The sequence below is a fragment of the Dermacentor silvarum genome, chromosome 7 (assembly GCF_013339745.2).
Source record: "Dermacentor silvarum isolate Dsil-2018 chromosome 7, BIME_Dsil_1.4, whole genome shotgun sequence".
In the NCBI taxonomy this organism is placed as follows: domain Eukaryota; kingdom Metazoa; phylum Arthropoda; class Arachnida; order Ixodida; family Ixodidae; genus Dermacentor; species Dermacentor silvarum.
Window position 1 is genome coordinate 151,672,393 of NC_051160.1, and position 72,089 is coordinate 151,744,481.

Below are 72,089 nucleotides of genomic sequence, written 5' to 3' on the forward strand. Positions count from 1 at the left end.
AACGTCACTATAATTTTTTGTAATCGCTCACCGAATGAACAGCTGCGTCTTATGCACAGGTGCGACTTATATACGTCTTTTTCCAGAAAAACTGCCGTTTTGAGTGCGGTGCGTCTTATTCAAAGGTGCGAGTTATAGACTGGAAAATACGATACTTATTCTTGGCTTTCGAAAGTGCCATAGATCGTTCCAACTGAGAAACAAAGTGTAGTTCGGCATTCACAGTTCAATCAAAAACATGACAAAGCACTCATGGTCGTATAACGACTGGATTGCTAAAAACATCCCACCCAGCCTGAGACGAGCCAATCCGGAAAACCCAATATGGCAGCGCTCGTCGGCTGCTCGCGTTCGTGGTGGTAGCCACCATAGTGGTGGTGCCGGTGGCCGCTACCAGGATTCACGGTGCATGCGGGTGACGAACTGCTCCCACGCCGCTTTTCCGCATGGTTATATTACAGGCCGTAAAAAAAGAAAAAGTGACGGCCCCTTTTCGGGAGATTTTAGGTCGTGTCCGTACAATCGGGAGATGCGAGAAAAATTTGGGAGGCTCCCGGACAATTCGGGAGAGTTGGCAGGTATAGAAAGCGATCTGCAATTTGGACAGAATGCTAGTGCTGATAGCTTCGTGAACGCTGTTTTCGCCGCTTAGTTCGCGAAGAAACGAGAAGCAGCACGAAGGCCAATAAACATGCTGCTGCTGCCACGCTTTCTGACAGCGACCTTCTGCAGTCATCGAGTGAGACGTGTTCATGTTTGCTAGTGCACGCGACACAATGCTTGTTAATTTAGTAAGTAAATGTTTACAAGTTTAGAGGGCCGATAAAACTACTAACCTTACTTTGTATAGCTGTCTACTAATTTGCTATTGCAATCGATGCTTCTGTTTTGAAAGTGCGACTTTTTATTCAAAATCCGCCATTAGCCATTTCTTGCCAATCCGCCATTAGCCATTGTACCAGCCCTGGCAGCACAGACGCTTTCCGGCTGCACCCGCGGTAGATCACGCCTTCCTAATACCTAGTTCACTCGCAGCGCCCTCAGCCTACTTTTTCTTATTTTGCAGGAGCTAGGGGCCACAACCCCGCTCGGCCCACTCAAGCATATTCTAGTACACTCAAAATACAGCCGGCCTGGCCGTTATAACAGCAGCGGCTACAGCTGGGAGTGGCGCCGAAACGTCCAGTGTTATAAACACGAAAATTACGAGAAACTGCGGGAAAATCGACGTCGTAGATGGCAATTGCTTGTTCACCAGCTAGTTCAAATAATCACCAGTTTGAATATTCGCACAGTCCCAAAACTATATAAAACCTAAATTGGGAGACGTATTTTCCCAAAAAATGTAATCCGCAACGGGTTAAACAAGAGCAACTTGAGAGCTCATTCATGTTTTTGATAAATTTAAAACTATAGGCTACTTGAGCAATGGTTTATAATAACCTTGTAAACTGGCAAGTGCCCCTTTTAAGTAAGAAAGCCAATAGAAACTTCCAACAAATTCAGATTAAGAGTTGTGGACTTGTCCCATGGTCGGTAAAAAGCTTTAGACAGTAGTCACCAAGGGCCTATTCAATGCTGCTCAATTTATTTAAACATGTGGGGAAAATCCAGGTAAATGTATATTTTTTTTTACAATATCTTAGAATACAAAATGATAAAGTGCATGGTAATAAATAAGTTAAACGCTTAAAATGAATGAGTGTTCGCTAAACATAGTATTACAGTTATGCTGGCAACACTGTCCCTATTGTTAGTTTGATCGAAACAGCCAAACAGAAATGCCACACAAGTTATGTTGCCTCGGCTGAAAGGCTGCTGTCTGGCACCACATGGACCTCCTTCAAGACAGGAGCAACTTTAATTCAATGTGGTTCGTTAAAATATGTGAAACCACTGTGTATTGCGGTCGACAACCTCGAAAGATATTTTCAGTGCTGAAACTTGGAGGAAGTGCTGTCCCTCCAGTTGAGCAGTAACTGCACTTGAGCATAGCTTCTCCACAATTTCTATAACACTTTCAGGCTACTTAAGCACATCCTCTATGCCCCCAGATTAGTAGCGTGCTTCACAGACAATTATTTATTGCAATGAAAGGCAAGTAGCAGAACACACAAAAGCACAAAATTTTTTCTGGTGAAGCCGCCAAAAACTTCTGGCCAGTTGAGGCTGCATTTAAAATTTAAAAGCGTTCGAGTATGAAGGAGTCAGGCAGTTAAGATCGTATGAACAGTAATTACAAATGGTAGGCCATTGTAGCACGCAATTACTGATACAGGCTACTTGAAAGTAATTTGTTATGCTAATGGCAAGTTGGTAATTTAAAATACGAAATGTGGATGCAAAAATTCAACGGGAAAGGATGTACGATACTTGCCTTTACTAGCCTTGACCCTGACGGAGTCAAGAGCCTCATTTTGCCCCTTGGTGTTGTTTCCAAAGAGTGAGTGGCCCATGAGGTCTTCCTCTGTGAACGCACGGCGAAGCAAAATGCTTGCAAGCTTGCCTGGTCCACCAAAGCAGGCCATGGTAAACTGTGCCAGGATCATCTTCTCAATGAGCATCCCTCCAACCTATGTGAACCTGCACGTTTAGGTAATTGTTAGCAAGGTAGTTTTAAGGCTTTGAAGCACATATACACAACAGCCGTACTCCAAATAATTCACAATAGTACCTGTTCCAGACCAAGAATGCCAATCTTACTTGACTAGTTTCATAACTTGTTTTGCTGTTTGGATCTCATGTGCTTCAGAAAAACAAGGATTTATACAGCACAAAAACAAATGTAAACCAAAGTACTGAAAACGTTGAGGATTTTTCAGGAATGCGATTAGCATTCTTAGGATAGTTCACATATGTTCGGGTGTCTGCCTCTAACAATTTTCCCACCAATTTTGTGTCACTTGGTAGTCCACAGTCTAATGGCTAGAGTATCGGGCTGCGATGTTGAGGGTTTATAACGAATCATCGGACCAACTTGGGTGACTGGATATGTGACCCTGGGTATGTGCCACTCTTCAATGAACGTCTTTTATGCCATCTTAGGCAACTGCTGTTTGTGTTGGTAAGCAGCAGCAGGAGCTCGAAAAGGAAGATAACTGTCGACGTTAATGCGATTACCACTACTCATGAGATTCGCTTGCTGTGTTCCAAAAGTAATCTGTGATATCTTACTCAGCTGTATGAAGTGTAAATAAGCCACAAAGGCAGGGTGTGCCAACCGCCACCTAATCAATGAAATGAATCGACTCGCAAAGCACAGGCTGCACAAGACCATGGAGCAGACTCGTAAGTTTGTGGACAAGCACAACTCAGAATCACGTCGACGTCAACTTGCTTGATGTCCATGTCATGGACCTCGTGGGAGACTCGGTCATTTCCTGGATGGGCATCGTCGCACCCTCATCAATGTATCTCAATTCTGGCAGTCTCGTTAGTTCCATCATCATAAGAATCCTCATCCCGTATCATCACTAATTACACACTGATCGTAAGAACGGTAACTGCATTAACGTTGTCAATCGTCTCCAAAGGATGGTTGCACTGCCATTTTTTTAATGTGGAAACAATGGTCAGTGGTGCCACTGACGAACTGAGATTTGGAGCAATTTTTGGAGCAGCAAAATCTTAATTTTGGAGTAGTTCGAAGCATCCAGATACAGATAAGCTATTTCAAACACTTAAAACTGACAAGCGTTATTCCAAAATGTATTTGCTTGATGTAAAACAATGTTGCTCTGCCTCTGAATACATCGTGCCCCTTAATTTAAATGAAGACAACAAACCTGTTCACACAGTGTGCTGTAATTAGTTTATTTCAAGTTAAGTAAGATGTTGCCTTTTACATCATATGATTTTTTAATTGATAGTTGACACTTCGTTTTAAGCAAGGCTCTAGCATCAGTCAGAAACACCTGGCCAGACTCTATGTCATCAATGCTCTTCTGAGCCAGGCCAGCCTTGATGAGCCCCTCGTAACGCTGTCATTGCTTCAGACGACACCAGGTACTTTTCAATGGTCTGTTCTTTTTCGTAAAGTTAAAGCCTCTGTTCAGCAACACTGGCCGATTCACAACTGGCGTCGACCGATTAATTCGGCACCAGCAATTCAAACAAGCTCGATGATTCGGACTACTTTGAGGCACCATCACTGGCCCATAAATTTAAAGTATAAGTACGACCAAAATTTCCGTAAGGTACGACATTCTTTATAATTCGGCTTCTGCCTGCATGACTGCGTGCTAATTTGACTGCCGAGTTGAGCGGAAGTAGCAAAAGATTGGAGGACGCTTCAGCTTCACCTTTAAGAGTGGAATGCAATAGCCGAAAATAAGGTACTTTTTTAGCCACTGGCGGAATAAATTTAGTTTTCTGGCGAATTTGGATGTTTCCGATTCCCAATTATTTTGATTTTTAGGCAGTCCCCATCGAGCCCCAATTATCAGTCGCCGACGTATAGCTAACGTGAAGTTCGACTTATGAAGCCACTTTAGTCATGTGCGCTATGCCCGTCTGTGGGCCACTGCGGCCACACACGTAATGCGCAATCGCTTATTTTGGCGCAATTCGGCGCAAAATCATGTATTTCTATCAGGATGGTGCAGGAAATCTCGTATGGCGCAATCTGGCGAAGAAGTGAAAGCACTGAATGGAGAAACTGAAAAGCATCTGTGGTGCTATACTAATGAGACTATGACAGCACCTCATACCTGAACTTTTGCAGGCACTTATATATACTTTAGGAAGAATACCTTGAGCATGAGGCTTTGCAGAGATAATCAATGCTACAGTCTAAAGTAGCACGAAAGAGAAATTAAATAAACTCTGGAGTTTCACCATGCCAAAACTACGATCTGATTACGCCGTAGTGGGCGAGTCCAGATTAGTTTTGACGAGCTGGGGTTGCACGGTACATTCTGCTACTAATTTGTTCACAAGTGACACTGAAATTTACTCCCAGTGTCGGTGCAGCTGGAACGTCTCTGAGCCGAGTGATGAAACTCATGTCTGCTACTGAAGGCACTGTGCACCAACTCATCGATGGAAGAAAATGCTTGCGGTTGCATCAGCAATGTTTTAACACGAAAGTGTTTTATGCCGGGGTCCACCAAGACTTCACTGACGTATTTCCGTCACGGAAATACGTCATAGAACATAATACAAAGAAAGAAACCAGAAGAAAAAGTTCCACAAACATGCAAAATTTGGAAATCGAACCCACGACCTCTCGGTCCGCGACGATAGATCGCCGAGCGTTTAACCCATTGCGCCACAAACGCATTTGCAGAGAGCTACACAGACGCGCCTTATATATCTAACACTCCTCCGTGTACCCGCGCTCTTGCTCGGGGCGGTGCCGCCGCCTACGAGCAGAAAAGAGAAGTACTGCATTATGACACTAACGCGCACCGACAGTGAACGCTTCGGTGGTCTCAGCACTACGACGCCTCGATGCCAGCATTCGAAGGGACGCTGGCATCAAGAAGCACTACCAACGCCGTAACACGCTAGCACAAACGCGTTAGAAACGCGCTAGGTGGCGTTCACCGTACTCAGCACGGTGGAGCGTGGCCTCCGCAATTAGCTCTGAAAATGTTTCTGAAGTTGATCGCGGAGGCTGCAATTACGACGTGCTGTACGCGCTGATTTGACTCGGTGACGATTCAGTTACGTGCTTTGTCTTGCGCGTTGTGTTAGTGTGTCAGTTACGTGCTTCGTCTTTCGCGTTGTGCTAGCGTGTGCAGCGTAGTGCAGCTTCCATATGCACGACGGTTGCTCATGGTCATCGACGTTGGTAGTCGTGATGGAGGAGACGTGCCACCAGGCGTCAGCGTGGGTGCATCAACGCCTAAGGGCGCTTTAGCCACAAAACACCAATAGACATTATATATCAATGTGCAATAAACATTACACTACTTCTGTGAAGACACGTTTCACTTTCGTGTTCTATACCGATTCCTATATAAGAGGGATCAACCACATTTTTCTTCTGCTCCCTGCAATACATTCTCACGGCATCACTGCATTTGATCATGGTGACGCTAGACGATGAACGGCAAAAGATATTACCTTTCCCGTTCCGGCTGTGGCCTCTGAATCTGAAAACAGATGTCAGTATTAAAATGTAAAGCCACGATACGTCAAAATCAACAATCGAAAGATCTACATGGACCATTAAGCTGACATGAATGAATGGATATAAATGACTGATTGAAAACATTAAAGTGTGGCTGCTCTTGCCACTGGCAGTGTGAGATGGGCAAATAATTTATGTTGAATTCGTCTCCTAATTTCTAAAATTGTTTCTGCTCATCTACTAAACTGTTGTGGCCACTTATTAAAGGCAGCTCCTCCAGGTAAAACCACAGTGCAGCATTTTTTTTTACTCCCCGTCTAGTTGCTACTACAGTTTGCTTACTCTCAAAGAAAGTATTCCATAGAACTGCACCACCAACAAAGCATTGTTCCAAGCTCATGGCAAAGCATCATGCAGTTAACAAGGATGCGCTTCCTTTTCACCCTGTCCTTATTATAATGTGCGAATTCAAAGAATAAATAAAGTATTGCCATACGCCCCCCCCCCCCCCCCAACTAGTTCTATAGCCACAAGAAACTTTGCTAATTTTAGACGTTTATATGTCGATAACGCATAGGCGCCGCTGAAAGAACAGTGTACGTTCCCTTACCGATTTTCAAACATTGCAAATCAATGAGCTACTCAAGTGCCAAAGGCTGAAATTTCACGCGATCACATTATTTTGAATGTTCTGTGCCGCTAAAGTAGAACCTAGAGTGCCATGGAATCTGCATTTTCCGTGAATGCAAAGAGCACCGACACGAAGTCGTTTACGCGAAGCGCTCGATGGCATCGAACGCAAAGATAGAAAACAAAACACGCGTCGTTGGCAAAAAACATAACACGACGAACTCGTAGCATTCGCTGGCATCACCCCATCTTTTGTCTTACCTATCGTATAGAATCGCATGTACACCCTTGTATTTCTTTATTGTTGCGCCATATCCTCCTGTTTTCTGATAGCGCGAGCGTCGACCGGACGGCGAACAGCGCAGCACAATACATTCGAACTGCAAATCGTCCCACGCATATTTTCGGCGACCCATCGACTCTCGCAGCTACAAGGCACTGATACGTTTTGTAGTTGATGCACGTCGCTGGACAGCGTGCAGCGAAGAAAATATATTTGATTACAGAACAGTTCGGATGATTTCACGTCGCATTGTTTACCACTAAAACGACAAAGCAATCGGTGCTCGAACACCGCACCAAAAATCGTGGCGCCCAACATGTGCTGTACGCACTTTCAGGCATTTGTTCATCGCGTCGCAATGACCACGCAAGGGGAATTCGAAACAATCACTCACCTTTGATGTGGCTGCATCGGAGGCAATCGTGATGATCTTCGAGGCAACAAGAAGCCCATAAAAAGCGAGCAAGAAGTGGGAATATACCAGGTCACAGTGAGGCAAAGGGCGCGGACTCGTAGGTAAAGGAAACGCCAAACACACACCGCACACCCGAACTTCCAGTACACTCTACCCGAACTGAATGCGCCAGAGTCAACAGCGCAAACGCGCATTCATACAAGTACGCGCATACAAATACAAGCTTTCATTGAAATGAATTGTAATATTTATTAACAAACTCTGTAATATAAAGGTACTGCATAACAATTTTTGTGGTTTTCAGGTGCATGAAACTTTTCTGCTTAGCGTCTTTGATGAACTATTTTCTTTATCGCGGTAACGCAGTGCATCGGCCGGCCACGTACGGACTGCGCGGGAAATGCTGCAATATTCAAACGTCGCAAACGTCGCGCCCTGTGTGCGCGCACAGTTTTCATCAGTTGGGTTATCTTTAAAACATCATGAAATGCGTGAAGCAACCGACGCTAACTGAACTATTGCCCAAAAAAGTACACAATTGTCGCTGTTTGCGCTGGTTAGTTCGACATCACAACAAATAGTAGATGGCATGCCGTCCCATTCTGTTAAACGTTTGTCCGTTAGCGCTCCAATTTGTCAGCGCCAAGTATAGAAGCTCAGATTGTGCTTGGTAGCCAAGCAGTTTCCCAGCACACTGTCCAGCACCCCCTCTGTTTTACAGAATAGACCTTGGCCTTCATGTAAAATATGGGCACCCCGTCGCAGATATTGGCCAAACATCTTGTTTTATTCTATTGGGCGCTAAGAGCTAACAACACAACTAAACGCACTCTTTAAAAAACACATACATCACGTTACCCACCATCGTGCCCATATTTAACTTGGTGGCAATGCCGTTTTCTAACACACAGCCAGGACACTGGCCACTTGCAATAGATTCCGATGGGAATCCAGGATGTGTCTAATGATGGGACATAGGTCACTGCTTCTAGGTACGTTTGTCTTGTGCTCTAACTGGGTGTTTATATATATGTATATATATATAGTTGTTTTTTCATCCACTTTAATTTCTGTTAATTTATCATATTCTTTAATTGAATTTGTAAGTACAAGTGATTTCCCCTATGTTGTCCTTGGTTTCAGTGTTTGTTGGCTTCTTATGGGAGGGAGATACATGTGTTTTGTGCGTCGCACAAGTACACATCTATGAAAAAGCAATGTAATGCCTTGTAAAATATTTCATACAAAAGATACAATCACGAAATCTTTTCCTGACGAAAGGTCAGTTATTGAGAAGACAAGACATTACATATATAAAAAATTAAACAATACATAAAAATTTTGAACACAACTTATGACTAGAATTATTTGCATAAGTATAATGTGATTCCATAACACCATGTCAAAGCATGTCTTATGCCACTGGTTTCGTTTATTTTCCGGAGGTAGAGCAAAGGATTATAGAGCAAAAATTATCAGGTGCCAAAATAAATAAACATATTAACAAATAAATAAATAAGACAGCGATATCTCAAAATCGAGGAAGGACTCGATAGCAAATATAGGAACAACGTGGATTGTGTTATTGAGAGGCAAATGCAGCATACGACGAATAAAAATTAATAAGCAAAATGCACAGATAGACTAGGCAGCTTTACAAATAGCCCAACCGTGCACGCGGCTTTTCTTACCCAAATGTCCTCACTCTGCTTGCGCTGTTATGGAGCCTATCTACGTTCCCCTGTACAGCTTTTTGCGTTGTTATCTAAGCCAGGTGATTTGCTTTGACTTGTAGTTGGTGCCTTTCTCTCTCCTATTTCTCATCAGTTCGTTGTCTGTTGCGGTGATTTCACCATCATTGAAAAAGGGTTCGTTCGGGCACTTGATCTGGTAATGAAGTCATCGGTAATGTTACTCAAATTGATTTCGCGGGAGAGTTCTTTGTGGGCGTGCAAAATTGCCAGATGGTTCAAACGGGCTTGTCCAGTCGTCGAGCGCAAGTACATTTTCAGTAGCCGTAGGCAAGAGGAGGACCTCTAGGATGTGGTCGACGAGACCGGTATGGCCAACGCAATTTTTTTTAGTTTCGCAGGTGTTCGCCCTTGCCCCCCGTAAACATGTGCACGACGTCCCCAAATGTGTGCAATAGTCCCGACCTTTACTGGCTTAAAATGTCAATCAGCATCTCTCTGTGCAAAATCAGGCATCCTGGTTCAAGGTCGTAGATGTAGATGTAGAGCCTTGGTGTTAGTGGCACAAATCCACTCTGGGGGATTGGCCAAGAACCGGGTAGTTCGATATAACAATGTGAAAGGAGATTTATCAAATACTGCAAACATAAATTTGGGAATACGTAGGCGTATGAGAATGAATAGGTAGAATATATCAGATGACTTGAACAGAATAAAGGCATAAATGAAGAATAAAAAAAGAAACAAACCGCTAATCATCAAATTTGTACAAAAAATTTGCGGAACCCTAAGCCCTGATTTTATCATCTTAATTAATCTTTCTGACCCTGCAATGTAATCCTGGATGGCGTCGACAACCTTCCTGTCGCTGTGCCCAAGGGTAGAAGCCCCCAATGATAGTAAATTTTGAACATTTAATTCTAATCTAAAAAGGCAGAACAATGTTTCTAAGTTTCTTTTTCGCAATTCAGAATATAATTGAATGACAATGAGAAAATGATTTAATGTTTCATGTTGTCCACAATGGCGACAGTTCGGTGAGGGAACCAGACGAGCTCTGTGTAGGTAAAAATTTTAAAATGGAATCCTGCAGCGTAGTCTAGTGATCGCGACTTCAAGTGATCGAGTTTGACAGAGTTTGCTATTGCAATAAAGTGACAAGTGCTGAAAATCTCAGGAGTTTGTTAAAGGGCCGTGAAATTCACGCAGCGTCATTTTTCTCCGAAATCTAGCCCCTATGATGAAAGCTGAAACCGGTAGGATTTGAATTACCGGGCCATTCAGGAACGCTTTCGCCAACGAATCTGCCATTTCGTTTAGAAATAGGCCCTTATGCCCTGGTACCTACACCCATCTAATCAAAGCTAATGAGGGGGCGATAACGATCTCAAAGTTCGCAAAACCGGGGAATTATTGGAAGCTGTAAGGGAGGAGCACTAGAGCACTGCACGGGCCGTTTTTTGCGGCCCGGGCCCGGCCCGGACCCGTTTTTACATTGGGCGGCCCGCCCGAGCCCGATAAAAACTTTTATGGCGAGACCCGGGCCCGGCCCGGGCCCGGAAATAATCTACGTCAGTGGCGCACCGACGGGGGGGGGGGGGGGATTCGGGGGTTGTAACCCCCCCTTGAGGCCGACTTAACCCCCCCTTTTGTTTAACCCCTTTTCTTTCCTTACGCATTTGAGTACTGCAACTAAGATGTAAGACGCGCAATTGTCTGCACACTCGCAAAAAGCGCATTTTTTGACAATTTTCTGTGAAGAAATCGAAATTAGTGCTGTTTAGATGGTATTGGCAAACTGTCAAACCCCCCCCCCCCTGGCAGAGATCCTGGGTGCGCTACTGATCTACGTTACCCGCCCGGCCCGGCCCGCCACCCCTTTATCTTAAGCCCGAGCCCGGCCCGAGCCCGAGACCGAAAAATACATGTTTTTCAGAGTTGAGAAGCCCAAGAATAACTCACAGAAAGCCCGAGCCCGGCCCGGCCCACCGGCCGGGCCGGGTCCGGGCTTTTGGGTAAGCCCGAGCGCGTGCAGTGCTCTAAGGAGGACAGAGATAAAGAATCCGTCACGACCACCGTGGAACGTGTTGCTGTATTGAGTTTATGGAGAGGCTAGAATGACAGCTAAATATTACGCTAGAAAGATAGGTACGAAGTCTGGGAGGCGAAGAGAGAACGACCAATCAAGAATAGGAGAAAATATTCCAATTCCACACTTTCCTTCATTTTGGGAAGCGTCAGTGGCAATAACTGTCTCGATCGGAACGTGCAAAAAGTAATCATTCAAGATTGAGCTTAGCATGTGGTAAGATAGTGCCTTTGCATTTTAGGGAAAATATCCTCATACTGAATTTTAATGGAATTGGTGTTTTAAACAACAGGACTCATCTCACAAATTTGGATGTTTAATTGATCTATAGTCGGATACAACTTTAGAAGACAGCGGCATTTGCCTCTCAAAGGCGGACGGACACGAGCCGGCACCAATAGGCGCGCACTTCAGGTGACGTCATGAGTCGGGCGGCCGGTGTCCCCGCCGACGGAGAACATGCCTAACATGGCCGCCCTCGCTTCGAACTGGGCCGAGTCGCGTCAGCTCTGTGCGTCTCCCTTCGTCAGAGTGAATTCGAATTGTTTGTGGTGGTCTGTCATGCGGGAAATATTATTGTGAGCTTACGATGCACAATTTGTGCCGCGTGCGTTTGTTCTGAGCCGTGAGCCGGCGAAGAAAGATTGCAGCGAACATCGGTGGCGCTGCACTGCGCTTCGTGTGGAAACAAGATCCCGCAGCGGCATACCGCTGCAAACAAACATCGTACGTGTTTGTTCCGTGGTGTTTTGTTTTGCTCCTAAGTGAAGTTACGACGATGAGAGTTCGCCAAAGTCTGGTACCTACTGTGAGCGGCGGGTGTGTTTGTGTACTGTGCCCCTGCGTTTCTCGTCGGACGTGGTGAAGTGAATGAGCAAAACCATTATCAGGATAAATGAGAAAAGCGTGCGCGGATGAAACCAACCTGCGAGTTTCTCAACAGAAAAGATTTGTGAAAGCAACCTCCAACGCAAAGATTCGTTGCTGCCAGCTCAGCGTGCAAACGACCGATCGTTGGCAGCAGTGTGATAAGATAGTCGAGCGTCTAGCGGCGTCGTTCGAGTGTTGTGTAGCACCGTCGATTGATTGCTTTCCACCAATGCTAACAATCAGTGACTAACACGCGCCTGCTTGAGCGAATGTCATTGGATTGTTAACGGTCAGGCGTTTGGAAGCAGTGTTTGTTTCCTTAATGTCAGCCTGAATGTTAATATAAAATTATGACTGATACACTGGTGCCGTTGCAAGGCAGCTTGGCATGAATTCGCGTCGCTGTGTGGCTTAGAACTCTTCGCTCACTGCACGCGCCAGCTGTAGAAGGCCTACTGTGACACAATCGCGCATAAGCTGTGCTGTCAGCGCTCGACTTGCTTTCCCACAACACAGCTTTGCGCTTTGTCGTGATATGTCGCTACTAAAAAATTCCTATGACAGTGAAGGCAACAGACCCAATGTGTACATTAAAAAAAGTACGACAAAGTAGGCACAGCTGCTTGTGAACTGACTCCTAATAGTTCTACTCGCGTCTGCGTTAAATGTGTGTGCGTGTTTTCTTGTGTGTTTGTGTATATTTGTTATTTTGCCCTTTTTGTATTTTATATCTTAGTTTTCGCGCTCGCGTTTGTGTTCATGTGTGTGAATATGTGAGTGCTTCCGTGTGTGTATGTATTTGTTCCTATTTCTATACTTTTATTTTTGCATTTGTTCTTGCAAGCATGCTGCAGCCACGTCTTTCTTTACAATTCCATTAACTCGTCTCATTCAAAGCACCAAGTCCAGTGAATAGCAGCGCTGGCCTCTTCGATGTCATTAACGCTATTCTCTCTTGTCTACCTTGCCTCCTCAGTCTGCCACCTTGCTTTGTTTTCTCCTACTATTCTGACCTTGCTTCTTGTGCTGTTGCTGCAACGTGATTAATCAACTTGCACCAAAGAAAGTTCTATCAGCTGTGACAACAGAAACATTGACAGATACAAAATGTTAAAAGCATCATGTGGCTTGCACAGTTAGTTCGTCTCTTTCCCCTGTTAATGTGTTTATGCATCAGTGCATACGGTAGCTTACCAGAAGTGCACATGAAAAGGTGCCATATTGTGAAACAGCACCTTGCTATGTTGTTGCATTCAGTCTTAATAAACAGATGGTTTTGCTGCCCGTCACATGTAGTGGTACACATATATAACATTGTGCAGTGGGGTATCATTTCCTGTCATGACGCTTTCATCATTACAAATGCAGTTTTCTACTGAATGGAGTCCAGCAAAGCAGTGCTGTGAGAGCTTTTGCAACTTTCACCATTTATTACTTCCCCAATATCACTGTCTAATCTGTCCGTCATTTTGCCTACGCCATAGCTTGTAATGAACAAAGTGACTCACTAAAACACGTTCAACTTTACTGAGCATTTTTCCGGTACGTAAATATGACAAAAAATGCTAGCAAAGTTAATCACGTTAATAATTGTGCTTGCATTCGCATTACATGCTTGAGTCAGATTAATAAATTGAAAATTGGCTATGACAACACTTCAATTTTCAGTGCAGACTGCTAACGGAGCCATAAAGCGTGCTCCGACTAATTTCTCTATGGGGCGCGTCAAACTCGACGGTGGCTGCCTGAATGAGCAGTTTGGGCCTCACTAAGCTAATGATGTTTTATATTTGTTCTCTTAATTGCATTACTTGTGTGAGCCAGATAACAAAATAAACAATGCAACCACATGAATGTGCTTTGGCATTCAAGCTGCTGACAGTGGCTGTCAGTTTGGTGTTGTCTGCTGCTATTTCACCACCACTCGCTATGAGATGACTGCGGTTTCCAGTGCAGACTGCTAACGTAACCATAAAGCGGGCTCTGACTACTGCTATTTCACTATGGGGCACGTCAAACTCGACGGTGGCTGCCTGAATGAGCATTTTGGGCCTCTCTAAGCTAATGATGTTTTATATTTGTTCTCTTAATCGCATTACTTGTGTGAGCCAGATAACAAAATAAACAATGCAACCACATGAATGGCTACCCGAATGAGCATTTTGAGCCCGCCAACGATAATCAGGGTTAACAATAGTGTTTCAATTCAGATATGCCAGCATTTAAATGTGTTTCTATGGCACTTCTTAAATCGAGCAAAATGTGTGCAGGACGTTGCTTATCAGAATTGAGCTTCTATTATAAGGAATATGTCATAAATGGAACTGCTTATTTATTTGAGAGGTCACGGAATGGATGGTTGGCTATTGCGAACCCACCGGCATAATTTTGGTAGCCCTAATAAGGGCTGTTCTTTTGTTAATAAGAAGCGTTTATGCTTCGTCGAGTGGGTCAATGCCAGACAGCTCGCAGTCGGAGTCGCTGTCTTCAGTGTCATCTTCACCCAGCTGGATGATGATGGGTTGAATGTGCTCACTCCCAGATGTGTCAAGTCTGAACTTTGCCTCCAAGTCCATCACTTGCTGAATGCTCTTCCTCCAGTCTTCCGCCGTTACCTGCTTGATTTTCTCCCTCAAGATGACGTCGACCGCGGACAGCTTGAAGTCTCTGTTGTCCGCAGCGATGCCATTTTTGACCTTGGCCCACACAAGCTCAATGGGATTAAATTCGCAGTGGTACGGCGGGAGCCTGAGTACAATGCAACCGGCATTTACAGCTGTGTTGTCTACGATGTAGCTTAGAAAGCGTGACTTTACAGATGCCACCAGCTCAAGCAGCTGCTTCTTTATCAACCTTTCACCGTAGGTGATGTTCTTGCTTGTGAGCCACTCCTGTATCTTTTCCTTCTTCCAGGCTGTCGTCGGCAATTTCTCTTCTCGCCGGCTATGGTAAGGTGCATTGTCTAAAACAATGACGCTACCAGCTGGCAACTTCTGCAGAACGTCATTGAACCAGCCCTCAAAGCGATTGCCGTCCATTTCCTTGTGGTAGTCACCTGTCTTTTGGCCTCGGAATATATCCAAGCCGCCGTCGACGAAACCATCCTCGCTGCCGATGTGCGTCACGATCAGGCGCTGACCTTTCCCAGAAGGTTGTTTGAGAGCGGCCGTCAGGCCATTTGCTCGAGCGAACAGGCATCCGCGCTTCTACACCACGGCTTCTCTTTTCGTGCTTGAAGCCGATCTCGGCAAGCAGGCGACGCACAGTACACCGCCTTAGTGATGGTAGTTCCATACGCTCCGAGAACTCGGTAGTTACCTTCTCGACCGTCGGTATCTCGTTGCGGCGAAAGAAATCGTGCACACATGATCTCAGCGCGCACAACGTGAAGCTGTCAAACTTCGTGCTGCGTCTCCTCTTCTCCGCATTGCGTGGGCGCTTTCGCGAGGGCGTCGTCAGTTTGCCACCCGAAAAATGCGAAGCTTTAACTTCCTGCCTCACCCTGAACACAGTACTTTCGCTTACACCAAGCATGTCGGCGACAAACTTGCTCGTGTCCTCCACGCTGCGTTCAGGCTGCCTGTTACGCCAAAACGTGTAGCAGTGGAAGATCATGTTGCGTGAATCGCTGTTCAGGATGTGGCCGCTCTTGTTCTTGCCGAGGCTCCTTGGTGGTGTGGTCATCGAGGCGACACAAGGCTCGTTCGGCAACAAAGGATAGCGTTCCGATGTCACCTCGCTGGGATCCATGGCGGAAAACTGGCGCGGAATGCCGCGCGCGATCATTCGCGAACTCACGAGATCGCAGGCTCGCAACCGCTAAAAAAGAGAAAAAAATATTAATTAAAAATAAGCCCAACACATTAAAAAATAAGGTTGTGCAAACACACAAAAAGTATATATGAATCTTATGCTATTAAGCCAGCGACTGCTACGCGCGGTGCCGTCGATCTTGCTCTGTAGCAGACGACGCACAGCGTTGTAGAAGGCACGGAGTTATTTTTCTCTCGCGATCCGGCATGTGCGGTAGCATTTCCATCATGATAGTTTTACCAAACCACGCGTCAAGATACATAAATCTTATTTATACCGACAAATACGTGTTTTAGAAGCAGTCACAATTTTTGAGTGGGACTATTTCTTTAGCCGCGGAGGAATTGGCTGCTGCGCTTCGGTCAACTGGGTGGGGCCTCCTCCTGTCCTCTAAAGTTGTACCCGACTATAGTATAGTGACGGTGAAGCAAACAGTCGTAAAACTGTGTATGACGAAACTGGTTGTTTATTGGGCGAACCTGTGCCCACAAAAGCAAGCTACACTCAAAGCACAACGATAGCGGCGAACACAGTCGGCGATTGTCGAAAATCTGATCAGCAGCGAAACGCCACGCCTCTTATAGATGAGTGATTGAATGTTCCAGATTATTCCCAGGTGCCCGCGTGTCTTCCAGAAAGTTCTAGACAATTCGCGTCGGTCATAGAATCAGATAGCATAAGCGTCGGTGGAAACAGGCAACGGAAAGAAGCATCGATAACGTTCTAGAAACTTCCGATACAGGGGCGTCTTGCGCCGAGGGATAACGTTTAACATTTGTTAGCCGGTGGAAAGCGGCCACTGTTGAAAGATAAACATGTATACGTGTCAATACCCTCCCCTTAAAAAGCATCGTCCTGATGCTACAAACACGAAAGCGAAAACAGTACCATGTGTATAGAAAAGGACAAAAATAGCAAAGCAACAAAGGACCTAAGTTCGTCAGCGGGCGTAGAAAGGCTTAAGACGCACCACATGGATGACTTCAGGTCGTGCGCGGCGCCGCTGTGATTGCGAAATAACGTCTGGCACGACCTCATAGTCCAGTGCGCCAATACGTCGGATGATCTTATAGGGTCCGAAATAGCGACGTAAGAGTTTCTCGCTAAGTCCTCGTCGGCATATCGGAGTCCAGACCCAAACACGGTCGCCGGGCTGGTACTCGACGTAGCGTCGTCGAAGATTGTTGTGTCGGCTGTCGGGTCTCTGCTGGTTCTTGATGCGCAGGCGGGCGAGCTGTCGTCCTTCTTCGGCACGCTGCAAATAGGTGGCAACGTCGAGATTTTCTTCGTCGGAGACATCCGGTAGCATGGCATCAAGCGTCGTTGCCGGTTTCCTTCCGTAGACCAGGTTTAACGGTGCCATGCGTGTCGTTTCTTGCACGGCCGTGTTGTATGCGAAGGCCACGTACGGAAGGATGGCATCCCACGTCTTGTGTTCGACGTCGACGTACATTGCCGGCATGTCGGCGATGGTCTTATTTAGGCGCTCGGTGAGGCCATTCGTCTGCGGGTGGTAAACGGTGGTCCGGCGATGGCTTGTCTGGCTGTAGCGCAGGATGGCTTGAGTTAGTTCAGCCGTGAAGGCTGTACCTCTGTCGGTGATGAGGACTTCTGGGGCACCGTGACGCAGGAGGATCTTCGCAACGAAGAATCGGGCTACCTCGGCAGCACTGCTTTTGTTTCGGCGTAGCGGGTGAGGTAGCCCGTAGTCACGACGATCCATTTATTCCCGGACGTCGACGTCGGAAAAGGCCCCAGTAAGTCCATCCCGATCTGCTGGAACGGTCGGCGAGGTGGCTCGATCGGCTGTAGAAGTCCGGCTGGCCTTGCCGGCGGTGTTTCGCGTCGCTGACAGTCTCGGCATGTCCTTACGTAATGGGCGACGTCGGCAGAGAAGCGATGCCAGTAGTATTTTTCTTGCATCCTCGCGATCGTGCGGTAAAAACCGAGGTGTCCAGACGTTGGGTGGTCATGTAGAGCTTGCAGAACCTCTGGACGCAATGCTGACGGTACCACGAGGAGTTAGTTGGCTCGGAGAGGCGAGAAGTTCTTCTTTAGGAGAATGTCGTTTTGCAAAAAAAAAAAACGACGCCAATCTTCGCCTGAACATCTTCGGCACAATGACGGTCTTGCCTTCCAGGTAGTGTACAAGGCTGCTTAGTTCCGGGTCGGCTCGCTCTTGTTCGTCGAATTCGTCAGCACTGATGGGTCCCAAGAAAGTGTCGTCATCCTAGTCGTCCTGTGGCGGCGGTTCGACGGGGGCGCGAGACAAGCAGCTGGCGTCAGAGTGCTTTCACCCGGACTTGTAAACGACGGTGATGTCGAATGCTTGAAGTCTCAGACTCCATCGTGCGAGGCGACCTGAAGGATCCTTCAAGTTAGCTAGCCAACAGAAGGCGTGGTGGTCGCTCACAACTTTAAAGGGCCTGCCATAGAGGTAGGGGCGAAACTTTGATGTAGCCCAGATGATGGCGAGGCACTCCTTTTCTGTTGTGGAATAATTTGCTTCCGCCTTCGATAGCGACCGGCTAGCGTAACTTACAACCCTTTCTAGTCCGTCAGTCCTCTGCACAAGAACGGCGCCGAGTCCTACGCTGCTTGCGTCGGTGTGGACTTCGGTATCGGCGTTTTCGTCGAAATGCGCAAGTATTGGCGGAGATTGCAGGCGTCGCTTCAGTTCTTCGAATGCTTCGACTTGCGGCGTCTCCCAATTGAACTCGACGTCGGCCTTTGTGAGATATGTCAGTGGCTCAGCGATCCGTGAAAAATTCTTGACGAAGCGCCTGTAATAGGCGCACAGTCCAAGAAATCTACGCACTGCCTTCTTGTCAGCGGGCGGAGGAAAGTTGGAGATGGCCGCAGTTTTCTGAAGGTCGGGGCGCACTCCAGACTTGTTGATAACGTGGCCCAAAAACAAGAGCTCCTCATATGCGAAGCGGCACTTTTCTGGCTTGAACGCGAGTCCGGAGGTTTTGATTGCTTGAAGAACTGTTTCAAGGCGTCGCAGGTGTTCTTCGAAGCTTGAGGCAAACACAACGACGTCGTCCAAATAGACGAGGCAAGTCTGCCACTTCAAGCCTGCCAGTACTGTATCCATGACGAGTTGGAAAGTCGCAGGTGCCGAGCAAAGACCAAACGGCATGACCTTGAACTCGAACAGTCCGTCTGGTGTTATAAAGGCCGTCTTCTCCCGGTCCCTCTCGTCGACTTCGATTTGCCAGTAGCCAGTTTTGATGTCCATCGACGAAAAATACTTTGCGTTGCAGAGTCGATCCAAGGCGTCATCAATCCGTGGGAGTGGGTATACGTCTTTCTTCGTGATCTTCTTGAGGCGACGATAATCGGGCGCAGAAACGTAGGGTTCCATCCTTCTTCTTCACGAACACCACGGGGGACGCCCACGGACTCTGGATATGTCGTCGCGTAGCATTTCGTCGACTTGTTGCCTTATGGCCTCGCGTTCGTGCGCCGAAACTCGGTACGGGCTCTGACGGAGTGGGCGGACGTTTTCGTCGTGTATGATGGAGTGCTTGGCGACAGGGTTTTGTCGAACTTTTGACGACGAGAAGCAGTCCTTGTATTTCAGGAGCAGAGCTTTTAGTTGTTCTTTCTTATGCCTGGGAAGGTTCTGATTCTCGTCGAAAGTTTGTTCAGGTATTATAGTCGTCTTTGCAGGTGCACTGGAATCCGTGAAGGTGAAAGCACTGCTGGCTTGTACTATTTCGTCGATGTAGGCGACCGTGGTGCCTTTGTTAATGTGCTTGTATTCGGGGCTGAAGTTCGTGAGCATCACCCTTGCTTTCCCTGCACGTAGCTCAGCTATGCCTCTAGCGACGCAAATTTCACGGTCGAGCAGTAAATGATGATCGCCCTCGATGACGCCCTCCACGTCTGCAGGCACTTCGGTACCGACGGAAATCATTACGCTGGAGCGAGGCGGAACGGTGACTTGTTCTTCAAGCACATTCAAGCAATGGTAACTAATGCTTGTATCCGGCGGTATCGCTTTGTGCGTTGAAAGCGTTATCGACTTGGACCTTAAGTCGATGACTGCACCGTGCCTAGGATGACATCCCTGGAGCAGTCCTGCAGGATTACGAAGCTCGCTGGGTAAGTGCGGTTGTTAACAGTGACTCGTGTTGTGCAGATTCCAGCCGGCGTTATTAGGTGGCTTCCCGCTGTCCGGATATCGGGTCCTTGCCAGGCTGTTTTCACCTTCTTCAACTTGGCGGCGAACGGGCCACTGAATACGGAATAGTCGGCTCCAGTGTCGACGAGAGCGGTGATGTTATGACCATCGATTAGCACGTCTAGGTCGGTAGATCGTCGTCTGGCATTACGGTTGAGTCGTGGCGTCGGATCACGGCTGCGTCGGCTTGCTCGGCTGCTGCTACGTCGCGTCGGCAGGTCTTGTTTCAGCGGCGAAGTGTTGTCCTCAAGGCTCTTGCCAGGCGGTGTGCTGATACTTCGTCGTGATGATTCGCGAATCTGCTTCGTCGGCGGCGGAGGATCTTCGGAATAGCGTCGTACAGCAACCGCACCTCCATCGGTTGCCGCCTTTAGTTTCCCGGATAGGGGCTCACGGACCGGCCCTGGGCTGGGCCAGTGTATGGTCGGCGCTGCGGCGACAGGTAACGTGCTGGTGACGGTGAGCGTGAGGGTCATCGTGGTTGCCACTGGGCTCCGGCGAGGTAGCCAGCGATGTCGCGTGGTCGCTCGCCAAGCTGTGGACGTGGCGCGTTGACGGCGAACCCTCGTAGGCCCATCTCGCGGTATAGGCATAGAGTAACATACAAGGATAAGAGAGGACACTTCCATAGGCCCCTGCGGCCGATTTTAAATGCTTTAGCCGGTTTTGGTTCGCAGCGCACCTAGCGGGTGTGTGGAATCTACACAGAGTCAGTGATTGGGACCGCAGGAAAACTAATCTCGAAGGCTATCTTGTGGTAATTAGAAAAATTACACGGCCTCCAAGATTGCTTCCGTGCGAGTGCTCGTCCCGGAGGCTCTATTTCCATTTTTTAACGCGTTGCTTGCATGCATCGAGTAGCTTCGTGTAAGCTGTACCGCCAGAGCAGCAAGCACACGATGCCACTGTGAGTTTATGCAGACATTTTAAGTAAACATGACAAGTGTTGGAAGAGGCGAAACATTTTATTTTCAAGTCACATTCTCAGTAAGCACATGGACACTTCTTTTTCGCAACGTTCAATGAAAGCAAGCAAAGAAAGATGGTTGCACTGGAAATTGCAAGACATGCCAATACAGATGCCATATGTTGAGAATAAATTTTACAAAAGGAATAAAGAGGCGATATTATGAAAAACCCCACAGAACAGTAAAACTGCAGAAGACAGCATTACCATTAAAGAGGAAAACAGCGCTCGTCCTTTGAAGCGCAACCTTTCTTATTAAGTGGTAGTTTCGGGCTGCATAGCAAACAAGGAATGAAGGCTGCTCACTCCAGTTGTCAGCCAACCACGCTCTCTCCCTGTCCTGCCGTTGTTACGGCACCTCACAACACAGCAGTAATTGGCGTAGTACTTGACTATGGTCGGCATGACCTGAAAAAAAAAGTATTGGTTATGTCTTCTCTCCCGCCTTCGCACAAATTTTCACTTTAACCGCCCTTTCGCGAAAAGCGTCACGTGCAATTGCCGCGGCTAAAAAAAGAAACCTTCGGTGCCATGCATGCGCGACTGAGGTAGGAGTGTTTATTCAGAATACGTCGTAGCCACAGCTTAAAATCATTCGTCTCACTTCGCAAGTTCTCGCTAATTGCGCTCGTAACAAACGCTTCTAGCAATCTGCGCACGCCATGAATAACGATCCTAAGCATAACTGCATTCTTTCACACAATTGCACAAACGTGTATTGATTCAGGCTACGTATACCGGCGTGTGCAGACACATTCTCGCGCCAAGGAACGATTTTCTCGCAAACGTGCTGCGCAGAATTCCAAATTGCTGTTTCTTACATAATGTGAAGCAATCCACGAACATCATTCGCGAAGTGAAGAACACAAACAGCTCTCTGCGCCGAACCGCACAATGCGACAAATGTCAACTTATGGCTGAAGTGACAAATACATAAGCAATTTGCAAACTAATGAAGGGAAAAAAGAACGTAATGAAGGCCTTCTTACCAAGCAGCAGCCAAGCAGACAGACGTTCTGGCAGACGAACCCAGCAAAGACCACACAGACGTTATCGCACATCTTTTGTAGCGTCGCCTCACCTGATCACACCATGGCCGTATTTTGTAGCGATGCGTTATTCTTTATTCTATATACTAGTCTTATCATCCACCGCTCACGGCCGGCTGATCCCGTTGATAACGTCTACGTCTACAGTCACATAGACAAGTAGGCGTATAGTGCACTATAGAATAGTTACTACAGTAGATAACAAGTACGCGCGTTCCCTTGGAGACAGGGAGTGTTGTATTGCCCTCTAGCGGGCGGCAGGAAGCTGCGTAGCTCGGCCGCTTTTAGGCTGGAGTGGCCACTCTTGTAATCCGTATGTTACTCTATGGTATAGACCTTTTCACAAACCGACGTTTGAGCAGCGCCATTGGCCGACACGAGCGACGTCTAGCGTCGCCGCCATTTTGGACTGTGCGCCTTGCGAGAGCAGGCCGGCCGCACTTCGGTTGTGTGATCTTCGCCGCGCATTATTTCGATTGTTTTCTTACGCTTCGCTTGTCTTGTGACGCTTGACTTGTTACATGTTTCACGTGCTCGCGTGAGCGCTGCAGTGTAGTGTGCCATGGCAACAGCAAGCCCAGCCAGTGGATGTGGTGTTTCTTCGTCGGTAGCGGCGGCAGCCGCGTCTGCTTCGTCGAGACCTGGCGTGCTAATCAGCGGTATATTTCAGTTGGTATTGCTGGGCACATGTGACCGTATCGTCGATTGAATCTGATCCACCATTACGTTTCGCGATTGAGGGTTGCCTCATTTAGCGAAAGCAGGCGCGTACGTAGCTGTCGGGCAATGCTTATAGAACCAGGCGCCGGCGGCCCGACCGACGCGTGTCAGTGGTTGGTAGATATGCGGTGGTTACTCCATACGCTTGCGACGCAACTGAACAGCTCAATCATGCAAAATTTATTGGATCTGGTGTGGTGCAGGGCACTTATAACCAAATGTCAAAGCATAAAGCGTGGCAATCGAGCAGCGCGGTACCTGCAGCGAACCGACGCGCGGCAGTGATCACAGATGCCAGCGCGACTGATACAGCCCAGGTGCTAGATTTTTATTTTTAGTATTTATTTATTTATACATACTATCAATCCCAATAGGGATTATAACAGGACTTCTTATAAAGATATATTTGTTTAGCTATTTTTTACGTTTGTTTACCTGGAATGGCTTTTCTTTCGAATGTCTAAATTAGGAACAAGCTTCGCTCAAGGTGAACCTTATCGTAGATCGTGCGCGAAGTTTGTATTGAAGATATCGCGTACGGCAAGAATTGTTCGTGTGCGCTATCTCTGAAGCGAAATAAGACAATAATATTGCAGCGTCAGGGCCATCTCTGCTCTTTCTCTTGTTTCCCTTACACCGTCTCACTGTGCTATGTTCATAATAAAGTAATGTCGAGTCTTAACAATTGTCGAATAAATGCATATGCATATGACTGTAAACCACTACTGACCGTGAGTGAAAAGCGCTTAGTGGTCAGTGAAGCCGTCTCTGCACGCACGTAAGTATTTCACTTGATCGACTGTGCGAATTTATTTTTTTCGTTACTGTTATTCTTGCAAGCATGATGCTATTGTCCGCGTACCCATGCGAATACCGTTTTTTTTTACGTTCTTACTTGCGCGGGCACATTTAGCGCGTTTCTACGCCACGAATAGTTCGCGCATTACGGTTCCCGAATTCTAACACTGGCGCTAGGCCGCACTGATGAGGTTGATACGTTCGTTTTTGCGTTCTCTTTGCTGCCCAAGCACATAGACAACGCTCAAAGATGGGTGAGCTCGATGCAGCACCACACTGTTGAAGTTAACTACCTTTATGGGCAGGGCGGCGTAGGGTGCGTGTGAACGCAGAGACAATGTTTTGGTGGACACAGGGTCTGCATACGTCTTCTATAGGACACGATTTTTCCAGATCGTTGCGAAGTGTATTTACCGACTAGTTCTCTCGCAGAGTGCTCTAATTTGTCTTATACCGGTGTCACACGGACACTTTTGAAAGCGATCGAGACCGATCTGGATCGGAATGTTCGACCGCGATTGGCTCCCTTCCGCACATTGAGCAAAGAAGCCAATCGCGACCAAGAAATTCGACCCATATCGGGCTCGATCACGATCAAAAGTGCGCCGTGTGACCCCCGTATTAGGCACTGGAATGAAGTCGTGTTTGAAAGAATAACAAATGTAGTCTCTGCCATTACATACGAGAAAAGATTGCATCGAAGAGCTGACAATTCTCGCAACCTGTAGATAAATGTGCCGAAAAGAGTTTACCAAATTGCGTTATTTTACAGATGCGTGCATTGGTTCACATTATACTGAAATGCCGAGTCCTCGGGAGATGCAGGAAACCGGCGAAGCGTGAGCATACCACATCGCGGCATTGGTCTCGCGGAGTGCTGTGTTGTGGACACACTTAGTCACCAAAATCGTTATTTTCCGCTGGTTGTTTGTGCACCCATAAACTGCACAGTGCTGGCCTGTAGCCTTTTGATGAGTATATATGCCATTATTTAGGAGCGTAAGTCATTCGTGACAAAAATAAACGGAAACATCGAAGGAAAGCTACCACTCCGGAATGCAAGCGCAAGGCAAGCTCACAGTCCAGACCGAACAGGCAACACTGACACATCCTCTCCACGCCAGACCGTCGGAAGCGCCCTCGTGAAAACGTCTATAGGCATCGGCAGTAGACATGGCCGGCTTCCCCGCAGTGATAGCAGAGCGGGCGGTGGTCGGGGGCGCGCCAAATGTCCGTCTTCCTCTGGTAGCTGCGCTGGGCGACGGGCGGCCGTGCTGGCGGCGGCGGCGGTGGACGACAGAACTGCGGCGTTACGGGGGCCTGGCGCGAGCGCGGAGGGGGGCCTTGACGACGGGCGACGGCGGCGTAGGTCATCGCTTGCGGCGGTGGTTGAGGCGATGCCGGAACTTCTGGAACTTCCAATGACCGCTCAATCTCTTCTTTAACTATGTCAGCGATCGAAGTCATCTGAGGCTGCGACCTTGGGAATAAGTTCTGCAGCTCTTCCCGTACAACCGCTCTAATCGTCTCACGCAGGTCGTCGGCGCTTAGCGCTTGAGCTTCGGCGTAGTTTGTCAGTGCACGGCGGTTGTATGGCCTGGATCGCATTTCAAGCGTCTTCTCGGTCGTTATGGCCTCCGAAAGAAATTCTGCCACAGTCTTGGGTGGGTTGCGCATCAATCCGGTGAATAGATGCTCTTTGACGCCCCGCATCAAGAACCGAACTTTCTTTTCCTCAGACATATCGGGGTCGGCGTGGCGGAAGAGGCGAGTCATCTCCTCCGCGAAGATCGCGATGTTCTCGTTCGGCAATTGCACTCTGGTTTCTAATAAAACTTCGGCCCTTTCCTTTCGCACGACATTCGTGAAGGTCCTCACAAAGTTCTCACGAAATAGGTCCCACGTCACCAGGGTGGTCTCTCTGTTCTCAAACCAGGTCCGAGTAGAGTAATCCAACGAAAAATAGACATGGCGCAGCTTGTCGTCATCGCTCCATTTGTTGAACGTCGCGGTCCGCTCGTATGTCTCCAGCCAGGTTTCAGGGTCTTCAGCCGATGATCCACGGAAGGTCGGTGGCTCCCGAGGTAGTTGGAGCAGGATGGGGGACGCTGGGGCTGCCATTGGGGTCGTTGAATTGGCCTTGATTGCTGTGGTCTTCTCGGGAAGAAGTCTGTACTCCGGGAGAAGTACTTGCTGCCTACGGCTTGCTCGATGGTTCTTGGCGACGTTGGCGTTGTCCTGCGGTTTCGGGCTTGGATCGCGGCTTTGCGGGGGCGTTCGCTGCATAAACGCACTAGCACCTCCACCAGATGTCACGTAGTATAGTGACGGTGAAGCAAACAGTCGTAAAACTGTGTATGACGAAACTGCTTGTTTATTGGGCGAACCTGTGCCCACAAAAGCAAGCTACACTCAAAGCACAACGATAGCGGCGAACACAGTCGGCTATCGTCGAACATCTGATCAGCAGCGAAACGCGACGCCTTTTATAGATGAGTCATTGAATGTTCCAGATGATTCCCTGGTGCCCGCGTGTCTTCCAAAAATTCTAGACAATTCGCGTCGGTCATACAATCAGATAGCATAAGCGTCGGTGGAAACAGGCAACGGAAAGAAGCATCGATAACGTTCTAGAAACTTCCGATACCGGTGCGTCCTGCGCCGAGCGATAACGTTTAACATTTGTTAGTGGGTAGAAAGCGGCCACCGGTGAAAGATAAACGTGTATACGTGTCAATATTTTCGTGCCTTTCCCGAACCTGAGCTTTGAGAGGGTTCTTTGTCTTATGTACCGTTATGCATAATGAATCCCACTAGTTTAATCTCGCTGTCTATATATATTTGGGGTGCACGGTCAACCCCCGCACATGTGCGCTCGGTGTAATGGCACGATCCCGCTCACCTCCTGCAACGCTGAAAAAAGAGGTGCCACAACATCGGCGGGAGTTGGGTGCGACATGATGGCCACTTCGATGCCATCGAGCGCCCCCTGGCGGATGAGAAGCTCCTTGCCACAGGCGTGCTCCTCGGCTGGCGTGCCAAGAACCACGAGCTGTCGAGGGCAAGACAAAAGACGTGCTTACAACGCAGACACAGAAGACTCGACACAAGAAACGTTGTGCTGTAGCCGGCGTTACGTGCTCAGATTTGGAATAATTTGGCATAGCAGTTAAAAAAGAATAAAAGAGCGAGATGGAATGAACAAATTTCATTGTCCTGGCGAGGAGCGACATATGTCCAACCTGAAAGCTAGCATGAGAAAATAATTTACTTCAGCAGCCCATTAGCAGGAACGAAGTTGACTATATCGTTACAAGGAGCCGGACATAGTGAACGAGTAAACTTATCGTGAAAGCGAGGATCACGAGGAAGCAATTGTCAGGAGTGTAAGAGTGAGCTAGGGTGTAGTTGGGAAGCACACCTGAGGAATCAAAGCGAACTTACCAAATATCCCTGAAATTCAAGTAACATTCTCATTTGTGATGCCATTGCTGACCGACGAAGTTAAATCTCACCGGTGAGAAAAAAGCCCCCCAAAATTTAAAGTAAATGGGGGTCAGCCCCGCAAATTATGAAATAAGGTAATATACGTCAATATAGTGCGTCAATACAGTGCGGTCTCGTATCCGGCAGCATTGATGCCTTCAGGTAGCATGTGGGGGTTTATTGGTCAGTTGCCTTCACCCAAAGAGCTCACGCACACGTGACGCGTGCGGCAGAAATGATGTTCAACATCTGCCACCAAGGCTTGTGATTGGTGGCGCTGGCCAACACTTCCAGGTTTAGCTCTAGTAGATAAATCTAAGTACCCCAGAAAGTAGATGGGAAAACTGCGCCGCGGTATCTGATTTGTTAAGAGCATTGCACGCGTAATGCGAAGACGTGGATTCGCGCCCGGCTACCTGCGGCAAGTTGTTTTTTCTTCCATTTTCATTTCAATTACTTTATCATTTCTTTAATTGAAATTTTAAGCACAAGTAAATTCCCCTGTGCTGTTCTTTGTCTCTGTTTTTTGACTTCTTATGAAAAATGTCACAGTTTCGCCCTAAGGGCGAAGCAATGAATGCGATAGCAACACAGCAATGTCATACGAAGTAAGGTGAGCGGCTTTGGTAGCAACAACACGCAGAACTGTTGTCGACGCCATCAGCGTTTTGCCCGCGTTCGCTCAAAATGCGTGCGGCGTTGGTGACTGTTGCCGGAGCCTCTGATATAAATAGGCACTGCGTGCCGCAGCTAAACGTCGCCTCCCTTCCCTCCCCCTCCCCCACGGCCTCTCGCTCGTTGGAAGAAGGCGCGTTTGCTCTACATACATGGTGATTGTGAAGGAGAACAGAGACGCCTACTTCTGCAGCCCTTAAGCGAGCACGGCGCAGAACGCGCGTTTGTTCTCCGCCGTGCGTTCACTCCCCGTGAAAGACGCGCCCCTCGCGCCCTTTCACTCGCACATACAGCGTTCGGCGCGCGGCGACGATTTCTTCTCCAAATGACGTCATACGGAACCTCACGGCGACGGCGACGGCGACGGCGACAGCGACAGCGACGGCGACGGCGACGCCGACGGCAGAAATCTGCTTTTGAGTGTCCATATAATTGCTATCGCAATAATATGACTGTGTGAGGCGTTTTATTTCTAAAAGGGCCAAGGCCACAATTAACGGACGTGCGAAAGACGCACTTGTTTGCTACTGGCAATATGGTCGAGCTTTGTCAACAATTTTTATTGCGATAGCAATTATATGGACACTCAAAAGCAGATTTCTGCCGTCGGCGTCGCCGTCGCCGTCGGCGTCGCCGTCGCCGTCGCCGTCGCCGTCGCCGTCGCCGTGAGGTTCCGTATGACGTCATTTGGAGATGAAATCGTCGCCGCGCGCCGCCGAACGCTGTATGTGCGAGTGAAAGGGCGTGAGGGACGCGCGCTTTCACAGGGAGTGAACGCACGGCGGAGAACAAACGCGCGTTCTGCGCCGTGCTCGCTTAAGGGCTGCAGAAGTAGGCGTCTCTTTTCTCCTTTACAATGACCATATATGTAGAGCAAACGCGCCTTCTTCAGACGCGCGAGAGTCCGTGGGGGAGGGGGAGGGAAGGGAGCCGACGTCTTGCTGCGGCACCAAGTGCCTATTTATATCAGAGGCTCCAGCAACAGTCACCAACGCCACACGCATTTTGAGCTAACGCGGGCAAAACGCCGATGGCGTCGACAACAGTTCTGCGTGTTGTTGCTACCAAAGCCGCTCACCTTACTTCGTATGACATTGCTCTGTTGCTATCGCATTCATTGCTTCGCCCTTAGGGCGAAACTGTGACATTTTTTTTGTCAGTGCGCTCATGTCACCAAAATACATCAAAGCTATATTGCAGTTAAAATGTATATAGCCCTACTATCGCCGTAATTAACGAGTTTAGTTTGGATTTGGCCCTTATAGATATGTAACACAGTCATTGGCTAAATTTGATTGAACCATTCTATTTGCACTAGCATCGGCTACCCCCCCCCCCCCCAAAAAAAAAAAAGACTAAATATCAGCGCATGAGCAATATCGCAATATTTTGCAACAAACTTAACATCCCAAATCCGTCTTCTTCGGTTACATCCTTCATTTGGGATCACTTCTTATTTTAGAAATAGGCCGGTCCCTGATCTCTTCATTTCCGTCGTAGTCCATTGGAAATGTACAATCTTTGGCGAAAACACGGTAACAAGGCAACTAGCGCACGTGAAACAGAATGTATGCGGTCATTTTGGTTGTTTTGGTCAGGAGGCGTTCACGCAGTACTGGTTGAATGGCTCTGGCTCACTTTGGTTCAAGCAGGTGCGGCACTTGGCTCATTTTTGATTCGGAACTCTTTTATTGCGATAGCTATTATATGGACACTCAAAAGCAGATTTCTGCCGTCGGCGTCGCCGTCGCCGTAGCCGTCGCCGTCGCCGTGAGGTTCCGTATGACGTCAATGGAGATGAAATCGTCGCCGATGATAAGTGGTTCTTGAGGGAAAGGGAAAGGTTGGCGCTATCTTCTGCAGCCCTTGAGGGAGCACGGCTCAGCGCCAGCGTCGCCGCGCGCCGAACGCTGTATGTGCGAGTGAAAGGGCGCGAGGGGTGCGCGCTTTCACGGGGAGTGAACGCACGGCGGAGAACAAACGCGCGTTCTGCGCCGTGCTCGCTTAAGGGCTGCAGAAGTAGGCGTCTCTTTCCTCCTTTACAATCACCATATATGTAGAGCAAACGCACCTTCTTCCGACGCGCGAGAGGCCGTGGGGGAAGGGGGGAGGGGGAGGGAAGGGAGGCGACGTTTAGCTGCGGCACCAAGTGCCTATTTATATCAGACGCTCCGGCAAGAGTCACCAACGCCGCACGCATTTTGAGCGAACGCGGGCGAAACGCCGACGGCGTCGACAACAGTTCTGCGTGTTGCCGGTGCTGCTGCATGTCCAAGTTTATACAGCTGATAAAGCTAATATCATAACTCCATATAGCTCTCTACAAATTTGCTATCGCAATTGATGCTTCGCCTTTCAGGTGAAACTGCGACAACATTTTAGAGTCCACGTTGCAACCAGGAATTGACCTGTGTGGATTACAATGAACAATAAAATAAAAGACACCTAGGTGTACTTTACGTCTCCGTCAAACTTAGCCCAGTTTCGGTTTCTGGATGTGGCTCTTTTAGAAAAAAAAACTCCTCATGTATATATATATATATATATATATATATATATACCTGTTCTGCTACGCTCTCTCGTCCCCTTTATACCGCTACTTTGGGACCTGTTTTCCGCACTTCACACACATACACTTTTGTCTTTTACACTCCCAATGTTGCAGAATTAAAATGAACAGAAGGCTGTCAGAAATGCACCATCACTTTAAGCATGCATTGTTCATTCTGGTAGCCTTTGTTTTGGCAGTACTACGACTGCTACAGCTTTCCGCGTTAGCGAGGAAGGTACTGTTCCTATGGGCTGTATAGTTGGATGCGTAGAGCTGCACCTTGCCGCGCATGTCCTTGGATGACTTCATCGCCTCCTGCACAGCGAGAGCGGCGCCCACCGATGCTTCGGCAATCAGGTTGTGCCCGCAGCCGTGACCGATGTCTGGGAGGGCGTCGAATTCACAGAGCAACGCCACGCACCGCCCTGCGCAGTGTTTGAGCCGCGAGAAACATGTAAATATCAAGACGAGTTGAGCACGAACTTCATCAGTTCACTGTTTAGTGGTCACGTTTTAAGCCACACATGCGTATATAAATTTGCGTTCGATAGAGGCATGGTATTGACCAAAACGGAAGCGCCCTTCGCTAATAGTGTGTTCACGATCACATTTCGCTGGAACACGTTCGTACAGGCACTATTAGCGGAATAAATTTTTTAAAGCGTCAGCTGTTATGGGCTCATTTGAATAGCCGTTTCATTTCGCGATGGTGTCCGCCGCCGCTGCCGCCGCCACTGGTGACCGTAACCGCTATCGCCGTAAATGCAGAAAAAAGTACCCGGTCCCCGCCGGCTCAAACCCAGGCCCGCTGCGCGGGAGTCCGATACTTTACCACTGAGTCGCAAAAGCGCTTGTTATCAAGCAGCGGAAAAACGCCCTATAAACGCTCCGTAGGCAGGCGCGCAGGCGCCGACGACGAGATGCGGTTCAGACGAGGCGCGCAGTCAAGGCGATCCCGAGCCTCCACCAGTATACTCTCGCCATCTAGTTAAGGTGCCGGCAAACGCAGCGTGCCCCACCTGTAAGTTGCATATCGAGTGTGCTTTTAGAATACGGTTTAGTGGGACGAGTGGCAGTGAGGCGCCCGGCGTGGAAAAATACTGTGGCGGCGCTGCGACCGAAGTGGATTGGGCCGCATCAAAATGGCGTCGTCCGAAACTGCTGGCGATATGGCTCGGCAGGGACATTCGTACTACTTCGCGCGCTGCTATTTTCGTTCAGATGGTGGTGTTCATAATTGCATATGACATGTATTTATGCCTTAAGAATAAATTCCTCTCTTTCTCTTCTTTATTTTATTTTATTTTTTAATGCCGCAAGGTGATTGCGCGTGCATTGCAGCCGCCGTGTCGGCTTTCATTCTATTATGTTATTGTACGGTTTCCTTTGGAGAAAAAATATTTTTCTCGTTCTTCAAGGAGCATGTATTTCTCGTGTGTATTGTTGCGCATATAGTTTTCCATCAGTAAGTCTTGCGAAACGCAGACGAACCTTCCGCAGACGATATGTAACCTGCCTGCTTGCCACTTCAAACAAGTAAAGCATATCTGTCCCATCCGGCGCCTTTTACTCAGATTTACGGGAAGCATTGTGCTTAACTCAGCTCAACTGCTCAACTCAGCAGCTTGTATTTTGTAAACGGCTGGTTTCAGTTATCCGCTGCACTATCATAACGACCATAATGAAACAATTAAAGGAAGGGCAGGTCTCACATACACGTAGAGATATGGGCAGATATGTTGCGTTCGTTGAAGAAGATAAGTGTGGTACCACAAGGGGCACCCAGTTTTAATGGGTTGAAAACGTGTTGAGACTGTCAAAAAAGTTTTCCTTGTCTGAATCAGGTTAGCAGATTTACAGGCAGCCCCAAAACGGGGCGTTTATATTGAATGACAGCTAGGAACTTGGGAAGCAGGACTTATTAACACCCGTGCATAAATTATATCAGGAACTGCCCTCTGAGCAACAGCCACGATTCTCCGGCAGCACAATCATTCAGAATAACAGTCCTCACTTGCATCGGTCAGTTTGAGGCTTGAATAGTGCTGTTATGCATTACATTTGAACGGCAACGACTATTTGCGTCGTGCAGTATATCGATAACACTAGCATATACAGGGTGCATGTCCCCGCTATCACGCAGCACGATTAAAAAAAAGATGAACGGAGTTACGCGGAGCAAACCTAGTGCGTATTGTTTCCAGTACAGTGGAGTAGCCACCAGTAATTTTTTCGTTACTCAGATTTAATTAGATAATAGTAATTAATTATCTAACTCGTGAAGAACTGTCTTAATTATAAAAGTGTCAATGAGAACATTGTAGAGCAACATGCAAAACTCCCGGTGCAGCTTTATGTTGCTCAATACGTGCTACACAAATGTGTTTTTCCGAGTGTGAAAGGAGCCCGCGAATACACGCAGATTTGCCATGCGATGGCCGCTCGACGCACTTTGCGTGTATTCGCGGGCTTTTTTCACACTTGGAAAAACACATTTATGTAGCACGTATTGAACAACAGAAAGCTGTATCGGGAGTTTTTATTGTTGCTCTATATCTTCTCATTGACCCTTTGATAATTAGTACTGTACTTCTCGAGTTAGATAATTAATTACAATTACCTAATTAAATCTCAGTGACGAAAAAATTACTGGCGATTTCTCCACTGCACTGGAAATGATACGCACTAGGTTTACTTCGCGTAACGCCGTTCCTCTATTTTTAAATCGTGCTGCGTGATAGCTAGGACACCCTGTATATATGCAAGTGTTGTATAAAAGATTTTTTCCTGCTATGAATATTATTTCTGCGAATGATAGCTTTAAGTGCAGTATTCACTAATAAGTGTGTTTGTTACTCCAAACACTGCTCTTATTCTGGTCGGGAGTTCTCACTTTTTCAATTAATGCATTTAGAATATTTGTTATTTTTTCCCTTTCATATATATCGTGAATATATATATATATATATATATATATATATGTCGCTCTACCCTTTGATTTAATTACCTAGCAATACATTGGCCATTCTTCGCGCCACGCAGTTAATAAACCTGGTTTATTTCACTCTAATTTTGTTTTCTTCGATCATTGTGCCTGATAAATATCCACCAACAAGTGCGCGTAAAATGACACGATATCAATAATAAAATTTTCTTACGTAGCTTCATGTTGCAGAGATGCCAGTTACTTTTACAAGACAGTAGCAAAAACAACAGTTCACCTGTATAAAACTACATTTTGTACCGGCCGTCAAGTCATGGGCGCACCAAAGCAACTAAAACATTAAAAATATGTATTGCACAGACGTTGTGCGAGAAAAACTGGGCGTACGCCAGCGTCCGCGTAGCGAACGCGCACTCGCTAGCAGACGAAGCGCTTGACAATGACAGCAACATTGAAGACGTCGCGTAGTAAAATCCATGCCTCAAATATATATGTTTGGCAAAATTGTGTAAACTTCAATTTGCAGTTGAATTAAAGCACTATTTTAAGAGCGCACTATGCGCAATCGGCCTCGCCGTCCGCAGGGAAAGTACGTTGAATATGCCGCGGAGCGTGTCTCCGCCCCAAGGAGGTTGGGGCGGAGCAAGGAAGTTTATACAGCTGATAAAACTACTATCCTTACTCCCTATATCTCTCTACTAATTTGCTATCGCGATTGATGTTTCGCCTTTCGCGTGAAACTGTGACATTTTTTTTCCACCAGCGGCGGCTCAGCGGGAGAGCGCCGTTCGGCCCCCTCGACCATTGTCTAGTACACTCAAGTTGCATATAGCAGTTGCATGCTGCACGTAACTGGACCTGGTGAACTCAAGCAGGCTAGGTGACTATTTGTCACCAGCCCGTTTTGAAGATTACAAGAAACAATCATCATCATCATCATCAAACCCAACAACGTACCGTGCCATGGGTCGAGGGATGTGAGAGATTTTCGCCACGTATTCTGGATACCTCTTCGGTACACGTTATGGCGTCTCCTCGCAAGGTACGAACCGCTGCTGAACAAGCGAATCGGCTACAACCAGGCATCATCGGGCTCAGCAAACGGCTGTGCTGACTGCTGAGAGCATTACAAGCCGCAGCTCGCCGTCGACGCCGCGCGGACAGTTCAGATCGTTCTCGTCAAAACGACGTGAAGAGACTTTGCCGCGAAGACCCTGTTGTGCGTGGTGCCGAATTTAGAGCTACTCTTGAGCCGCTCCACCAACTTACGCTGTCACTGTGCTGCGTATGCCGCGCAGGCCTGTGACTTTTTAACGCGATAGCATTAAGGGCCCCGTGTCGCAGAAAATGCGGCGTCGGCGTGCATGTCGGCGTCCGTGGGGGCGAAAATCATCCGCAACCACCCCGACCGCGCAGGCCCTCCGCGTTGCGCAAGGTGTTAGTGCAGCAGAAAATCATTCCGAACCACCCTGAACGCGCAGGCCCTTCGTCGTGGTGCAAGGTGTTAGTGAACAAAAATTGAATTCTCACAGTGAAATCCGTCAGAAAAATGGTAAAGTAGAATTTAAGCACAACCTTCAGACATGGTGGCGTGGAATTGTTATTTTAATGTACGGGAAAGCATAATTCTGTTATGAGGGAACTTAAACACAAACCTCTTTTGCCAGCATTTTTACCATAAGAACACCGGCTCACTCGCGGAGCTTACTTGCGAAAATGTTATCTAGATGGTGCTGGCATCCTCGGCAAGTCAAATTGGGACTTGGCCTGAGAAATGCGTTTTGGACAAGCGTGCGCGTCGGGGCAATAGCAAACAATTCATAAAATAATGAAAAAAAAGTCCTACGGCCTTCACATTTTAATATAAGACAACTTATATTGCCCCTGGAAAAACGTGTTCCCAGCAATGCATTTCGGTTTAAAAGTGAAGCCGACATTAAGGGGATCGTTGTAAGCTTGGTCTTTGTAAGCTGGCTACATTATGTGTTGCAGTGAATGAAGCCTACTTGCCGAATGCGGACGATGCGATGCGCATGGGTCCCGACAACGCTATCGCGTTCTGCTCTTAAAGGCGAAGCTTAGGCGTCCTCCAATTTTTTTTGTGTGTGGGTGATAGCTACTGATGTTTTAGAAACAAGCGACGAGAGGCGCTACTCAGCTTTCAGGAATTCGGTCAAGAAATTTGGTGACGCATTAAGGCCAGGAACACTCACCGCGATGGCTCAATGGCTAATGCTCTCTGCTGTTGAGCGAAAGGTCGTAAGTTCGACACCCTTCGCGGTGGCCGGGTACTGGCGTGGACGAAATGCAAAACGCTCGTGTGCTTAGAGTCAGATGCACGTTAAAGAACATCGGCTGACCAAAACTAATCCGAAGCCCTTCATCAGAGAGTTGATACCGACCAAATCTGTAGTTTCGGGGCTTTCAAACTTGCACTTCATTATCATTTTCATAACAGTTCAGGTAGAACGTGCGGCTGATTTTTTCGCGATTCTGTGCTTTCATATCTATAAACGACATTTCAGGGTGTCGCTGGAGCTCGCTTCTAACCTATGAAAATGATTCGGTTGATTCGTGAGGCTTAACACCCGAAAACAACGCTTACAATATACGCATAGTGGAACACATTGAATTAGTTCGGGCTCCTTTGGGCTGCAGCTAAATCTAAGTACCACGAGCGCTTTTGCATTCTGCCCCCACCAGAACGCGGCTGCCGCTAGTCAGAAATTCATCTCGCCACTTGGTGCTCAGCCACAGAAATTATTTGTAGCCTTCAAGAGTGAACCACTCCGTATATATGCAGCCCACCAAGAAACTCTTCAGCTCACCATCGGATCCCGCTGGAGCGTCAAATTCTGCCCTGAAGGCTGTCTTCAAGCAGTACTCTCGCTGCACGACAAAGCCTTTCCCTTCCAGGAATTCGCAGAGTTTGTCGTGAGCTTTGACTTCCGTCAAAGCCAACTCGGGGTTCTCGAACAGGAAACGACTCAGCTCCCAGAGCTCTTTGGCGTGGTCGTCCACCACCCTATTCACCAGAGGTGCGAAATCTGTGGTCGTCATGACTAAACGGACGTTCTTGAGCGGGCGAGCTGTGCTGACAGAGAGACCGCCTCGGGTATACGTTTCTGATCCGCCGCCTAATAACCCTTAGGGTTGTCTGCTTGTAGGGTGCACGAGTTGTCTGCTGTAAACATAGGCAGTGCTTCTTTCTTGTCTGTTTTTATGACTCTTTTGTCGGGTAGCATTGGTTACGAGTAATAAAAAAATGTCACTGCGAGTAACTGTTCAGAATTTATAGTCTAATAAAGACGGCTTCCGGCCCCAAGCGCTTGATATGCTTAAGCGGAAACTAGGAACAAAAAAGAAAAAATGAAAACGACAGAGAAACACTCATAAATTTGTATTTTTGTTTTGATTTGTCGGTGCAGCCTGGCGCCATTGCACAGCTATTCTCGCATCATGAAGCCTGATCGCTAACGATCCGCCAGCGGGGAAGGTTTTATGATAAAGGGTTGAGCACCGGATGAGAGGGATATTTTATTACAAAGGAACGCAGGAAAATGAGACAGCGGTATTGCGGTGCTATTGCCGCACCTTGAGCACTGTAGTCACGCAGAGACGCCCACTTAGGAAGGCAGCAAGTACTGATTCATAGAGTTTAACGTCCTCAAGTAACGCACGAGCCATGAAGGACGTCGCAAGGGGGGGGGGGGGGGTGGTGGTGGTGAAAACTTTTATTGAACAAAGAGAGAGGGTGAAGCCGGGAGCCTCCATGAAACTAGGTGTCATCCTTAGTCCGGGACGTCATTGGTCGAAGCCGCCACTCGAGCCGTTGGACCCGAGCTCGTTGTTTTCTCTAGTCCGGAGCTGTTGAGCATCGGTCTCGCCTCTCCAGTCCTCTCGAGTTGGGTGGGGAATAGGGGATAGATTTGGGATTCTGTTGGCAGGCCCCGACCATGTGATACAGATCTGCCAAATTACCACAGTGCTGGCATTGCCCATTGATTTGGGATCGAAATGCTTTACTATAGCTGGGCAGAGCACGTATTAGTTTGGAGGCGCCGTAGGACGCGTTCTTCATGTTTGGATAGGCCTTTTGCCGGAGGGGGGTACACCCGGCGCGCTTGCTCGCAGAGTAATGTCGAATTGCACTGAACCGTAGTAGGGGAGTAGGAACATTCAGGCTGTTTAGGGCAACAGGGAGGTTCCCGGGGAATAACGTGCGCGGGCTGCTGCGTCTGCAGCTTCATTACCTCGAAGGCCCTGATGGCCTGGAGTCCAGATTATTCGTTTTGGTGCGGGATCCCGATCCTGATGCAGAGTCTCAGAATTTTGTTGGCTAGTGGAGAGATTTCCCCTGCCAAGTAGTTTTCACAAGCCCTTCGAGAGTCTGTGAGTATGCATTTGGATTGAGGGTGTGCAGCCGCCAAGGCGACAGCGACTTCCTCTGCTTGTTTATATTCGCGGCTCTAAATGAGAGTCCGTCCACCTGAGTTCCCTGATGTACAACCGCCGCCGTGTAATATCCCCTGGGCGAAGGTCCGGCTACATCCACATAGTAAACCCCAGTAACGGGAGCCAAGCTGTCTTTCTTGCGCTTTGGCACGCGCCTGTCTTCGTCCTTCATGTGTTTCTTTCGTCATATTACGAGGGAGTGGGGGCACCCAGAGTTTGGTGCGCCACAGCTCTGGGATGCGCTCCGTGTGTTCAGGTTCGCAGTTGTGTTGAATGCACAGGCGGTCTAGCAGGCGACGCCCCGGGGCGGTCTGCATAAGCCGTGTGTATTGATTTGTGAGGTGCGCCTCCCTGAGCTCCTGAATAGAGTTAAGGACCCCCAAGGCAGATAGTTTCTGATTGGAAGTGCTGATGGGCAGGTCTAAGGCGCGTTTGGTTACTTTCCTGAGGATTACATCAGCCCTGTTCTCGTCGTGGTTTAGTCATTCTTAAATACGGAGTTGAGGTAAAGATCCTGCTGGTTACAAAGGCGTGGGCGAGCCGAAGCGCCTCCCTACCTCGTAACCCCCCGCGTTTGTTTGAGACTCGGCGGATCATACGTCCTACCTGTTCCCCTACTTTGCTTAACTTGTCCACGTAGTTCCGTTTTTTTGTTCTGTATTTATGAGAAGGCCTAAGATTCGGATCTCAGAGACCACCCGAATGGAACCCCCTGATAGAGTCAAGTCCAGGGTCGTTCTGTCTTTTACGTTTGCTCGGATATGTAGGAGTTCGGATTTAGCTGTAGCGCACTGCAATCCGCATTGAGTCGCGTAGGCGTCCACGATGGAGGCGGCCTGCTGGAGACGGTCTTTCCATTTCGCCTATACTGCCCTGATTGGCCCAAATTGTGACATCATCGGCGTATAGTGCGTGATGTACCCCCTCTACCTGTGCCAAAACCTGCGGGAGATTCATCATAGCTATATTAAATAGTAACGGGGAGATGACCGCCCCTTGCGGGGTCCCTCGCGTACCCATTTTAAAGGGTCCATGTTCCTCATCATCTATGCGGAGAATCGCCAGCCTATCTGAGAGGAAGTCTCTGATATATGCAAAGGTTTTCCTACCGCAATGAGTGTGGCTTAAGTTGGTCAGAATGATCTCATGTTTAACATTATCGAACGCACCTTTAAGGTCGAGAGCAAGAATTGCCCTGTCATTGTGTGTCGAATAGGTGGGTTGGATGATGTCTCGATTTAGTTGAAGGAGGACGTCTTGTGCAGACATATGTGGCCTAAAACCAAACATGGTATCCGCGAAGTATCCCTTACTTTCGAGGTACGGAGAGAGGCGGTCTCTAACCATGGCTTCCATGAGTTTGCCTACGCACGAAGTAAGTGATATGGGCCTGAGGTTGTCTGTACTAATTTGCTTGCCGGGTTTGGGAATGAAGGTGACTAATGCTGTTTTCCAATCGATTGGAAGCGGTTGGCCGTCCCAGATCGCGTTAATGTATTCCAATAGATGCCAATAGGTATCATCCGACAGATTTACTAGAAGTGTTACAGTGATATGATCTCGGCCCGGGGCGGTGCCCCTGCGCATTTGCCCAGCGCCGCTTTCAGATCATGCATGGCAAATGGAGCATCGAGTTGATGGTTTTCCCTGCCCGCGTATTCGTATGCAGTCTTGTCCGGGTCCAGCATGCGGCATAGGTATTATCGCAAAGAGCATCGGCTAGCTGGGAAGTGGTTCCATGAAAGCCTTGCAAGGCCCGGCGGAGCTGTTTTTGTGTTTCTCCTCTGGTTTGCGTGGGGTCAATGAGACTGCGGAAAAGGCGCCATGCGCCCTTCGAGTTCATCTGCCTAGCTACCGCATTGCATCGTTCTGTCCAGTTTGAGTCGTTGAGTTGCGCCGCGTATTCCGCCGCTTGCATGCTCAGCTCAGCTATTCGAAGTTTGAGCTTGCGGTTGAGTTTGTTTTTCCGCCAGCGTTTGGTTAAACTCCTGCGGGCCTCCCAAAGATGGAGGAGGTGATTGTCTACTGCAGGAATGTCTTCCGTGGTCTGTAGGATTGTGACACACTTCGAGTTTGTGGCAGTGAGTTGTTTCGCCCATTCTGTGTACCCACCCGCTCCGAAAACAGAGGGGATTGCATGAGAGCGAAAAGCTGTCCAATTTGTAAGCTTGGCTTGGCTCCACGTTGTGCGGGCCACTTTAGCGGAAATAGTGATTTTGAGGAGACAGTGATCGCTACCGAGTGTATCGTCCAAGTTTTCCCATGTTGCATGAGATATATTTTTAACCAAAGTTAGATCCGGGCATGTATCCCGGTTTACAGAATTTCCAACTCTAGTGGGTTGCATCGGGTCTGTAAGGAGCGATAGACGGAGCGTGGAAATGAGTTCTGCCAATTTGCGACCTTTGGCGATTTCGCGAGTGTAGCCCCAATGGTAGCTGGGGGCATTAAAGTCACCCACGATCACTAGTGGATGCTTATCCGCTTCCCTAACTGCTTTATAAAATATTTCGTTGAAGACGCTTCGCTTGCATTTGGGGGAACTGTAAACATTAAGGACGTATACGCTAGGGTCTCGTCTTTTATTAGGTAGGATGTTGACCATCGTGTATTCATGCCCCTCCGAGAGATCGAGGTCTATCTGACGAGCGGTACACTCCTTATGTACGAGAATACAGGTGGACGTACCCCCCTGAAATGAATTGTATCCAGGCAGTTTCGCCTGCAGTCCGGTTTCTTGTAAGGCTATGACCGCCGGCATTGAATTTAGGGTCTGCAGGTAGAGATGGAGAGTGGCCCTCTTTTTCCCATCTCTAAAGCCCCTGCAATTCCATTGGATAATCTCTAATTTCGCTTGTTTGGAATTTTTATGATTAACTTTAGAAATGCCTGCCATCATGAATTTATTGTTGAGGGGGTGGCATCATCACCACTGGGGCCTGCGTGGGAGCCTGAGTAGGCATGGAAGTCTCGATTTGATGTGCAATGGGTTGCTCCATAGTGCCCTCGGATTCAGAGTTTGCCGGGTTACGATGAACAATTTTGCGTCGACGTTGTTCCGGCATCTTAGTGCTAGCTTTGATTTCCTCCAATTGGGGAGTGAGCCAATTTTGGATGGTCTGAAGTATGCTGGCCGTGAGTATCGGCACGAGACTCTGCTTCAGGTCCTGGATCGCTGCCTGGACTGCAAGGTTTACCTGTTGTGGAATAATGTGTTCCACCATAAGTTTGTTTTGTTCCATTATCATTTTGTTCTCTTCCTCAAATTTTGTTGCCAGCCTGCTAAGACGTGTCTCTATGCCCTCCGAGTTTGTTACGACGGTTTCGGTTTTCGAGACGCTTGTATAACCTGATAGGTCCGACCCAGACTCCTGTTCCTCGTCCGAGCTGGCCGAGGCCTGCATAGACTCCGGCTCCGTTCGTTGTGGAGCCTGCATCGCTTTCAGCGCCTGGTTTTCGCGTTCTAGAGTGGCAATTCGTTTTTGCATAATTTCTAGCTGTTTGCTGATTTCGATTTCGGAAGGGGAGGGGGAGGTGGTAGCGGGAGGCTGAGAGGCGACCCCTGCCCAACTGCTCACCTTTTGCTGCGGGCTTACCAGTGGGGGGAAATCCCCAGCCTGGAAGGTAGGCGGCTTCGACCTCGGCCCGGCCTGTACATTGCTCGGTTTGGGCTGTCCAGTCTTCCTTTGCTTGGAATTCTGTGGCTTTTTTACGCCATTCTCGGGAGGTGCTGGTCCCCCTTGTTTGTGGTGTCCCGGTTGTCCATGTTTCAGCTGGGGTGGAGTGGGCTTCCATGCCTTCCTGAATTTTCCCACACATTCCGCAGAGCCAGTGAAGTGGTTTCCGCCGCAAATGAGGCACTTGGGTTGGCAGTTGTGCTTCGTTGGGCCTGACGGGGTGATGTTCACATTCGCACCACAGTGAATACACCGCTGATCGTCCGGGTTGGGGCACGCATCCGCTCTGTGGCCCAGCGTGCCACACCGGTAGCATGCCGGAACCGTTTTCTTGTAGTAACGCACTGGCACGTTTTCGGAACAGTAGTGAATGAATCTTGGAACGCGACGTCCTTGAAAGTCACCACTGCGACGTTAGATGTTCCTAATTTCCGCACGTACAGGATTTCGCCGTCGATCCATTCGAGCTTGTGCCGAAGGGATTCCGAGGTTTCGGTGTCTGCAACGGTGATGACGCCTTTGCAGGTTTCTCCAGCCGATTTTAAATGTCCGTGAAACGGTATTTGGCGGTCCCCGATTGTCAGCGTGACGTCCCCGATAAGCTTCGAGGCCAGGGCTTCTGTCTTCACTCCCACAACAACGATGTTTTGATCCCATACCGGCCACACGGAGACGCCAGCGTTCGCGGTACTACCGGTGAGGCCTTGCACTGCGGTGCCGATCCCGCCTGGACCGAACGCAGCACGGAGATCCACGTTAAGTCTTGGCTTGAGCACAATCACCAACTCATCTGGCCGGATCCGAGGTGTTTGTGTCGGCTTCCATTGCACTTGCTGCCCTCCTGGCCTTGGAGAATCGGAGGCAGCGCCAGCTGCGGGAGCCAATCCTGTTTTGGGAGCCTGTTGCTGGGCGGCTGGCGCAGAGCCCGTTGGCTTCGTCTTGGCGAGCTTCTCTTGCATTTGGCGAACCATGATCTGAAGATATTCATCTTCTCCAGGTATAGGGTCTTGCCGTGCTTCCGCGGCCTCGAGTTCCATCCTCTGCGTCGTGCTGGGGTCATTGCCTGCCTTCGCGGCCACCGCCATGACTAGGGAGCCTCGGCGTTCACCCCGCCGGCGTTTGGCTTAGCCAGGCTCGTGCGTGGCGTGAGTTTCAACCAGTCGTAAATTGCTGAAAAAAGGCCCACCTGGACAAATATGGTATCCAGAGGTTCCTGGCAACTTCACGGAGACGGTGAGACCAGTTTCGGGTGGATGTAGGGCAAATTTTCACAACACTCATCGATTTCCGACGGAGCCGACGTGGCATGCGTCCGACCGCCGCGTCTTGACCGGGGGGGGGGAGCGTCGGCATAAATTTGTGCGTCCGGCGTTCTTTATCGTTCGCCGAGAGCATGGCACAAGCGCGTTTTTGCATTCTATCCCCATCAAAATGCGGCTGCCATGGTCGGGAGTCAAACCCGCGACCGCGTGTTAAGCAGCCGAACACCATATCCATTGAGACACCATGGCCGGTAAAAGAAGATGGCGTAGTGTTATCGTTTCTAAAGCAGCAGAGACAAAGCGAAATCTCGGAAGGCCGAAAGGGGTCAGATGCCTATCGTGAGTTAAGCACGGTTCTCTGCCCATTAGATTCGTGTGGTGGAATGAGGTAATAAATTTTGGGGGTTTTACGAGCTAAAACCTCAATTAAAATGCAATTATTAGGCTCGCCGTTGTGGGCGGCTCCGGAGTGATTTCTTTACGACTAGCGTTTCTTTACCATGCACCTTAATCTAAGTACGCGAGTGCTTTTGTATTTCGCCCCCATCTAAACGCAGCCTCTGCGACTGGGATCGAAGCCGCTACCTCAAGCTCAGCAGCGCAACGCCGTACTTCCTAAGCTAATGCGGCAGGTGTGGAGTTAAATAGTGAAATAGTCCATCCTTAAGCGTAGCCAGACGCAGAAATACTGCCCATACCTATCTGGTTCGCAAGAAGAACAATTCTCAAAATTCAGCGGGATATCAAGCTACAGTTATCTTTTTATATGAGTTGGCACTCCTACCTAAAATACTACTTGCAGCGATTGTGCTTGGGTGAAGGTGCACGCGAACAACAATAAAATAAAATGCCTTCTGTCCCTTACAAATGTAACTGAAGGTCACTACAGGATTGTCAATAACGTGGCATGCAGGTGAACTGTACAACACAAAATCTGGTCGTTGTGTTGATGCAGGCTCCTTTAGCCTGGTGACCTGGTCAGCGAGAATTCCTCCTATTTGTAAGCCGCAGAAATTACTGAAGGTCACTAAAGCAATGTCGATAGGATGGCATGCAGGTGAGCTGTGGACCACAAAATGTGGTCGTGCTGTAGATGCAGGCTTCTTTAGCCTGGTGTCTTGGGTCCGCGAGTGTTCCATACACAGAATACCTCCTCTTTGTAAGCTTTCATCTAGCAAAATGAAAAAGGTAATGTCTAGTGTAGTGTCCCACTTGTTTTTTTTTTGTCTGGTTCATAATTTCGCGAAAATGCGCATCTCGCCAGATGCGCTCACAATTCTAAACAATAAAGCGACCGTCATCGCGGGACGATTGACATTATTTGGGCACCCGCGCACTCCTGTCTCCCCGGCAACGAGGCGGCTCACAACGTCGAGCAAGTGAGCCGGCCCAGCCGGGAACGAATGGAGACCGCATGGTCAGCTAGAAAGAAATTCCCGATTATTATCGGTTGGGAAAGGCCAGGTACCCACCAGCTCATCCCGCGCGCTAACCAGGAAACAGGCGGTGGCCTGGCGCCTCCTGCAAAAAAACATGTATCCTAACCCGGTGGCCTGCAGGGATTCTATCCAGGGCAATACAATGATCGATGCAAATTATGTAAAGGTAGGGCGGATGTGCCACATATCCTATGGGCATGCTCGAAGGCGGCTCCTTTCGAGGGCCGCAAAATTAAAACTGGCAGTAGTGGGAGACCCTGCTGCTCAGCTGAGACCAGCAAGACCAGGTCCGGGCCGCCCAGCTAGCCGAGGCAGCCGCTCTGAGACCCAGGGGATCTGGGCCATCTGCTAGGCGGAGGGATGTTGCGTCCGCCCTCGTGATTGCTGGCATCAATAAAAAGTTGAATCACTCTCTCTCTCTCTCTCTCTGGATCTACATTTTATATACACTAACATAATTTTACCTGGATTGTTGTTTCACGTACAGAGGTCCATTTAGCCACAGCGTTTGACGTAACAGGTTTTCTTTGTTTCTTTTTTTAAAAGCAAGCCGGTGCGAAAATACGGATCCTGGCAGCCTGTGACACTGGCAGGCATCACAAAGTGAAAGCAATTTGAACAAGAAATGCATTTTTATAGTTTATTACCCAAAACGCTAAAAGAACATGTTTGTGGGAAAGCATGTACATGTAGAGAAAGGCTGTAGCGTAAGCACTTTCGAAAACAATCTTGAGCTTCAAGGTTTATTTAAACATGGGCTCAACAAAATATGAACTTAAACAACACTTACAAATGTTGGATGACTTAGCTCCGCGCTTTGAAGAGATGGTGCTTCGCAGGGCAAGTGTCTTGCTGTGTGAGCAGGCGACATACTTGCTTGTAAGACCACTTGACGTTTCTTGTACAGCCCAAAAAAGCTATGCACTTGCATTACGACCAAATGATGTTGACATGCAACTTTTCTGTGGCAGCTCTAGCAACAATGTGTGTGAAAACAACAATTACATTGCAACTGAACTGTTTTCTTCATAGAATTCTACAATGGCGCGACATTGTTATAAATTAAAGCGCGAAATCAAGGTTTCATGACAGAACCAAGAAAATTTGAAGCACCTTGATCACGATCATTACATTACTTCTGGTACATATAGAAGAAAAATTATGCGCAAATATTTTTCGTCTTATTCACGACATCATACCATACAAGTGTTTACAAGCAGCTTTGAGAGACGAGTATGCTATAATCAGTAGGGTTCTCATTAGAGGCGTCTTGCCAGCCTGCTTAGCGAAATAAAAGCCCCGTTTTGACCAATTTGTTGACGTAGACAAGGAATAAACAAAAATTTCAGGGTTTAAATATGATCTCTGCAATAATTAATACCACGTTCAACTATTCATTATAGTATCATAAAAATTTTCAATGAGAATGAGAAAGCCGAGATGCCCGATTTTTGGTAATCACAAACATTTGAAGCCCACAGATAACGAAATCAGAAAGGTCTTCAAGCTCGCCCTCGGCTTACCTGTAAGCACTCCCACCGAAAACCTGTTAAAGCTCGGAGTGCCCGAGGAAATAATCGAGGCGCCAGAGCCTTCACAGCTGTTCAGGCTATCCGGCACCCCAGCGGGCCGCAACATACTCGACGAGATAGGTCTGTACCCCTGTCGACCAGTGCCCCGACGCCGTGCGGATTCCCAGCAACTTCAGATCTCAACTGCACATCGCGCCCATTCCCCGCAATATGCACCCCACACACAACGTCGGCAGACGTCGGGCCGGGGTTAGAGCTCTACTCGAACATGTCCGTAAGAACCACATTGAGGCAAGCTTCGTGGATGCCGCGGCATATGTCTAACAAGAGGCGTTCGCAGTCTCCATCGTCGACTCTAATTCCAGGATCAGTTGCTGCGCTACGGTACGCACTTCGGAGCCCTTGGTAGCCGAACAGGTTGCAATCGCGCTGGCTGTGCTCGATGGTCGCAGAGAGGCAATATATAGCGATTCCAATGCGGCAATTAAGGCCTACCAAACCGGGATTGTCTCCCCTCAGGCCCTTCGCATTCTCCAAAGCTTGAAAAGTTTATCTCCGCATTCGCTCATTTGGTTTCCCGCTCACTTGGGATTGACTGAAGGCTCTCCCTCTAACCCTAACGAGAGAGCGCACGAGGCCGCGCGAGGACTACTGGACCGCGCCGCCTCCGCAGTCCCCCTACCCCGCGGGGACCCATTGCTCACATATAATGAGATCACCAAGCATTAGTATCTGTCAAGACGGGTATTCCCCCTTCCGCACCCTGCCTTATGCAAGGCGCGGGTGGTGACCCTTAGACTTTTACAAGCTCGTGCGTTTCCTAACCTTGCGGTTCTTCACGCTATATACCCTGAAAGGTATCCCAGTGCGGACTGCCCTGCCTGCGGACCAACGGCAACATTGAACCATGTGTTGTGGAAGTGTGAAGCCATCGGCTCCGCCTTCAGCGAGGATAGGTTGGCTGCGCTTTTGGGCAGCCCCGAACTCAACGACCAAACCCTGGCCATCCAGAGTGCCCGCAATCGGGCCGTCAAGCTCGGCTTGTCGGTCCCTACGTGGGACTAGCCGGGTGACACGGGGTCTCCCCTGCGTCTTCTCTGGACCTAAATAAAGTTATTTCACTCACTCGATCACTCACCGAGTAAAGCACAGGAAAAAGTTCTTTTTTGGTTTTAATTCTCAAAGATAGCTTCACTTCTACACTTTTCAATTAAAATTATGAATATTTTCCCCTATACTTGACTCGGCTTCATTACCGTGTTGGCTTCATATCATTCATTGTATAGCGAGGGTCTCGAGTCCGGCAGGTTTGATGCCTTCAGGGCCGGTATTTTGTAGCGATGCCTTTAAAGTAATAATGCCTTTTCGCGCTTATCGCGCTTTGTCAGTGGTCAGAGCGACGGTCCGCTCGCGTTATCACCGTTGATATCGTGAGCCGACCGTCGCTCTGACCACTGACAAAGCGCGATAAGCGCGAAAAGGCATTATTACTTTAAAGGCATCGCTACAAAATAGCGGCCCAGGTAACATACGAGGGATTTGTTGATCAGGTGCCTTATCGTAAGAAAATTCAAATACTAGGTGAGGCCGTTGGTCAAAAGGATGTTCCGAACAGCAGGAGAATGATGAGTCGGAATGACTTGTCTTGTGTCCTTCCTCGTTCTTGCCAATTTGTGCTCGTTTCTCATATAGCAAGACACACGCACTCCCGAAGTCAGCGAGGGAATTCCGTTTATTCACAGATCGAACATGTCCGTAATAACCACATTGAGGCAAGCTTCGTGGATGCCGCGGCATATGTCTAACAAGAGGCGTTCGCAGTCTCCATCGTCGACTCTAATTCCAGGATCACTTGCTGCGCTACGGTACGCACTTCGGAGCCCTTGGTAGCCGAACAGGTTGCAATCGCGCTGGCTGTGCTCGATGGTCGCAGAGAGGCAATATATAGCGATTCCAAGGCGGCAATTAAGGCCTACCAAACCGGGATTGTCTCCCCTCAGGCCCTTCGCATTCTCCAAAGCTTGAAAAGTTTATCTCCGCATTCTCTCATTTGCTTTCCCGCTCACTTGGGGTTGACTGAAGGCTCTCCCTCTAACCCTAACGAGAGAGCGCACGAGGCCGCGCGAGGACTACTGGACCGCGCCGACTTGGACTTAAGGTCCAAGTCGATAACGCTTTCAACGCACAACGCGATACCACCGGATACAAACATCAGTTACGATGCCTTGAATGCGCTAGAGCTAGTCACCGTTCCACCTCGCTCCAGCGTAATGATTTCCGTCGGTACCGAAGTGCCTGCAGACATGGAGGGCATCATCGAGGGCGATCATCACTTACTGCTCGACCGTGAAATTTGCGTCGCTAAAGGCATAGCTAAACTACGTGAAGGGAAAGCAAAAATGATGCTCACGAACTTCAGCCACGAATACAAGCACATTAACAAAGGCACCACGGTCACCTACATTGATGAAATAGTACAATCCAGCGGTGCTTTCGCCTTCACGGATTCTAGTGCACCTTCAACGACGACTGTAGTACCTGACCCAACTTTCGACGTCAATCAGAACGTTCCCAGGCATAAGAAATAAGAGCTAAAAGCCCTGCTCCTGCAATAGAAGGACTGCTTCTCGTCATCGTCTAAATTTAGACCGACCCCTGCCGCCAAGCACCACATCATAACCGTCGAATATGCCAACCACTCAGTCAGAGCCCGTACCGAGTTTAGGCGCGCGAACGCGAGGCCATGCGGCAAGAAGTCGACGAAATGCTACGCGACGACATCATCGAGCCATCCAAGAGTCCGTGGGCGTCCCCCGTGGTGTTAGTAAAGAAGACGGAGGGAACCCCACGTTTCTGCGTCGATTACCGTCGCTTCAACAAAATCACGAAGGACTTATACCCTCTCCCACGTATTGACGACGCCTTGGATCGACTCTACAACGCAAAATGTTTTTCGTCGATGGACCAGTGGGGTGAATCTTCCTATAACTCCCATTGGTTCTCGTATAGCTGACGCTCAGTCGACGCTAGCGCCAAGGCGTACTTCAGTTAGGCCGTAGCGGATGGATGACGGTGTTACGGTGGCGAAAAAAAAAAAGTGGCGCGATTTTTTTTACTCTTCTTTTCGCTATAGCACCTTTTTTTCTTACTTTTTTATGATATCGTTGCTCCACTCGCTTCTCCTTTCCCTCATGACTTTCCTATCCCTACTTGCATGTCTCGCCTGCCCTACCCTCATGCTTCGTGCCGTGCTTTTTTTATTTCTTTAGCTGTCCGCGGCACGATCTTTTTTTTTCTTTGTCGCGGGCGTTATCAAACGCACCACCGGACCAAAGCGCGGGCTCCTCTCCTGTCCGACCGTGCCAGGCGTTACACCGTGCATTCGTGCTTGTGCGCAGTGGGTTCTTTTTGCGTTTTCATGCACGCAATCCCGTTCATTATTACGATCAAGCAAGCATGTGCCCAAATTATATTAAACAAATAATTACACTTCCAACACAGCAGTTCTTTTGACTCACTTTATTGTGTTCGTTTGCGAAAACCAGAATTGGAGCAGACACTGCAACACACTATACATAGAATGCAATAAAACGCGGACGGCGTTTCATGTACGCACATGCAAAAACATTTATTGTACTTGCTCTAATGGCCAATGCGCAGAATAGCTTCTCCCTGCCTGCTTGTCGCTCGGTCCATGAAATCCACCTCCGTGAAGTGCGCCGAGCATATCCTGCGGTTGTTGACCTTATCTCTGGGCAAACCCATTAGGTCCAACCTTCCAGCGTAGTTTAAAAACGATTCCACCCTGAAGAAAAGTGAAGATAATAAATTATAACATCGCAGTTGGAACATACGAAACTGAGTTCTTTTCACATCGCGGCCGAGTATTAGTAGTGATACATAAACTTTAATTCTCAGAAACGCATCTTTAAACGATGGCGACCAATTAGCTAGAAATAAGTACAAAGCGGGCACCTGCACACGAGTTCCCTGCAATACGCACAGGTGGTACTATATTTATCAGGAGCTTTGTGTTCGCTGCTTGTGGCATAACTATTTACTGCATCGTTGCGGTGTTTTCAAATCAGCTAGCTGCTGCCTCACCACCGGACAGCCATGTATGACTGCGCACCATTACTATCACAAATAAAAACCGGGAAGTAAACTGCACAGTGCTCACCTGTTATCTTTAGGGATGCGGTAGAATTTCACGTCGCATGGCTCACTTCACCTTGATGTGTTCGCACACCATTCAACCACAGACGAACAGCGACAGCTGCGAGACATTGCGGGGGAAAGCCGACCAACGTGCAACGGTTGGGCACCACACGGACCACACGGCTAGCGGGGAAGGCGAAAACCGCAAAACTGACTGCATAATGCCAGAAAAACGAATTGCTGCCGTTTTGGCCATTATCAGCACGGCCGACGTCGAGCGCCGGGGGGGGGGGGGGGGGGGGGCTATTCTGCAAGAGTTCACCTAGTGGATTGTCCATTTCGGCTGTCGCGATTGACTCCAGCTACACCAGCAAGAAGGAGCCAGCCAGTCTCCATCTCGTTCGTGCAGCTGGCGCCAAGCGGCAACTGCCGAAATGGACACACCCCTGGTCGAATAGGCCCGACTGCACTCCCTAAAACAATCCATACATTGTCCGTAACTGCGAAGACGGTAGGCTTGACGACGAAAGTGGCGCAGACGCAAGCACCATTCAGGGCAGAGACAGCTGACAGCGCCAGCGCGCTCCTTAAGCGCCGTATTTTGATCTGTTGCAGCACCGAACGAGTAGTTCTCCGTCTCCCTTATTGCAAAAGCAACGCACTGAAAAACTTCAGAGGGAGTTTGTGCACCTCAACAACAACACCGTGTCTGTGCTCCTCAATGATAACCACGTTTGAGCGACGCGCTCCTCCTCACATATTGGACATGTCCTCGGGCCAAATCGTCAACATATTTCCTCCGTCCCTTTCGTCTGACCCCATATCTTGTCCCTTGATCGACCGACTCCTTCAGCATACCTCTGCCCCAGGCTCTGGTAGCTGCACATCCAGCATGTCGACCGACATTTACTATTTTTAAGCAACATCCGATGGGCTAACAGTGACGTCGGCTGGGACAATGAACCGTTTGTGCCAAATAAAGTTAGCATCTCCCTCTCGTACTCAACGGAATCTTCGTGCAAACGTCGCCGAAATGAATATAAGAAACACAAACCCAGTCTAAGTTAACCTGGCGACTATCTACTAAGTTCCTTTATCTAACGTATATGTAAATGTGTGCGTTTTTGGTGAGGTATGTGATTTCGAAATTTGGCAATACAGAAAAAAAAACGCGGCATCGTAAGACGTGAAATCTTCAAGTGCAAACTGGAGTGCCCGGAGTTGAAATCTTTGTCCATAAACTTTCGTAAAGCACTTTTGTATTCTTGTCCCTGTTATGGCCTACCTCGGCGGTCATCAAATGTTACAGCTGTTTCTGTAAAAACTGTCTCCCATATGGAACAGGTGTGCTAGCGGGTTTATTCTTGTTCGCGGGAGCTCTCAAAGTGCAGTGAAATGAATAATGCACCTTTTCTCTATTCTTTTGCTAAGCCGCCATGAATGAAAGCTCATTAATCACGCACTCTTGAAAAGAAATATTTCGCAAATGCGCATTAGCAGTTTACTGATGGACAGCCACCGCGTGAACGGTGCGGACTTACCTGAAACATCCGTGGCCGCTCGGGCCATGCGTCGCCCGAATTATTCAAGGAATGCAAGCGAGAGGTTCTTCAATAGTAGGCAATATTTGTTTCTTGCTTTCTTACTCTAAATGGGGTTCTGGTATGGCTCACTTTTGCATATAGTATTTACAACAGTTAATAATCATTTCGAATAAGAGACAGAGATAGAGAACAAGGCGAGGAAAGGCAAGGAGGTCAACCAGACGAGCGTCCGGTTTCCTACCCTACACTTGGGGTAAGAGAAATGGGGAATAGAAAGAGAAAAAGAGGGAGAGAGTGAGCATGAGTGCACGAGGGATGATGCACAAGGACTCTATAAGCGGCCTCTTAGACTGGTGCACTTCAAGTAGTGTTCTAGTGCCCGAATCGCTTTTTGTGCCAGTGAAGGGTGTAGCCAAGGTCTGCTTATCTTTGACATAGAGAACGGTCGCGATTCCAGTCGGTTTAAAGTTGTCCTGAGAGAGAGGCACTGTGTGTCGTGGTGCAAGGGGTATGTTTTCACCACCACCTGTCTTGCACTTCGCTTTGCGCACCGCCCGTGACGTCACGCTGTTTACGAAAGGGAGAGGTCCATTTTGTAATGAAGCTAATGGGGCATGGTATACGCGATAAATAACTAATGGCAATTATTGCCGCTCTGTCAGCGTTTTGCTGTTGACAGAGAGCGAAAGGGCAAGGAGATTTTGGCGACGGATGGTAATGTACCGGATACGACAAGTGCGGCCTCGCGTTCTATAAGTCCGCCAGTCTAGTCGGTCTGCGTGCACCATGGATCATTCCTTGCTAGAATGTTTGAGACAATTAATGTCGCTGCGAGAAAGTGCTTAGTCACGTGGTACTTTTTAAAATGTTGTGCGCTTTTCCTTTCTCTCCGGAAAATTTGAACTACGGCTGCTATTACCACGTAAAGAAACTGTTTGGATATGTCTCAACAGTCGCTGCAACTTTTCCATTGAAAATGTTGCGTTTGCAGTGATACTTCATTAGTTCGTTAGCTAATCGTTCGAAAATAATTACCTATTGTCTGAGTAAAAATATTTTAAGTTGCTCAAGAGAATAGGGAACAGTGCTACGTTTCTTGCATTGTCATAGCGCACGCGTGGATATTTAAGGCTTGACACTAGTTAGGTGAAACACCCTATATGTCAATCTATTGAGTTCGTTTGCACAGAGAAATCTGCACAAATAACTCAATGTTTCGATGAGCAGCGGCGGCTTCACTTTGGTATAAAACTGCGCACATAAAAACCGGTATGGATAGTTAGAACGACACACGCTGCAAGCGCTGTTTTATCTACCTGTGTCATTCATACGTTCGATTCATGCATTCTGGTTTTTATTCCTGCTGTTTTATATCAAAATGTACCCTTACCGATTCTTCCAAGTCGCACTTGTATTGCAGATGCTTTACTGTGATTGAGAGGCTCAGCAAGGGCCTTGAGCTCAATGGTGGCGCAGTGAGTGCAGTATAGATGTTCCGTTACCAAAATGAAAGGCTAGGGAACATAGGAATTTATCGCTCTTCCACAACGAACAACCAACATGAGGTCTCTGCTGTACCGTTGTACGTGTGCCGCAGGTATAGCCCTTGTTTCTGCTTCAGAACTGTCGTAGCGAGCGAAGTTATGAATCATTCGCCATGAAAAGCCCTAAGAACTGGCATCAAAGCGCAGGCTCATGCACGCATTGAAACAGGAAGATAACCACACTGTGTCACCAATAGGCAATAAAATACACATCAAATACCGACAACAAAAATAGACAAGCATAACCCTCAGCTAAAATATCAAACTTTACTTTTCTCTGGTTTCTTAAAAAGAGTACTAGAGGGAAATGTGGCGCTTCAGTCATTTAGATACCATTGAAATACTGTGTAGTAGACAAAGTCGTCTAATTCTCGCGTTTGAAGCATCAAACGTTTTTCTCGCTGTTTTCATTACGTATAACCTTTCGAGTCTTCCAAGGTAGTGTATTGCTCTAAACACAAGAAGCAGTAAGTTTCTGCGCAAGTGCTTATTCTTTGAAAATTGTTCAGTTTTTAACACAACATATGCTTGAATATGACCAATTTATAAAATCACAAGGTCACTTGAAATACGAGGGGCAAAATTTCCGTAAGAGGATGTACTACTCATGGTTTCCATGCTGGCCGAACCTTGCTGCTCCCGTGAGAAATACCTAGGCAATATCTCAGTTTAGTAATTTTTGAGCAAAACTATATGCTGTGTACTTCGTACTCCTACCCCTTGCAGAACAAAACTGTGTAACTCGTTTTTTTTCGCACTAAAGTTTTCGTTTTTCTTTTTCGTTTGAGGTTCCATGGCCTGTGGTAGTATTCGGCATTGTAAAGTTTGTTTTGTGCGCATTTCCGTTTGACAGTGGGCTTTGAAGCGACTCTGTACATTTTGATATTTTTGCTCACACTACGGCCCAGCAGTCGACTTCTCCATGCAATCGAAGTGTAAGCTACATCCCTCTTCTATATACGTAGGTCTGCTGTTTAATTTCCCTTACTTGGAACTTTTATTTACCCACTCCTTTTTAATGTTTTTTTACGCTAGAAACTTCCGGAATAGCATTGCGCCATCTTTCCCAGGTGAAAGGAATAATTGATTTTCACACAAAGTTTTTATTTCGGCACCGAAAAAATGGTTCAGTGATAGGTTGGAAATCACGCCAAGCGATAATCAGCCTTTTGCCATGGCAACAACGCGTTCACTCTAAAGCGCCCTGTCAAGGACGCTTTCCTACAATCAATAGCCGTAGGCCTGCAAGTGAGAGTCGGCGCATTGGTCACACTTGAAGGAAGTAGCCTGAAGCCCGCGAGCTCATTATGGTGATGCCAGGAAGGAACGTCTTCATTGCCGCTCTTTTCACGTAAGACGAACAGAGATGCTCTAATTGAAAAGCTGTTTGAGCGCGCTTGGGGACTATTAAGTGACGCCTCATTAAATTATGGGGTTTAATGCGGCAAATCCACTCAGGGCTGAGACAGATGGCGTAGTTGGGGCGCTCCGGAATAATTTTGTCCACCTCAGGTTGTTTAACGTTCACTGAAAACAGGGACGCGATAACGAGAAACTAGAAAAGCAAGCAATAAAAAATGCGCCTTGTCCTGTTGTTTCTTTTGTGTACTGGCTAACCTTGAGCCTAAAACGTTTTCTGAATGCAAATCAGCCAACTAGCCCGATTGACCATTTTGTTGAATAGTAGATGGTTGCACGTCACTTGCTCTGGCGCAGCCTTTTCGAAGACGCCAGAGAGAAATGATTGTGCCCGACGACGCATTTAATGTTGCGAATGCTTACAGTTTGGAGAGCATTTTCGTCTACTGAAGAAGTGTGTGGGGTGATTGGCAACGAAGCCGCTGAGAAATTGTTCGAATGATTGGCTCGTTGGTTGTGCTACTACAAGCTGGTTTAGTTCATGGCAATCTGGGTGGCGATCCGGGAAATGGCTACCACGTGTCAGTGAGTTCACTGTCGCGTAGATGTGCGAGTAGAAGCCGTCTGTTTTCCAAGTAGGGTTGCCACGTTTGCCGAGAAAAAAAAACAGCACCGATTCGTGGAAGGTGTCAACGTACTACTGCACGAAAAATTACAAACAAAATTAAAACAAGAAGTGGCGATTCGCCGAGTACGAATTTTACATGATGCAAATTGATTGAACTAAATTTATTTATTGATACAAAATTTGGCGCACTTTTAAAATCTTCGCGCTGTAGCTGCAAATTATTTACTTGTGAGGAATAGCTGCAAACAACCAAGCAACAGGTCTACATAAAACACACAACACACGAATGCGCTCTCTCCGAAACTCACCTAACTATTGAATGCAGGGCAGATTTAAACGTGTATTTGACATCTGATTCAGCTGCTGTGAGGAGCTATTTGTTTTGTTTATTACTTGCAGGAATTCTTAGCATAATATGGCTTATACATAACACTGCTAATATGTGCAGAGTGAAAAGCGTGCCTGGCGTGCGTCATAATGAAATTGTGGTATTGGCACGCAAAACCTGAATGTTTTGAAAGATATATTTTCAAAAATTCCTACGTTTGAAAAAAAATACAATCCCGCAGTTTACAAATTAGTAGCTCTGCACCAAGAACAGATATCGCAGTTCTGTAAACTGTATCCACTAGATTATCCAAAGCCGGCAAATTTGACAGGTCAACATATCTTACGTGAATTTGTTATATTGTTTACAAGGGTTTTGCAAAAGCTCTACCTACATATTACTAGTTTTATGGAGAGAGTTGTGTAATATATGAATTTTGTCCGCTTTAGATGCAATATTAGATGCATTATACTGGACTGGGATGTCGCTTATTATTGATGAGTTACAGAGTCGTAAACATGACAACTTCGTTTCCGAGAATTCCCAAATTTCTGAAAATTTTTATGACAATATTGTCGACATAAATAAACAATTTGCTACGAACAGTCACTAGATTCTAACTTTTTCTTTTAAATGCAACAAGGCTAATCATATTTGCAGCAGTGGTTGCCGAGAAAAAAAATGATTTATCGTTTCCCATGTATTCAGACAGGAGCCCCCAAGATAAAGCTTCCTCTTAAAAGGTAGAGCTCTGCCTGTCGATATAGCTGTCGCTATAGCTTTGCGGTGTGCAGGGGTCCCTCTTGCTCTGCAGCCCAACAAGGCAGAATCTTCGCAGTGAGGATAGGCCAGGACATGTGCATAACAGATGGTGTGCTGTGGCTGGCTCACCCGTGTCCCAAGTTCTACAGGTTGGGTCCAGCGACTTGTCAAGGCACTGGGCTCTGAACGCAGGCGTGCCTGGTGGCGCACATGACTGGCGCATAGGGAGGAGTGCCATGTGTTCCCGGCGTCGAAGCCCTGGAGGGAGGGAGTCATGACCTTTGGGCAGAAGCGCTTGAAGAGAAAGCTGTCTATGCTCTCGGGACCTGCATGTCTTTAAGGGTCTACTTAAACTCTCACGTTTCCTGTACCGCTAAGCTATTAGACATAAGATGAGCTGATTCTTTCATTGTATCATCCTGTAGCACTTGCACAACTATTTGTTGCGTATAATATAAGTGAAGTTCAGAACGAAACGTCAGGGGGTAATCAGAGTACATTTTGAATGGGACACCAAGCACCTATTAAGACTGTACTGGCCCATGTGCAACGAACTTATTTAAAATGGCATTTGTTCATCCTAGTTTACATTTTTCATAGGTCGCCACTTGATAGTTGCGCCCATAATACTTCTCAAGTGAAAATACGCACAAGTAGCCGAGACCTCGATTTCTTTTGCAGCGCTACATGGAAAGTAATCAAAACGTGGCTGGGAAAGTCGATCGGCTGTGTCCACAGCGGCCGCCATCATGCCAGCGCTGAAGGACAGATTGGTTGTGGAATCGACGCAAATGTGGCTATAGGGCTTTAAAAGTCGCACTACTTGCGTTTAACTTGAAGTTAATTGGAACCGTTCTTGAATTGGAAGGTTATAAACAATCTTGATTTCATTAGAGTGCTGTTGTTTATTTATTAGACATTTCTGTCCAAAGGAAGTTGCTATGAAGATCTTCTACGCATGTTCAACATTTAAGCAGTAACCATCGAACATGATTGCATAACTAAGCGAACAGCATTCTCATCCCGCTAAATTAATCATGAATGTATGTGGATCACTGAAATGGAACGATCGTACTAGCAATACATCCTGCTTAAGCTTTAATAATGATTTGATGATACATGCATGCATTTCTTTTATGTGTTTGGATGGGTAAAGGCAATTCTTTTGGCGGAGCACCCAATTTCGTTCTAGGTTATCGATAGTGTCTGTCCGACTCGGACTTCAGTCGACTGCACAAGTCGCACCCCGCCCCAGAAAGTCGTTAAAGAAGTGTTTCTCGAAGTAATTCTTAGCAGCAGTGGGCAAATATGGTAGCTAATTTCCGCTTCGCAGCATTGTGTCCTGAACACCTTCGTTTGGTCTTGGCGTTGCTGCCTTTCTACACCTCTCGGCAGTCGGGAGGATGACAACTTTCCCCTTCCTTTAAGTGTAGTTTACAAATACAGCTCAGATTAAATTTCGGTTTGGTGTCCCTTTAACCTGTCTGCGAGATCACGGATTGAGATAACGGATTGAGGCTATAGGTGTAGTTGTAGTAGTTGTTGTAGTAACAACTTGTAGTAGTTGTTAAGTCTCCTTACGAGGTTGTGCGCTATTGAGAAACACGGAAATAAATTCACCGACGATTACGATACTCCCCAATCGTGAAATTTGAGCGCCACTCTACACGCGTTTTCATTTCGCGATATATTGGCTGGCCCGGACAATATGTCTCGTGTAGGCACGTTCCAAACGGAGCGAAGTGTGGCGCGACTGCCTCGCTAATCGGGAGATCACGAGAGGCAGAGCGTGGGGTGCCGCGTGGGCGAGATTCGCAGCAGCCTCCCCAGACAGACCTCCACTCATGCAGCGCTGGGTTTCCGTAAAGACGACGCCCGCTACTCTGGCGCCACCTCGTAGCCATCGTCACCACAGAGCGCGTCTTGCGCGACACTGCGCTTTTTTTCTCACGCTTTCGCCATGCCTTTCTTCCTCGCGCTCTCCTTGCTATCGCCTTCTTTCATCTCCCGCTGTGCTCAGAGCTCACTCTTTCATTTTCGCTGTGCTCGTTCGCTCGGTTACGCCGAGGGCGCCGACGCCGACGGCTCGCTGCAGGAGCGGGCGCCTAGGAGCTGCGCTCTCAAAGGAAAGCTGAAAAGTCCTGCGGGCAATCTAGACGGCGAGGTAACACCGACCTACACCTTTGTGCCCTGATTTACACGTTGACTATGATGCAGTATACGGGGCTCTTAGAAATGAAGATTTTACTTTAGAAAAAAGTACCATGGCCGCTGGAGATCTTACCTTCTTGGTGCTCGGGACGGGCCGACACAAGGTACTCTTTCGCTGGGTGAAATGCATTCCTTATCTACCTGACACTGAGAATCGAACTCTTAAGTATTTCCTCGATGCATAGAAACGCCAGAAAAGTACCGACGTATTGGTATTTAATAACGGTGATTATCTAAGAAGACGAGGGTTGCCTTTGCTAGAAAGGTGTATAGCCAGCCCTCATGCATGCAATTAGTGACGGCCCGCTGCCTAATTCTAGTGTCAATTGTTATCTTAAGCGAGCCTCTCCAGGATGCTGCCTTACTGCTGCAGCATTTGCGGCGAATTAAGTGATCAAAAAGAGCAAAGGGGGATAGCCGATATTCTAGTTGACATTAGGAAAAAGCTCGGCTGGCCGTGTAATGCTTAGAGCTGATAACCGGTGGATCATTAGAGTTATGGAATGGGTGCAAAGGGAAGGAAAGCGCAGTGGAGGACGGCAGAAAATTGCAGGAGCAACTTGAAATTAGCTAGCGCAAGATAGGAGTAATTGGAGTTCGTTGGAAGAGGCCTTCTTCCTGCAGTGTAAATAGAGACAAAGTAGTAATGGAGTGCCCAAAAAGAATATTTCATAAACAGCGTCAGATACACATTGTAACTGCTTCGAGTGAAAAGACTGAGCCAGCCGGACCGTCAGTGTCTGGCCCCTGAGCCTTACACACGGACTCTTAACAGCACACTAAAAAATGTTTACGCCTTTTGAGGCCCCAACCTGTTTACCAACGATATGCTCCATCAAACAACCTTTATTCATCATTCTGCGTTCGCTACTTTCCTGTCAGGAACACTATGTCACGTTGATATGTACCTGCGATTCGTGACCTTAATGTACTGGGGACGCTGCATCGAAGAAAAGAAAAACGCGCAAGATAGATGGCGATTATTAACGCGATAGCGTTTAGGGCCCCGTGTCGCAGAAAATCCAGCGTCGGCAACCGGCGTGTGATCAAGGTGGCGGCGAAAATCATCCAACCACATCGACCGCGCAGGCCCTCCACGTTGTGCAAGGTTTTGGCGAACAAAAATTGAATTTCTCACAGTGAACTCCGTCAGAAAAATGGTAAAGTACCACTTTACCATTCGGCGTCAGATTCGCCGACGGATTGCTTGCCAATCGGCGTCGGATTGTAATTTGAATGTACAAGAAAACCTAATTCTGCTACGAGGAAACTCAAACATTTCTACCAGACCTGCGTGCGTCGGGGCAATAGCAAACAAATAATAAAATAATAAAAAAGGTGCTAGGACCTTCACATTTTAATGACATTAACAGCCAGATTGATGCAATCTTTCTGAATTTCAGTAAAGCATTTGACAAGGTTCCTCACCATAGACTAATTCAAAAACTAAAATCCACTGGCCTTCCAACGATTTTCATCTCCTGGATACAAGATTATTTGACTAACCGCAAACAACAAGTTGCGCTTGGTCTACACCATTCGGATTGTCTACCAGTGTCATCAGGTGTACCACAAGGAAGCGTTCTGGGGCCACAACTTTTCTTAGTATTATAAACGACATTATTGCGGAAGTTTGCCCTGGTGTACAAATCCGATTGTACGCAGATGATTGTGTTTTATTCCATGAAATTATTAATGCTAACGATCAATGTGACTTACAAAATAGCCTTACCAATATTGGACAATGGTGCAAGCAGTGGGACATGACTTTGAATACGGAGAAAAGTGTTTTTCTTCGAGTAACTAACAAGTAAAACCCACTAGAGTATGCGTACAAACTCGACTCATCACTATTACAACAAGTAACATCCGTAAAGTACTTAGGTGTACCAATTTCTAAAAACCTCACTTGGAACACTTACATAGACAATATCTGTTCACTCGCGTTCCGTAAGCTGCGTTATCTCAGGCATAAGCTTCGTAACGCCCCCGCTAACGTTAAGCTATTAAGCTATATTACTCTAATTAGGCCGAAGCTGAATACGCTTGCATAATTTGGGACCCATATACTAAATCTAATATAAAGAAGCTCGCAAGCATACAAAGAAAAGCAGTCCGATTAATATATTCGAAATTTCTACCTACTGACTCCCCGTCAGATTTGATGCGCGCCAACGGCATCGATCATCTTCAGTTGAGAAGGCGAAATTATCGTTTAGATTTTCTTTCATTACTTCGCAACAATAAACTCAGACTGGACCCTTCACCGTACCTTTCCCCAATGCCAGCAAGAAATACACGATTCTATCACAGGTTTATTATCACCGCTTTTTGCACGGACCGATCTGTACAAATTTTCCTTTTTTCCACGCAACATAAACGACTGGAATTCATTAATCGTATCTAGCCTACCCCATTGAATCTAATATACGTTTGTGTTACAATCTTTCCGCGACATTATATTGTATACTTATCTGTTATATTACTGTATTGCTATGTATCTATGTTGTTATATTGTTGCATAGATTTTGTCCTTGTATAACTGTGCCCTTCCTGCCTGGACCTAACCATGGTCTGCAGTATGCACATAAATAAATAAAAATAAAAATAAACATAAGACCACTTATATTGCCCCTGGTGAAACGGCTTTCCAACAATGCATTTCAGTTTAAAAGTGAAGCCGACTTTAAGGGCATCAGTGTAAGCTTGGTTTATGTAAGCTGGCTTTCCCACGTTCACTGTTGCAGTGAATGAAGCCTACTTGCCGTATGCGAACGGGTCCCGATAACACTATCGCATTTTACTCTTAAAGGCGTCCTCCAAGTTTCGTACAAGGAGTTCTGAGCTGGCTTAGTTGGTTTAGGTTAGGCATGGCAAGCAGCGCAGACAATAGAAGTGAAACAACCGGATCGCTCTGTTAACTATCAAGTGATTTTTTGTTCGGAGTGTTTAGTATATACGGAAGGTGACAATAATTCACAACTCTATCTAATAAATTGTTCAACCAAACGGCAAAAAACGCACTGAAAACAAAGTAATGAGAGTGGGTGAGCACGCATGGTAAAATATTACTATTTAACAGCTGTAAAACTAGAACAGCACCAGCAATGCCAGAAATGTAATTGGCTACAACGGGAATGAAGAAACATGAGAAAAAACATTTGTGAATGCGTGAGAACTCAAGAAACACCAGAAAAAAATCCTGTTGACTGTGGGCGCGCCTTTGCTGTTCGTTTCAGTTCTCTCATCATCTGCACTGTTAGCCATGTTGGGCAATTGTTGAAAGCCAAGATGAAATTCACAGGGTGAACTTCTTTCACAATGCGATATCGCCATTCCTTTGCGACAAACTTGTTCCTTTGCGAAGGAACAATGTATCTTCTGCTGTGTGAGATACTGTTGTCATTGTAGCTGAGAGCTTGCTCATTAGTCCTGCAGCAGTTATATTTTACATGATGACGTTAAGCGGCATAACTTTCCGCATGCGTTTGACAACTTGAAATTTATTTGCTATTTTTTACCACTATCATACATTGGAGAGGTCGTAATAATGTTTAGTTGTTGATGAAGACCGGTAGCGTTTTTTTTTCTTGTGGTTATTGCTTTAAGAGTGGTCGCTTGCGATGGAGGGAATAATCTATCATTGTTCACATGTGTCCTTTTACTTCACTTCTTGCATTTAGAAAAAAAGATCGCGATACGTCCCGATATTTGAAGACATTTTTTTTACTGTGTTTTCTGCGCGAGTTGAGCAGTTTTCTTCTCTGCACGCTAGAAATATTGTTTTCATTTAATGTATATATTTTTGCGACATTATGCAAAACGTAACGAAAAGCCTTTTCTAGGGAAAATAGTGATGGAGGGTACGCGCCAATAATGATTCAAGGCTTGAAAAGAGAGAATTTAACCATAATTATCTGTTTAGCCTGGTGGTGACCGCCGGGTGCCTCCACGACATTGATGAGCATTTGGATACGCCTGCTGCATCTAACGCTACGTCGGTCCCTGAGAATAGAAGAAATGAAAGTAAGTGACTGACATAAAAATGTTGCATATATTTTGGTTTGGGCATTCAGATTACAGAAAGCTGTCTCGAGTGGCTGCAGATATTGCGAAATGGTATTCGTAATCTTAGGGTATCATTTGCCTCACAGCGCCAGATACAAACCTTGCCTCAGGATAACTTCGAGGCAAGTTTAGTCATTTTAGCATAACATGATTACATTGTGTTTCAACGAACAGTACGTGTCTTTAATTATTTAAAACAATAGTGGTTTGCCGACAATGGAACAATTTTGCTGTCTAAAATAACGGTAATGGTGAAAACTAGGAAATCGGCTATGGTAGACTGCTGAACTATATAAAGCTAATAAATATCCTAATTTAAAAAAATTGGGGCAGTTTCGCACTAGTGGCGCAAGGAGTGGGCAAACAGCGAAGCTGGCGGCACCACCCAGCTTCGTCGGGAAACGCTTCTCGTGCGATCCGCATCGCAGTCTCTCGCTTTTCGCAGTCGCGCACAAAGCTAAGCGTAGAAAAGTTCGTGTCGAACCACAGTCTATCGCACACTCAGCAACTGTGTCCAAACTCCCTCTTCAGAAACGCGAGGGCAAACCGTCCGTCGGCACCTCCCGTAGCTCTCCGCATTTGCCGCTGGAAATTATTGAGGACTCTCAGGCCCGGATCGTTTTGGCGACGTTTCGGGTTCCTCAAACGGTCTGTTCCGTATCGCGGCCTCGAAACTCTGGATCTTCAGCCATTCGCTGTCGTTTAGTCGCCGCTTCGCTGGCGCGACACTCTGGATAGGCCCGAAGTCGTCTAATCCGCTCTTCGAGTAGCGGCGCGCTGTCTTTCGCGCCGCGCTTCCTCTTCCTCGGGAGTGATGATCTTCTTCGGTCGCCCCATTCTCCTCCACAGCGATGTCGACGCGGCGGCGACGCGGAGTTATATATACCCCGCAGGATCCTGACCTGACGGCGGCGACCAATCTGCAAGGCGTGGTGACGTCATGGCTAGGCAGAGCCAGAGTCCTTCCCTCTTTTTCTGGTCACGAAACTCCGCCGTCACGCTATGGGAGAGGTTCATACGCTGTAGGCACCCTTACAGAGGGCATCGTTCGCGCACCGAAACGCTTGCGCGGTGCGAAGCGAGCTGAGTGATCGGGTGCGTTCTGTGCATGTGCTGCGCTATTTTTTGAGTGCTGGACTGTTTAGTTGAAGTGGCTGGGTGGGACAACGATGCTGACCAAGTGCTGCGTGCCGTGGTGCCGTTCCTGATACAAGCGCTTCTTTGTGCTGTCTGTATTTCGCTTATTTTACATGATAAATAAATGATCGTGCTTGTATGTTGTTTTTGCACCAACACGTTTTATTTCTTTTCTTAATCGAATTATAAAGCTGTTTTTTTTTGACCATGATAGGAATATCAGGACTGGTGATTACAATATTTTAACATCTTGCGAACTGTTGCGCATTAAGAACCAAAATACCTAGTGTCGTCGTTTCTGCGTCGAAACCACGAGCAGCGTGAATAAGTGCTGGGCTTACTAGTTGACGCTTCTAAACGACTGCTTGCTAAGGCAATTGCCTAATTACAATACAGTTTCAACTGTGCAGGACCTAACACTGCACGTTCGCCTTAATCCGTTGATAAAAGGTTCACCGAAGACATTTAGTAGTGAAGTTTGTCCTGCATTCATCCTACCTAAATCTCATCGAGAAATGCCATCACTGTGCAGAGAAATCGGAAGCGCACGGAGCTGCTCAATTTCATTTTCTTTGTCATTAAGTATTCTACAGAAGCAGCCCTTTGCAATAACAATTTCATTCTTTTGATCTCCTGATAAGATAGTGCCCACAGTTTAACAGAAAGTGAACAGATGTGCTCGGCGAACAATCTGGCGCCATGCGCAACCGAGAGTAGGCGCTTACTTGCAGGGGTGCAACAGCCCATATGTTTGCATCTCGTGATAAGTGGGACCACTGGCGCTTTTTTTAACACGAAAGTGTTTTATGCCGGGGTCCACCAAGACTTCACTGACGTATTTCCGTGACGGAAATACGTCACACGAACATACACGAACATAACACAAAGAAAGAAACCAGAAGAAAAAGTTCCACAAACATGCAAAATTTGGAAATCGAACCCACGACCTCTCGGTCCGCGACGATAGATCGCCGAGCGTTTAACCCATTGCGCCACAAACGCATTTGCAGAGAGCTACACAGACGCGCCTTATATATCTAACACTCCTCCGTGTACCCGCGCTCTTGCTCGGGGCGGTGCCGCCGCCTACGAGCAGAAAAGAGAAGTACTGCATTATGACACTAACGCGCACCGACAGTGAACGCTTCGGTGGTCTCAGCACTACGACGCCTCGATGCCAGCATTCGAAGGGACGCTGGCATCAAGAAGCACTACCAACGCGTTCTCGCAGAAGCACTACTAGGTGGCGTTCACCGTACTCAGCACAGCGGAGCGTGGCCTCCGCAATTACCTCTGAAAATGTTTCTGAAGTTGATCGCGGAGGCTGCAATTACGACGCGCTGTACGCGCTGATTTGACTCGGTGACGATTCAGTTACGTGCTTTGTCTTGCGCGTTGTATTAGTGTGTCAGTTACGTGCTTCGTCTTTCGCGTTGTGCTAGCGTGTGCAGCGTAGTGCAGCTTCCATATGCACGACGGTTGCTCATGGTCATCGACGTTGGTAGTCGTGATGGAGGAGACGTGCCACCAGGCGTCAGCGTTGGTGCATCAACGCCTAAGGGCGCTTTAGCCACAAAACACCAATAGACATTATATATCAATGTGCAATAAACATTACACTACTTCTGTGAAGACACGTTTCACTTTCGTGTTCTATACCGATTCCTATATAAGAGGGATCAACCACATTTTTTTAGAATGCGCGGTGTTTAATTTCAGGTAAATATTAAAAAGCGGAGCCTACCGAATTGTTGAAGCGAACGGCGATGATGAAATCTTGACCGAGACCACTCGTCCGTGCACAGCGGACGCATTTCGATGGGGGTGAAATGCAACACATTCGTTTATTTAAATTTAGGTGCATTTAAAGGTACCCAGGTTTGTCAAAATTAATCGTGCGTCCCGCACAACGGCGTGCCTCATAATCGCATCGCGGTTCTGGCTCATAAAATCCCAGAATTTTTTTTTGGACTGAGACCGCCGCAAGGTCCATGTTATGAGCGGCTTTTTTTCGTCCCGGGCGCTCATTTCATGACAGAAGACGCGCTCAGGCAGTTATTTAAGCATGTGGAATGTTAAAAATTTTTACATGAAAGTAAAGCGACGTTTGCGGAAGTTGAGAAAGCTAGAATACCGACGCTGCCCCGCACACAACCACAGCGGTAGCGGTGTTCGCATGCCCTCTTATGCACGGTTGCGCCTCCAGCAGCGGGTGCTGGCTCTAGATGAAACTGAGGCGGCAGTTTCGTGACCAGAAAGAAACATGGTGGCAGAGCTAAGGCGAAGCGATGCGGCGCGCGATGACATCCTGGTTCGTCTCCCGCAGCTGTTGCGAGGCTCGGCGCAGCTGGTTCGAGGCGTTACTAGGGGACGCATGTGACGCAATCGCTCGGCAAAGTTTTTCGGCGTACACCTAACAGTGGAACCACCTGCTAAAACAGCTTCGCTGTTAAAAAAGTAACGCACCCGTTGCAACGGAAACTGGCCAATGCTTAAGATGCGTAAGTTTTTAAGGAATCCTGTGACTACCACTGGTATTTTCCTCTCTCTCAAGAGAGAAAATGCTTATTTTCTGCTTGAAAGGAAGAGGGTTAAGGCTAGATAGCAGATTTACTGAGTCCTTATTTCTTAGTTCTTGTCGGCGTTTGTGAACTGATGAGTTCGACAACTGGGTTGTGATAGCCCAGTGGCGTAAGGACCATCATACTGGTGCTAAGAAGGGGACTCAAATGTAGCTGAGTGCCCTTGCACAGGCACTGGCAGATTCAGAGAGTCCCTGGAGGCACGGACAGTCAGGACCCGTAGTAAAGCCGTTAAGGTAATCAACCGCCTTAATTAGTCCAAGGTCTCGCGCTGAAGGCGTTCGGCAGCGCTATGTGTAAGAAATCCGCCATTTTCTCTTGTTCTCGCTTGCGAGTCAGTCACTCGGCGGTGGTGTGATTAGGATAGGAGGCGTTGGATTAGGGTAGAGCTTGCGTGAGGATAGGAGGTGAGGTGGCGGGAGATAGCAGCCCCAGAGGACATGCGGTGGGTTGGCGTAGTCAACGTGGTCCTTATCATGCACTCATAGATGATAAGAACACCGGAAAAAACAACAACAGTGCGATTACATTTTGTTGAGCTTGAGGCGACCATATTCCACCTCTCGCTGTCTGTAACGAGATATGGGGCCCTGATGTGTGTGTGTGTGAAAAACTTTATTGAAAGCACATGGAGGTAGCTTGAGGTGGCCCGAAGGGGGCCACCTCTCAGACTCACTAGATGGGCTCCTGATTACAGGAGCCCATTGGCGGCCGCCGCAGCTTGTGCTCGGTCGACCAGGCCCTTCTGGCTCGCCAGGTCGGAGCAGCCGAGCTGGGCGGCCTCCCAGTCCTCCCGGGTGGCGTTTGGTTTGGGCTGAGGTTCGGTGTTGATTGGCATGCCCACACCATGTGGAAGATGTCCGAAGGCTTCTCCGCACAGTGCGGGCATTTTCCTGTACAGGCAGGATCAAAGTGTTTTAAAACTGCCGGGCACAGCAGTGTTTTGCTGTAAAGGCAGAGGAGTGTACGTTCCTCTGCCTTTGTAAGGCCCTTACAGGGCTTAGGATAAATTGCGTGGCCGAATTGGTATAGTTGCGTTTTTCTCGAAACATGAGGGCCGGATTGGGTCAGGATCCATTTCGGAAGGGTCTGAAGGCGTTGCCCGGAGAGTGAGCGCGCGGGCAGCAGCGTCTGCCGTTTCGTTGCCTTCGAGGCCAATATGAGCAGGGGCCCATACGATCGTTCTAGACGCGGGGGCCCCGAGGTAGTTGCTGTTTTGAAGGATGCGAGACGGAATGAGAGGAATGTACCCCTGTTCAATATTTCTGCAGGCCCCTCTCGAGTCGGTAATGATGACGCGTGAAGCCTGGTCGGCGGCAGCTAGCGCGATGGTGACTTCCTCCGCATGTGTTATGTCTTGAGCTCTGAATGTTAGGCCATTCACCGAGACGTTTTCATGGACTACTGCGGCCGTGTACCACCCCCCATGTTGAGGGCTGGAGGCACCCACGTAGAAGATTCCGTGTTTGTTCCTATAGTGGCGGGCCAGTGCCTCCGCCCGCGCAAGGCGCCTGCCACTGTGGTCGTCACGTGTCATGTTGGCCGGTAGAGGCCGCACGTGCAGGGCGTATCTCCAGACTTCGGCGATGCGTACGCGCTCTTCCGTCAGTGTTGGGTGCTGGATGTGTAGTCGGGCTAATGGCGTCTTTGAAAGTCTTGTATATTGATTGGTCAAGTGTGCCTCCCGGAGCTCCACGAGAGTGTTTACCATCCCCAGGCCCATGAGGCGGTGGTTGAACATGGTTATTGGGAGATCGAGGGCACGCTTGTACATCTTCCTGAGAATCACCTCGACGGCGTTCTCGTCTACTTGCGCAGGTGGAGGTAAGGAGTCGAGTAGTGGACTCGACTGGTCACGAATGCATGCGCCAGCCGCAAGGCGTCTTTGCACCGTAACCTCCCGCTTTTGTTGGAAACCCGGTGGACCGTTCGGCCCACCTGGTCCCCCACCTTACGCAATTTGGCTGTTGTTGTATCAACTCCTTTGTGTTTGTGGATAAAGAGACCAAGCAGTCGAATCTCATCGTGTTCGATTATCAGGCCGATGGCCAGGAATAGCCCTTTTGGTGGTGCACTTAGGCGACGGGCGAATGTGCACAAATTCGGATTTGAATGGGGAGCACTGAAGGCCGCAGCGGAGGGCGTAGGCGTCCACGATCTCCGCCGCTTGCTGCAGGTTGGCCTCAATGTCTCCAACCGATCCGTGTTTGGCCGAGATGGTTATGTCGTCGGCGTACAGCGCGTGCTGGACGCCTTCGACCTTCGCCAGCTGAGCCGGAAGCTTCATAATGGCCAGATTGAAATGGGGCCCTGATTTGAGCTGCAGGTGATGGCAACTAAAGCGTTATGTGGTAGGCCGGCGCCATGGAGCCAAGGAGGACACGCTTAGCACAGGTTTACGTCTCAGTAACGCAAAAATGTCTGACAAAACTTTGAACGTGCTCCGGAGATTGATCGCCACACTTGGAACGAATGGTCTTGCTGTGGTTTGCCACAGAATCTGGTGGTTGCAGTAATTACTACTGGCGACTCTTGGAAGGAATGGCCAGTTTTAGGCACAGCGAAGCAGAGGTGCCTTCGGTCTTGAAGTATCGTGGTCACTAAACGAAAAGTGCAAGGGGCCAATCTTTTTGCTATGCAGGGTAGAGCTACTTAGATAAAAATTGAAATAGCACCTAAAATTGAGTTTGGTACGGCGTCGTGATACACGAACTGTGAACAGGACGCCACTAGGAAGTAAAAGTCACAGATATGCCTGGCAGGGGTTTTGTCCTGCAGTTAGGCTTGTTAGGCTCTTGTTTAAAATGATTATGATGGCGAAAGTGTTATCGAATTATTTTATGATGTGAAAGTGCGCGTCATCTGACGACAACAGGACGTCGAAGCCGAGCCGCTAAGCAAAGGACGAAGACGCCGTGACAACTGTTTAAACTATTGCTGTAAACGTTGATGAACCTGTAGCATTTTGAGTTTGCTCGTGTTTATTGCTCCGATGGAAGTCAATTCTTCTGCTAGTGCATCAAATACGCATAGTCTACAATTTTGCAAAAAGTAGATGAAGCGACTAAAAACCTATGAGGCAAATATCACAAAGCTGACAGCACTTTAAGACCCGTAGATCTACCACAAGGAAAATTGTAAAGAACAAGACAAGAAAAAGAGCTTGAAGGACCTACGTAAATGGTGTTTCCTAATCCGTTATCCAGATGCATTTTTATGAATAGGAATCAAGTTCTTGCTAACTTTTTTATGGCTAATAAACAATATGTTTCGCTAATCTTATCACAAGGTTATTATTAAAACATACTTTATATGTTAATATAAACTACCACATACAAACTATGCAGATGCGTCGGAAGCCATGTACCTGAAGATCACAGTGGAAGATGTCGGTCCCGTCAACGAGCTTGAAATGGTGAGAAACCATTGTGCATGTGTCGCATGGTTGCACTCACCATGCATCACTGAAGAAAAATGAACTACTTACTTCTTTTTTTTTGGTTGCAAGGTGGATCACAATGTGAGCTTGAGATGCAGGCGTGTACATCCAGACGGGGCCAAATTTATGTTAGTAGATGTTATATTTTGATGTGACTGCTAAAGACAGAAACATTGGTTTATAACAATCTACCGTATTAGCACATGTCTTAGCCTAATTAAATAAAGCATACCTCAGAATGCCAAATCCAGCCGACGTATTAGGGATTTATGGCTGGGAGACATAAGGACCACTGATAATGATAATATATGTCATGTGTGACAGTTCGTATTATAGAAGTTTCATCTTTAGCATTGTCTTAGGATTTAACTTCATGTGAAATCTTTTAGAATTTTCACAACTCCATTTACGCATCTTTACCGTTACCCTCAATTCCCTCTTTGCCTGATCACGTGCACCATATTAATTGCAGATTTTCCTTGGTCCCTACACTTATCAATTACTCATTAAATATCAAGCCCTTTTGTAATCTTCACATCCTAGTATACTAATCTGCAGCTACATTTAGTATACCTTCTGTTTTAAACGCATTTTTTACCTTATGACATGTCGCTTTAGGTTTGCTACATTACGTTTTTATTTTTGTTTAGCATTCCCAGACATTTTCTTGTTATATTAACATCGCCTGATAAACTTCACTCTACATACTTTGACGGTCTAGGCACTCTACAATACCCTTCTCTCCTACCACTCCACTACCCTAGTAGAATACTGATTCTTACCACAGGATGTTCCATCCCTCTTTCTCTTGCACAAACGGACCCCACAAACTTGTACAGACTTTCAGAGTACAGAATATCGCTAAAGATGCGTTCTGTGATGCGACAATCCGGGAGAAAACTTTTGTTCCGACCTTGTGCCGTCTCTTCTACGGAGCAGAGCGTAGGCCTTGACGCTAGGATGGAGTTGTCGTGGCCCTTTGATACGGCGCCGTGTCCCGTAGCTTTTGCCTTTTTGGGAAAGCTCAAGCACGTGCGCTATGAAGGTGGAGGACTCAGGGTTATCGCCTCGCCTATAACCTTCGCGACGTGCCCTACCCTGGCTGCACAACTGCGCCTGCCGGAAGCAGTTGTGCGAGAGGCCCGGCTCGTGCGGTCAGCGTCCGACACCTTCGAGGACAAAGAGCTGATGCTCGCCATGGACAACGCTTCGGATGGCCAGCGGTGCTTCGCTGCCTACTCGGTCAGGTAAAGCTTTTGTCTTTAACGTTGTGCTGATTGATTACTCACGAATGCTGTCACACCTTACACACACGCAGGGTAGCTAACGCGAAATCCGTACACGCCATCACAAAGGAGCGGTTGTTTCCTTACCGCATACGCACTGAAAGAAACCATGCACATTCATAACGCATTCTAAGGCATCGCAAGACCGTGCTTAAGTGCACATCAATAGCACAATTAAAACATATCTAGACGCTGTAATTAAACTTGAAATAGGGGAGGTTGGCTCGATGTTGCTTTGACTCCAGGATTCGCCCATGCGCGTTAAACCGATGTGCTTAAGGGGACGCTCTAGCTCGGGACTAACGCTGCTACGGCCTATTCAAATACATGTAAAACGTATAAACGCTTTTCTGAGTGTCACACACACCGTGAACGAGGCGCCAACGCCGGGCCATATTCCAAAGCCGACTTACCAGCTTCCGAAAATAACCCCACGAAAGCAAGCACTAAGGAATCCTCTGGTGCGCCAGCGAACGCCGGTTGTGGTCCAAAGACCGAGTCAGAGCACAGAGTTGTCAAAAAACTACAAAATATATTGCTCAAATAAGGCAGTTACATACACACTTACACACTACGGGAACACGTACACACTTCGGCAAGGCACAACAAAATGCAATTCAGATGGGTGTTAACAAAACTCTGAAAATAATTAACGAGAAGGACTAAGAGTCCTACACATACAGCACAAAATGAATAGGAACACAAAGTGTCCACTGGTGTTCACCCGTGCTGGTCTTGAGCCGTATGATCTCGGCGTAGCTCGAGGCAAATGTCGAAGAAGGAACTTCTTCCGGAAATGCAGACGCTCGATCAACTCGTCGGTTAGCTTGCCGGGGACTCCCTTTCTTCCGCAGAAGGTCAGTCTTCACGTCACATCTCTTCACCGGCGCGGTCTCATCCCCATTTCAGCACGGCCCTTTTATTGCCTGCGCCGGCGTTTCTCGAACCTTTGACGGAGTCGTGCTCCCATAGCATGAACAAAGCCTGGGAATATTCGAGATGTTTCTCGCGTATTCGGCCGCGTCTCCGAAGACTCTTCGAGAAGGGTGGGGACTCATCCGTTGGCTCACGCTCGGGCGATCGCACTTCTCTCTCTCTCTCGGCTCGCCATGCATCGGGGTCTGAGAGGGTGTTCCGCGCGCGCCCCCTCTTAGCTCTCTCTCGATGCCGTAAACCTTCGCGTGTCTTTTCGAAGCTTCTTCTAGTCTCCGTTTATCGCGTTGGCCGTCTATGGCGTGTGCGCTATCTCGCTCTCTCGAAGCCGCCGCGGGGCCGACTTGCTCCGTTGTGGACTTGGGTGATGCGTGGCGTGCGCTTTGACTTATCGCACTGAGAAAACTGCTGCAGAAATTTTTTAAAAATTGTTACACTTGAGAAAGAGGTTTAAATTCTAATAACAGCAGGAGAAAGAATTCAGACTTAGGGCTTGAAA

The 72,089-nt window shown here is 47.7% G+C and overlaps 1 protein-coding gene and 1 long non-coding RNA gene across 2 annotated transcripts; both read right to left on the reverse strand.

The window, feature by feature from the left end:
• Positions 1-2,205: 2,205 nt before the first annotated feature.
• LOC125947015 (uncharacterized) lies at positions 2,206-7,550 on the reverse strand. Its single transcript, XR_007468069.1, has 3 exons — positions 7,384-7,550; positions 6,070-6,098; positions 2,206-2,583 (listed from the first exon to the last, which is right to left on the reverse strand). It is a non-coding gene; the product is annotated as an uncharacterized LOC125947015 (long non-coding RNA).
• Positions 7,551-26,444: 18,894 nt separating this feature from the next.
• LOC119459277 (peptidase M20 domain-containing protein 2) lies at positions 26,445-36,317 on the reverse strand. The gene is made up of 3 exons (XM_037721089.2): positions 36,075-36,317; positions 30,582-30,727; positions 26,445-26,642 (listed from the first exon to the last, which is right to left on the reverse strand). The coding sequence occupies exons 1-3, from the start codon at positions 36,304-36,306 to the stop codon at positions 26,445-26,447; spliced, it is 576 nt and encodes a 191-aa protein (XP_037577017.1). The 5' UTR covers positions 36,307-36,317.
• Between the last annotated feature and the right edge of the window lie 35,772 nt (positions 36,318-72,089).

Bases quoted from the DNA above. Each gene is read 5' to 3' on its own strand.
- LOC119459277 (XM_037721089.2), bottom strand. From the start codon at position 36,306: ATGACGACCACAGATTTCGCACCTCTGGTGAATAGGGTGGTGGACGAC. The intron at 30,728-36,074 runs GTGAGCTGAAGA...AACACTGCGCAG, and splicing joins CGCTCCAGCGGGATCCGATG to GGCGGTGCGTGGCGTTGCTC. The intron at 26,643-30,581 runs GTGCAGCTCTAC...TGCCCTCGACAG, and splicing joins CCAAGGACATGCGCGGCAAG to CTCGTGGTTCTTGGCACGCC.